Source organism: Manihot esculenta, chromosome 1 (assembly GCF_001659605.2).
Source record: "Manihot esculenta cultivar AM560-2 chromosome 1, M.esculenta_v8, whole genome shotgun sequence".
Taxonomy (NCBI): domain Eukaryota; kingdom Viridiplantae; phylum Streptophyta; class Magnoliopsida; order Malpighiales; family Euphorbiaceae; genus Manihot; species Manihot esculenta.
Window position 1 is genome coordinate 7042673 of NC_035161.2, and position 64294 is coordinate 7106966.

The window sequence follows — 64294 nt, forward strand, 5'->3', positions numbered from 1 at the left end:
TTTTTAAAAAAAAAAAATCATATAAGAGTATGATTTAATTAAATTTTAAAATAAATAATAGAGAAGTTAAAAATAATGTAAATAATATTTGAATTAATAAGGGGAAGTAAATACTTAATGAATTTTAAAATAAAATAAAATTATCTTATAAAGAATAAAAATAAAAAGCTCCTCTCCCAGTATTTGTTTTTAAAATTACAGTTGGTAAACAGTTCAAACATCCTCCAAAATTCAACAATATCACAAATCTAGTGATGAATCTGATTTTCCTCTTACTCCATGATAGATCTGGTTTTCTTTTGGATCCATCATATGAGTCCATTATATAGGTCTCTCAATTTTCGATTTGATGAAAGGACCTGCAAAATAAGGAAACATGGTCAGAGGTCTACCGGGGATGCTCCCGGTGAAGACCCTCTGACGGTGAAGACCCTCTGACGTTCAAGTCAGGTTCATGACTACTGTAATATGGATAGGCCACAGTTGCAGATAAAAATAAAGTAAAAGAATATGGAGCCGAGGAAGAAGCCGGAAGAAGAAGGAAGACCTCCCTCCTTTTTTTTACCTGCCCCTGACGCCTTCCGTCTCCCTGCTATTGTGCTACCTGTCTATGTCACTCAGGCCCGTACATACGGACGTGTCAGACCTCTCTCCATGCCAGGCGGCCATTTAATTCCCCCGGCACGCGTGTGGGTTGGGCAATGAAGTGACTAGACCAGCTCCTCTCCCTCACATCACATCACCGGACTGGACTTCTTCCTGTTGGGTCTGGGTTCGCAGGTAATCCATCTGGCCCGGCGTGTCTGGATCGAGGCCTGAGATGCTGAGTTGGTCAGCCTAGGGAGGGCTTGATGGGCTTTGGACCATTGTTCTCCTCTTGGGCCCGGCCTCGCCCAGGGTAGAGGAAGCCCGGCGGTCATCAATTGCCCATTTACCTCCTCGGCAGTTATTACATGAGTGGCGATGGGGTAAATCCCTAGACTCCATTTATGACCACGCAACCCGAGAACTGGTCTTGTCAAGAACGTCCTTTCCTTGCCTTTTTATTTCTTTATCTCTTTACTTTGATGTTTGAATGTATGGCGATCTGGAGATGTGTATTTGATGATGAATGATATTTCACATCGGCCTGTACCTCATTATTATTTTTTACTCAGATTGTCTTCTGGCTTTGTCAATTTTACTTAATTGATGGACCAGGCTATCTCTACTGGGACTTTGCTAGTCGAACTGACCCGGGCTAAGAGCTCGACGTCTGGCTAAGCTTCTGACTTGCGAGCTTTTCTTATTTTCATGAGGGCATTTCTGTTTTTGGCTCATGACCTCGTCAATGCTGCGAGCTCGGATATATAATACCTAGAGGAATGTCTTATTTGCATGAGTGCCCCGCATTAGACGATTTTAAATCTTGTTCTTGTTACGAGCTCGGAATCTTGTCCCTCTAGATGTAACCTTCTGGCAGTCAGTGCGGTCTGAGCTGTGTGCTCCATTGGGATAGGGAGTTTGGCCTTTTGTCGTTTTCCTCTTCCTAGGTCATCTTTGCTAAGTGTTTGTTTACTGTGAGTTAATCCGAGCCATGAGCACGGCCTTTCGCTTTCGTTTATCCTTTTGTGCGTTCCTGCATTTGCAAGCCTTTTCATATAGGGAGCTCGGCTCTCTGGTATATCTTCTATACTTAGCTTTATTCAGCTTGATTGTTACTTGTTGTGAGTCCGTCCGTACTACGAGTTCGGGAGCTTGGATTTTTGTTCTTTGCTTAGGCTTTTATTCCTATAGCCCGTGATGCTGCTTGTGCTCTGAGCTCGAGAGTTCGTGATTTCGTTTTCTTTACTTTGGTGCCCCGAGCTCTTTTGTGAAGTCGGACTTAATTTCTTACTTTCTTGTCTAGCTTTACACAGGCTATGTTTAAACCTGACTGCTTGTTTGTTCATCTTTTAACCTTTCTTTTATAGGTTTATAGCCTCGCCAGCACAGACATAAGGCTCAGTAGGGAGGTATGTCTGGCCCCTCTGGGCTTTTAGGAAGATCGACCCCGGGTCGAAGAGGTTGGACTATCTATTTTGGGTTTGACCATACTGGGGTTCGATTCTTTTGTATCTAATGAGTCAAGACTTTCCACTGCCCCGTCCAATCATTCAGAATAGTTCATTTGGCCTTTTACATTGCTCCTGTCCCCTTGATTCTTTATCTAAGCATTTGGTCCTTGAGTATGTCTCGATAGTTTGGGTTTTTTGCCCCCGAGTGCTTTCCGAGCTATCTTCCCTCAAGCGTTTTGCGAGCTCTTTGCTACTTAGACCTTTCTCTAGGCTAGCCGAGCTAGTTTAGTGCTAGCGGTCAATTCTCAAGGTCAGTTCCTCCTATGATTGCCCCTGGTCCTTTGTTTGGTTCTCTATCTTGGTATACATTTTGCTTAAGATTCGCCTTGCCTTAATTTGGTCTGCCTATTGGATTTACCAGTACCGAGCTCATTTTCTTGAGATTGGCATGGTGCTTTGGCGCCGTGAGCCTTGCATTGGCCTTTAGTAGGTCGCATTGCTACATGATACAGGCGTTGGGGAGCCTTAGTTTAATTTCGATATATGCTGGCTATTTTGCGAGATCGAGGTCTTATTAGCCTGTAATCCGAGCTCTTTCGAGAGGTCGGATTCATAAATTTTATTTCTGTTTCAGCACCCTCTTGAGGTTAGTATGGCGCTTTGGTGCTTTTGGCTGTTGTGTGAGATCAAAGTCTCTTTACCTTATGACCCGAGCTCCTTTGGGAGGTCGGAGTTTAACTTTTCATTTATGGTCCAGTGCCCCAATTTTTTATGTGAGGTCGGAACTATGTTCTTATGTGTTGTTTTTGTGTGCTGTCATCGTATGCCGATGTCTGTTGTGAGCATATGGTATTTTTTAATAAAAAGCGAAAGAATAGTTCCCTTCGTCCTCTCAGCTCGGTTTTGTAGTGCTGAAGGTCTTTTTCCGAGGCCAGTCACCTACCTCACTAAGGTCTTGCGCAAGATTTAGGCTCTTTAGCCTTACTGTCGCTTCATCATCTCAGCCTGTTTTGTGGTGCCGGGAGTCATTTTCCGAGGCGGGTCACCTACCTCACTGAGGTCTTGCGCAAGATTCAGGCTCTTTGGCCTTACTGTCGCTTCATCATCTCAGCCGGTTTTGTGGTGCCGGTGGTCATTTTCCGAGGCCGGTCACCTACCTCACTGAGATCTTGCGCAAGATTTAGGCTCTTAGGCCTTACTGTCGCTTCCAGGCGCTTTAGCCTTGCATGAGATTCAGGCTCATTGGCATTACTGTCGCTTCGTCATCTCAGTCGGTTTTGTGGTGCCGGGGTCATTTTCCGAGGCCGATCACCTACCTCACTAAGGTCTTGCGCAAGATTCAGGTTCTTAGGCCTTACTGTCGCTTCCACGCTCTTTAGCCTTGCATGGGATTCAGACTCATTGGCCTTACTGTCGCTTCGTCATCTCAGCCGGTTTTGTGGTGTCGGGGGTCATTTTTCGAGGCCGGTCACCTACCTCACTGAGGTCTTGTGCAAGATTCAGGCTCTTAGGCCTTACTGTCGCTTCGTCATCTCAGCCGGTTTTGTGGTGCCGGGGGTCATTTTCCGAGGCTGGTCACCTACCTCACTGAGGTCTTGCGCAAGATTCAGGCTCTTAGGCCTTACTGTCGCTTCCAGGCTCTTTAGCCTTGCATAGGATTCAGGCTCATTGACCTTACTGTCGCTTCGTCATCTCAGCCAGTTTTGTGGTGTCAGGGGTCATTTTCCAAGACCGATCACCTATCTCACTGAAATCTTGCGCAAGATTCAGGCTCTTTGGCCTTACTCTTTCTTCTGAATTTTTTCTGCAAAATAAGAGCTTGCACAGAGTGTATATAATGAGAATGCTCGTTGTTAATTTAATAATATTCATCAATAAATAATATGTTGCACATGGCACTTAGTTTCATATTTAAGATGAATGTAAATATCAGTTTTGATCAACAATATTAACTCATGTAATTCAGAGACTCAATAAATAACATGCAAATGAGACTCAATAAATAATATTTTGCATGTGTAGATTTTTTCAAGATTTTTCAATTTATAAAATACATGCTCTTTCTCTTAGAAATGTCTGTGCTAATATTAATTAATAATAAAATTTTCATAACAATACTTGAATTTTGATGTTATGGAAGTAATTGTCAATATATCTAAATTCAAGTAAGTATACTTTAATTAAATTTAGCGTTATCATTATATCTTTTAATAATCTATGAAACCCTTTGTATTCAACAATAATTAATCAAAAACAATTGTGGTAATCAAAGGCAGTCTCGAAATTCTAAGGCAAGATAAGAGCTGGAGCATAATTTATGCTAATGACAAATGACAAATGACAAACAGACGGCAATTTTATGTGTACTTTACTTCAATGTCAATTGGAAATGAATCGTGTCCTATCTGACCTGAAATTTTAGTCCGATCTCGCTTATTTGTTGTCCAGTCAAAGAACTGTTCAGAATAGAGGAAGTATAGCGGTCATCATCTAGCAATAGCAATAATGCCACCACTGTTGAACATGCAATTGCCAGCAGTCTCCTTGTCAACATTTTCCTTCTCTTCTTTATTGGGTATCTCTTTCGCCATTAAATAATTAATGTTTAAGTCAACAAGTAAAATTTTATTATAAACAAATATCCTTGTGAGAGGAAAAGGGTCATCTTGCTGCTCCCCTTTGACATACCTTGTGATTGTGAGAGATGAAGATAAGAGGAGTTGTAATAATTTAGTTTAAATAACTTACCTTTTTTAACAATAATTTAACTTATCAAAAAGTAATTAATATCCCTTTACCTAGAATGTTAAAGAAAATGATAAGCTATGATATACTCAATAAAGGGAAATTGACTTCTTTTTAAAAATAAATTAATAATAGAAATATCAAATTTTAATTTAGCTTTCATTTATTTGCTAGAAAATATTTTTAAATTTTTTAACATTTTAGACAGTTAGAAAAATGGGTTAATAAAAAATATTTTTTTTATAAAAAAAATAAATTATTCTTAAAGAAATTGGATTTTTTTTATAAAAAAATTAAATTAGTAATTCATCAATGCTCCAACCATAAAATCATGATTATAAATTTATCAATTTGGATTTTAATTCACATTTAAATAAAAAAAAAAAAAGAATTGAAAGAAAACTCCCATTTTATTGGTTGAGCATTGGATGGGATGTTGGTGCTACATTTACAGCTAAGTTGAATGATACATTGATTTGTCCCTCAAAAAACTAATCAATAATAATAGGTTTTTGTCTCCAAACAAATACTAACTTACAAAATATTAATTATTTACTTTAATCCTATCAAATCAAATCAAATCAAATCCATAAAAAAAAACCCTAATAGCTTTGTTTTGTCCCTTTCTTCTACAACACTTCTTACCTATGGATTGCCTCATTAATGCATTACCTGTTTTAAAAGAATCCAATGAATGGATTTATTGGTATTTATGTTAATTTAAAAAAAAAATTATAATTTTTACCATTTTTTTATATTTATAGTTTTTTGAATAAAAAAATTTATTATAATTATAATAACTTTTTAAAATTAATTTTAATTAAATTTAAATTATATTACATAGGTGCCATCATTATTTTTTATCATATAAATAATTTAATTAACTAGAGTTAAACCTTAATTAATACCTTAAATTCTTTATTATTTAAAATTTTCAAATTATGTAATTAAAATTCATAATTCTTTATTGTTTAAATAAGAATTTCAAATAATTGAAGGTATAGAATTTTAACTAAAATTTAATTTAAGTTAATTAAATTATTTATATAGTAAAAATAATGATACATAAACTAATTTAAATATAGTCAAAATTAATTTAAGAATTTTTTACAATTATAATAAATTTAAACGTTAATATTTTTTATTATAAAAATTAAAGAAAATTGATAATTGTGGTTTTTTGGTAATAAACCCAATATATAAAGAATATACACTACAAACACAAGGGTTAAGCTTATTCTTTGGTTAATAATTTTCACAACTAAGATGCCAAAGCATAGAATCACTATCACCTTTCTAATCTTTTGTTTTTTTACTATTCTTTTTCTCTTAGTTTCTTTTGATTTGCCAAACTTAAGTATCAATCATTTTCACCAATAATCTTTTTTTTTTTAAAAAAAAATCAATAATTAGTTTTTTTTTTATTCTGCAAGTAATTAGAGGGATGGAAGGGAAATCAAAATTTGATAGAATTTTCAAACATGTCTTGTCATCTATTTAGTGGATAGTATGTCTTAATTTGATAATAAAGACAAGGCTATTCTAAAAATGAACATTATTATTATTATTTTAATCTGTTAAAGGAATGAAAAAGGAGAGATGAGACTTGAAAACACTACCCACCCACTAGAACACTTGACAAATCTCTTATTGATTGTAAATTATTAATAAAAAATTTTGAAAAATAAAATGCAATCAATCCAAATTGATTCAGCAAATGGGCCATGCATGGCTATCCAAAATAGCCCAAATTATCATTTATGGACAAAGATGTTAATTCTAAGGTCACAAATATGAGACCATCCACCCTAATAGACCTCACAAAAGAGATAATAATAGAGAAAAATTCACACATGCCAAGCCACAAGAATTCAAGGAGTTGACAGACTTCATTGTCTTGAACACAAGCTTCACAAACAAATGCTCATCAAATATATCTGGCTTCCTTTTTCAATTTCCAAGCCATAGCCAAATCAGTATACATGGAAAAATAACCTCTGAAAAGGTTTTATTTACATAACTACAATTGCTGTATGCTAAACCCAGAAGGATTTTCCTCCCAAAACTTTCCCCAAGGCCAAACAGAAAAAGATAAAAACCTAGCAACTCAAAACTAATCCAGGTAATGTTAGAATAAATTTAAAGAGTTCATGTACAAAATTCTGTTAGCAAGACAAAAAGGCTGTTATCAGCACTCCGGTCGTTAACCCAGACGATAACCGAAGGTTAGTCAACTGCCCCGCGGCACCCATGAGCGAAAGCCACAAGCTTTACAATGGAAATGTGTTCACCAAATAAAAATGGGGATGGCTTGCAGATGGTTTGAGCAATAGGCTAACTAAACAAGCCATTTGGATGAAGAACAGGGTTCCAATATGACCCTACCATGAGGTCCAAATGGCAGACAAAAAATTCAATCATTCAGATCAGCCAATATGTTATAATGGAGAAGTTCCCCCACCATTTTCCCCCAAATTAACTCAAACCACCAGCTCTGGATTCTATCCTCCCATTTTAGCAAAGCCAGAGAAACAAGTTCTGCAAAGGTCCCACTACCACCTCCATTATAAAGATATAATATCTCTAATTGCTATCCCTTAACACATGACTTGCAATTCTTTTTCTGGACTGGCAAACAAAGATTTCTCAAAGTAACAAATCAAAAAAATTGTAAGATTAAAATGGGCAATCCAGACAAGCTAACCTCAACCATTTGCTCCTCCCGAGCTGGATTACGTTGTAACCTCAGAATTTTTGCCACTTCTTTCCATACACCTCTGATATCTAAAAAGGGCCCAGCCCCGAATCTCAACCAATATTGCAATACTGCATAAATCATTCAAATATGGACATGCTGCTACTGTTCATGCTGCCATATTCAACGGTACTTGTCTACTTGATGGCCCATGCATCACCAGATTTGCTGAATAACTTTGGAAGGGGTACTATAGATCCCAACCAAAGGGATAACTGTGATTCTCTGAAGCACTGTCAAACCGATAAAATATTAGACATATACTGGTAACCCGTAATTGTGGAATGATCTAATTCGTCCATCCCATCCTGCAGTCACAATGACTAGACCCCATGCATGAGAAGTGGCTGCACTCTGACATGAAGCTTTCAGAAACTTGTACTGTGATTTGTGCATTGCTGATGATGTGGACAACGGGCTTGAGGAAGGAAGTGTTTCCTCTGGCCAAGTTGCAGAGCCCTTGGGAAAGGGTTCTAGAAAATATTCTTGGCTCAGAGAGAAACCAGCTGGTGAAGAAAATGGCACAGCTTCTGGTGGATCATCATTTGAGACATAAAATCCCCCTCCATTTTCGGAGTTCCCATGTTGAAAGCCACACCAAGGTATTGCAACGGATGCATTTGTAGAGAAACGCTCGCAAGACCTTGTGCTTTTTGCTTGTGCAGGAACATGTTCTTCCTGATTAACACAACTCCACACATATATATTGGAATCTTCACAGGCTGAGATAATATGCTTTCCATCTGAAGTAAAACACGCAGATATCTGGTTTGCTGCATTTTTCAGACCTAAAGAGAAAACTGAAAAATTTAGAAATTGTATCAAACAAAGCATAATATACAAAACTTGCTACTTGAATGTGTCCACTGAGGTTTGACAACAAGAATTTTCAAAATATATGCATTATCATAATCAATAAATTCTTGCTGCTTAAGTATCTGAGTTGTCCAAAACAAAAACACTAGAAGTCAGTCATGAATAGTTAAGAAAAAAGAAATAAATGGACACATACCCCTGTATTTGCCAATCACATTAAGACCTTGAAGAATTCTAACTTGTGAATCAGCACAGGTCACCATTACTTTGGTTGAGTCTTGTGGGAAAAACTGGGGTCAAAGAAATTTAATGAGATTAAACTGAAATCAAAGCACATACAGAGAAAGCAGAAAAAACAAAAGGAAACGAGGCTTAATAGAAGATAATTACTTGGAAGCTGGTTATCCTTTTGCAAGGTGACTTCTTTTTACCATGTAAAGATATCTGAGCATCCAGTTGCAAGTGACTGTCTGAACCAAGCAAATAAAAAACTTGCAGTTTAGTCATTAGTGTTCACATTTTCCTTTAACAGCAGCTACCTTTGTTGAAGGTAAACAACAACATGCTAGATCTAAACCATCAGATTTAATGTATATCCAATTTATAGACTGCCTACCCTACCAGATGATTTCATTTCTCTTTATTTATTATATACTCTTATCCATATGTAGTTCCTTGAGGAAACGGATATGCCACACTCCACTTGCATAAATCTAGACCTCCTTCAAACCAGTAAACCATGAATAAACCCACGAAACTTGCAATGTAAGCATTCCTCACAAAATTAATGAAACTACTTGGATTAATAAATTTATTCTTTTGTCTACATGATGTATACAGTCAAAATATTTGGTTTATAAGGAAAACATAACAATGTAATGCCCTAAATACTGCTAGATGCTAATTATCTGAGTAAATATACCTGACATATTATAAAAGTGACAGTTGCCTCCTATGGAGCCTACAATCCCTCCCTGCACAAACAGAAAAGTAATCTTTACTATCAATCTACTTAACCAGAATAATCCTTACAGCCACAAGATGAAAGAACAAGAAATCACCAAACCTGTCCATTTGGATGATAACACACCGCAGTAACTATTTCTTTGATATCAGTCCAATCGACAACTTGGCAACTGGGAATTGCCCAAATGCGAACTTTTCCATCTATGGAACCGCTCATGAAATAATTATTGTTCACAGGGTTAAACTGAACACATGTTACTGCATCATAATTAGGGACAAAAAGAAAAGGAAAAATCAGGAGAAGATAATTTCCTAAAAGATAATAGATGAGGCCAAAAACAAGCCCAAAAATATCAAAAACCTTGGCTAATAGAGCAACTAATGATAATATATTTACAAGAAATGCAAAATCCAGCCAGAAGCTCACCATAATTACTATGTGAAAAGACTCTGAGGCAATGGTCAGTTCCTACTCGCCATAGACGAACTGATTTATCCTCCGAAGCTGACAGCAAATGCTGCATAAACAACACAAACTAGAAATTTAATTTTCTGTCGATGTTACATTTCCTTTAGGCAGTTCAGAAAAAAATAAATTAAAAGCTTTAGTAAAGATACTCACATGATCCTTTGACCAGGAGAGATCCAAGATCTCCCTGTTGTGTCCACGGAATTCATGCAATGGTTTCTCCAATATCCGGAAAATTTTTGGAGGGAAAATGACACAAGCAGAATCTGATGTCTTCCTCAGGTTCCTCAATTTTGCTGTTTTCTCTTTATCAGTAAAGAGGGGTTTCAACTCAGACAGTTGATTGACAGTGAAATATATGCAGGATGGATCTATTTCTGGAATATCAAGTTCATTTGATCTCTCATCTTCCAGGACTTTCCACACTCTCACAATTCTATCTTCTCCAGCGCTTGCAAGGTATTGGCCATCAGGACTAAATTTCATTGTGAGAATTGAACCCTCATGAGCCTGGATATCTTGTCCTTTATAAAGAGCTGAAAGTTCCTTTGTCCGCTTCCCACATTGGCGAACCTTAACTCTCTGTACCCTGTATTCTAACAGCGAATCGACACCGTCATGCCTCAATTTTTCAGCTTCTCGTTGCTTATCCACAACACATGCTATGGAGCGCAATAGACTCAACCACCGCTTCTTCGCACTTCTTGGGGTACCCATAGGAGTACTCGGTTCCTCAACTTCCTTCTGTATAAGTTGCTTGAATGAGGAAGATGATCTAGAAGTGTTCTCAGATTCCTCAGCTGTTAGAGAGTGTTCAAAGCTCACTTCATCATTGCACACAATTCCCCCACCAGAACTCCCCTCCCTACATATGAAATCAGCCTTTGAACCCAACTCCTCTATCAAATTGGAGCTATCATTAGACCAACATGACATTGTAGACCGAGTTGAACAGAACTCATCCTCAAAAACTGATTTTCTCAACACAGCCCCACTGCTCTCTCTAATTCTATCAGTCTCCCCTTCCACATTATGTACTGCGATTAAATTCTCATTTCCACTTTGATCTAATCCCACCCTCATCCAATTTAAGAACTTGCTTCGCCGCTCAACAACACTAATGGGGCTTCTCATCCATACTTCATAAGGAGGACTACTTGGAATTGAATCATCAGAAGTAGAATGGGAATCAAATGTCTGAATAACATCGGACTTTCCATCAGAAATTGATGCAATGTCATCGTATGCATCAAAAAACCGATGTTCCTCTTCAATCAAGCTACCCATTATTCTTTGAGTGCTACCCATTATTCTTTGGGTTCAACCCATGAAATCCCACCTCAAGAAACCAACTTTTTAAGCCCAAGGCAATGTGCTAAAATCTAAATTCCTTCAACACAAGCAATCCCAATGAACTAAAAAAAAATGAAAAGAAAGAACACAAAACACAAAATCCAAGATCAGTAAAACAGAAATATCAATATTAAATCAGACAGCAATGATAACAATAACGATAAAACAAAACAATGAGATCCAACATGGATCCCAATCTAAACCCATCGAACCTGGTCCTCAAATTAACAAAAACTCCAGAATTTAATAATAAAAAAATCCAAACCCAGAATTTAAAAAACAAAAAATTACTCAAACTTCTAAAATAATGAAAAATGAATCCCCCCAAAAATTTTGCAGCAAATAAAGGGCTTCAAAAACGAAACCAGTGGACAGAAACAAAAACCCATTAACCAGAAATTGAAGATCTTTGGATTGCATTGGAAGAAATGAATCAAAATTATGAATTACAAATACGTAAAATCATTTTTCTTTTGCCCCTTTTCACAAATGAGATTAACAAAAACATTTGCCAAATTAAAAAACAAAATGCTTACATGGGCTTGTTTCTAGGAGATAATATTATCTTTGACACTGAAGAGGGCATAGATCGAAGCATCCATTAAAATTCGTAGCTTTTTGGACTCTCTCGCTCGCTCTCTCTCCCTCCCCTCTCTCCCTCTAACACACAGAGAAAGAGAAAGCAGAGGAACACACCAACAAAAACCAGATATAATAATACTATAATATAAATAATTAATTAATTAATTTAATTATTAAAAAAAAACAGGAAGAAAAGGGTAAAACAGGAAGAGGAATGATTTCCTTGATAGTCGCGAACTGATGGCCCGAGAAACGAGATTTCGAGAGTAGGATTTGTTTCTCTAACCTCAAATGGAAGCCAATCTTTTATACGGTTCTTACAGTTAATTTCCTCGTTTAAAGAGTACATTTTTCAAATTGGCCCTTCTTTTTAAAACTTTTTCAATTTTTTACCCGTTGTTTTCTCTTCTGTGCTATTACACACCACACGTAATTGCTCATGTGCATTAGTTAATAAATTTTTAAATTTTCCGTTTGACTTCATTACTATAATTTCTTAAATTAAAAAACATAGTGAATTTTTTTATTATTCTTTTTAATTATTTTCTTGCGAATATTCAATTGGTTTGATTTAAAAATAAAATAAATTAAATAAATTAAAATTTTAATATTTATAAAAATTAAATCAAATCGATTTTAATTAGAAATTCAATTGAATCAAATCGATCTAATTCAATTTAATTCGATTTGATTTGATCAATTTAAATTTTTAATAAAATTTTTATTTTTTACACTTTAATATTAATATTTTAAAATTTAATTAAAATATTTTAATTTTAATATGATTTAATTTCTTTATATTATTAATAAAAATATATTATTATCACTAATCAATTTGATTTAATTTTTTTAATTTTTTTATTACAATAAAATGAAATTGAAATAATTAAAATTTTTAAAATTAAAAATTAAATAAAATAAAATAAATAAATAAATAAATTAAATTTTTAAATTAATTTAATTTAATTAATTTTCCAATTTAAACCGAATACGGTAACTGTTATATTATATTTTAACTCAAAATACTTTGTTACTTATTATTGTAAAAATTATAATTTATATTTAAAATGACAATAAAATACCAATATTTTGCAGCGTTTATTACAAAAGTATTTACTAAATTTTTATTTTTTTTAATTTTGTAATCAAATTTCGAATAAAACTTTACTTAATAATAATTATTATTTATATAGTACTAATCATAAATCTAAATAGAACTGTTCAATAATCATGTATTTTATGTAAAATAATAAAATTATGTGCATTATTATTATTATTTTAATTAATATAATATGTTGTAATATATTTTTAATTATAATCATTAATTTTTGCAACAATTAAATTTAATTATAAAAGGATGAGATTGTAATTTTAAGGACACATTATTATTTCTTATATGTAAATTTAGATGAATATACAAACCATTAATTGGATTTTTTTAATAATTATATATATATATTTATTCTACTGCCAATGCTCCGCCGGCGACCACCACAGTAGGCCAACTCACACCGGCCAATGGCCAACTTTAGTATTTTTGCTATCGTCACCAGTCAAAGCTTTTTTTTCTCCAAGATAAAGCCATTTGCCAACTATCTCTATATATATATTAAAATTTATTAATATATTTTATTTTTTAAATTAAAATAAATTATTTTAAAAGTAGAGTAAATTATTATTGAATATTATATATTTTTGGTTTGACATAATTTATTTTATAAAAAAATAATTGAAATAAATACTTGATTTTGCAGAGCCAAAGAGAAAGAAAGAAGTGAGAAGGTGAGAATGAGACATTGATTTTGATTAGTCTTTACAACACTAAATTAATAGATTTGAAAACAACAGCATGACAGTCATTTGGTATGCTCTGCCCTCAACTCTTGACCAAATATATAAAATTTTATTAATTTATTTATTTATTTTAAAAATATTTAAATGTGATGATCTGATATCCAGAAAATAAGATTTTATAAGAGTTCTGTAAATTTAGCAAAAAAAAGGCAATCCTCTTTTTATCTCTTTTCTTTTGTCTGCTAGTTACGTGTATAACGAACTATCTATCATTGTGCCACCTGTCTCTGCCATGTTGATTTGGATGTATGAAAATATTATATTCTTGTTACATGCGTAACGGTCTCCGATTCTCCATGGCATGTAAGCTGAGGAACTCACCAGACGGATGAGTTGGTCTTCTTCTAGGTTCCGAGCTGGACCGGAGGATAAGATTAAAACTGAGTCCAAAGAGAATCTGTTTGATGAGCCGTACGGACTGGGCGGGTCTAATTGAGAAATTTAGATGGAGTCCGATCTCAAGGTAGAACAGGTTGGACCTGGTTCACTTCACGCGGAAGACTTTAAGGGCTTCAAATGATGGGTTATTGTCATGGGTCTGGCTCTAAACCGGGGTGAAAAAATCAAGCGATCGTCAAAATATATTTTTAAAAATTAATAATTTTTTTCATGGAATTATATAAATAAATATAATATTACGTCTTTTTCATTTACTAAAGGCATTTCAATGATTAACCTTTGTATTTTTGTATGTATATATCACTTTCTTAATTTATTTCCTTTGTAAATTCTTATTCTTCTTATTAATATTTGATTTTTCTTTTCATTTGACTCTGACTCACTGCTGTTTAAATTTGAAATTATTTAATCATTTTAGAGTTTTATAATTAAAGTATTTATTTTTACTAATAAATCTAATAACAATATTTAATTGACCTTAATCTTTCATTTGACTTTTTTTAATAAAATTATGAATAATTTTAATTTTTAAAAAATTTTTGAATTAAAAAAAATTGAATTATATCATTCCAATTGATTTTTTTTATTTCAAATAAAATGTAAATATTTAAAAAAAAAAGATTAAAATTCTGAGGTCATAATTCAATCGAGTTGGATGTAGTCAATATTCTTTAAAGAAAAATCAAAACTTGAAGTTGGACTGATTTTTTTTTTTTTAATTTTCAAACTTAATTTAATAAAAAAATATATTTGAATTAGTCTATATTTAATTATTATTCAAAATTAAATTAATTTATTTATTATCATTAAATTATAACTCTAATAAATTTAAATATTTTTTAAATTTGAATTTACTTTGATATAATTCTCAATACATATATATAAAACGACTTTACTTTCTGGTGTGAAAAATGCCTAAAATTAGAGTCGTGTAATATTTGGTTTAAATTAAAAAATCGAATTTTTATTTATTTTGGTTCGGTTTGATTTTTAATTTTAAAATTTTTTATTATTTTGGTTTGATTTTTCAAATCGAACTAATTAGTAATAATAGTATATTATTTTCAATAATATAAAAAATTAAATCATATCAAAATTAAAATATTTTAAATAAATTTTAAAATTAAAAAATATAAAATTTATTAAAAGTCTAAACCAACCAGATCAAATTGAATTAAACTGAATTCAACCGGTTCAGTTTCTTACTAAAATCAGTGCGGTTCAATTTTTATAAATACTAAAATTTTAATTTTTAATTTATTCGATTCAGTTTAATTTTAAACTGAACCGATCGAATACTCACCCCTATTTAAAATTGCTTAAAATTTTGTTTGAAATTACTATTTAAGAATTACTAAAAATATTATTGCAATAAATATATTTAATTAACATTACTAAAATTAATTTTAATATTTAAATTTAATAAATTTTTTTCATAAATACTCTAGATGATTATATAATTTTCTTAATCACATTTCAAATATTATTTTCCAAAAAAAAAAAAATTAACCCTCAATATCAAACAGCTCTAACTGGCAGGATATGAGTTGGATTGTGAATATGCCAATCAATTTTCTATCATTTAATTATTATTATTATTATTATTATTGTGATTTATTATTTTAATGTTGATGATTAATTAATTATTGTTCTTAATAATTGATTATATTATAAGATTTGAGATCAGGAAATGCTGATTCTTGTGCCATTGCAAAAGTGAAATATACATATTATAATATTGTCAATAATTAGAAGGTGACTTTATAATTAATTTGTTAGAATAACCTACCATTTCTAATATACATATCTTCATTGTTCTTTTTTTTTTTTCATCTATTTCTATTAGCTACAATATGTAAATGTTTTCTCAATCATAAATTTGGAAAATTTTACTACTTCAATTGTATATCCAACTAATGAAAGATGATTATTTTATATTAATATATAGGTCTTATTATATTTTAAATATTTGTTTAATTTTAAATCATATATTATAATTTTATAAATTAATTTATCGATTAATTTTAATTAGGGTGAGCATTCAATCGGTTCAATTCAAAATCGAACTGAATCGAATAAATTCAAAATCAAAATTTAGGTATTTATAAAAATCGAATCGATTTTAGTCAGAAATCGAATTGAATTAAATCAGTCTGATTCAGTTCAATTCGGTTCGGTTTAATTGATTTAAATTTTTAATAATTTTTTTATTTTTTATACTTTATTTTTAATATTTTAAAATTTAATTGAAATATTTTAACCTTAATCTAATCTAATCTCTCTATATTATTAAAAATAATATACTATTATTACTCATCGGTTCAGTTTGATTTTTTTTAATCAAAACCGAAGCGAAGCGAAATAATTAAAATTTTTAAAATTAAAAATCAAATCGAACTGAAATAAATAAAAAATCCAATTAAAATTTTAAATTAATTCAGTTCGGTCAATTTTTTTAGTTTAATCGAAATACTGTTCATCTCTACTCTAATTTTAACCGTTAAAAATTATAAAAAAATTTAAAATATATTTACTTTCATATGAAAGTTTAACCGTTAAGAAATGTAGAAAAATTTAAAATATATTTACTTTCATATGAAAATAGTAATTAGTAAATATTTTAACAAAATTAAGGAATTAATTAATAAATTAAATAGTAAAACTTTTAATGATTAAAATTAATAAAATAATTAAATAATTAATATGAATGTTTTAATATATTTTTTAAAATAAAAATACTAACTAATAATTTTTTCATTTTATTATTTTAAAATATCAAATATCAATAAACATTGAAACTAAATTATTAAGCTATTGATCAAAATAACATCACTTGAGCATCTTACTTTTAACTATTTATCATTTAAAAAGTGACAATTATTAAAAATCGAATAATTACACCATTAAAAATTAAGTATCAAAAATAAATAATAGATATATTAGAGTTTTTTTTTATATTTTTCTATGAGTTTTCAATTAAAATATATTTAAAAAAATAAAAAAAAATCTTATAATATATTAATTGAATCTACCATCATAACTATAATGTACAATTTATAATATATTATTAAGCACGGTATATTAATAATAATATTATTAATTTAGACTCAAAATTACACATGAAGATGCTAGTAACTAGTAGGTCAACTTTTATTAGGTTTATGTCTTCATTATATCCATACAAACCCTAAAAAGTCCAAAAGTAGAAAGTAGGCATTGCTTCCTAATTGCTCAGCAATTTAGAATCATCATGATTATAAATGTTATGAAAAAATATATTAAAAAATTATGATTAATAAATAAATTTTAATCACTATTTTTTTAAAACTAACATTGGCAATAAACCAACCGACCAAATTATTATGTCTTTGAAAGTATTAGGTGATTGTGTCCTAAAAGATTGTTTAATTAACTTTGGTGAAAAGGGTAACTATGATTTCCATTACTTAATTAATTAAAATTCTGTTTGTTTGATCCAAAATATTTTTTTAATTAAAAAAAATTAAAATCGAAAATTAGTTCATGTTCTCCTATTCATTGAAATGATTAGTAATTGAAAAAACACCCCTCATTGTTCTAGATTTTTTTTAAAAAAAAAAAGAAAGGTGAAAAAGAAAAAAAGAAACATGAATGATTTGTTTGATCAACTTTGTTGGTAAGACAAGAAGACACTAATAATACATTAATGTTTGCGGCTAATTTTACACCAATCTTTTCTTTGCCTAACTCTTTTTCAACTTTCAAATGATAAAGTAATTTAATCTCTATAATTAATATATAATATTTACGCGCTATCAAGATTAAATCATTCAATACATTAAAAATTAAAGAAGTAAAATAACTTTTAAATGAATAAATTATGTATTTGATCTATATCCATAGTTTATACTTTAAGAACAAAAGAACAATGTGACTAAAAAATAATTAATTGATTGTATAACGAAAGAACTTTTCATGAAAGTTGATGACCGCGGAATTTCTCCATCCCATTACGAGGCTGGGCCGATAGTAGCAGTCCACAATATGGAGGCTCCTAAGCCCCCGAATAAGTCAGACCCAACCCGTTCATCCTCCTGATCGGACTCCTATTTAAGTCACTCAATCAGACCGGCCCGGTCCATTTCAGCTTTAAAGCCAGCCTTTTTCTAAGTTCCGGTCCTTTTTCCTCAAACCCGGTCACAAGAAGAAAAGACTGCGGGTCCAGTTATTTCGTAGTCATGTCCACTCGCGTGCCGAAGGTAATTAAATACTTGCCTAACACAGGAGGGTCATGGGGTTATCTGTACGTACGGACTTGCACTAAGAGGTAGGTGGTCCTATAGCAGAAAGGCCATCTCGCTTGAGGGAGAAAAAAGAGGATAAAAGAGAGGAAACACTCTTCTCTATGGCTAAATTTTTTCTAAATTTACAAAATACTTGTAAAATTCTATTTTTTGAATTTCAGATCATCAATAGTGAATAATTTCCTAATAAGTAATTGAGAAACTCGAATTTAAAATCTTATTATTTACTATGCGTTAAAAGTAAAAAAAAAAGAAAGACGAATGAAACTATTCTGATCGATAATTAGGTGAATAATTTTAATTCTTAATGTTTATAATTTACATAATAAATTTAGCTTTTAACCCATTAAAAATCTACGTATTATCGTCATGCATGAGCAAAAAAGTTGCTTAAAGGTTAAGAACGAATGAATGACTGGCTCTAATTACATAGCAAATTTGAAAGTGTAAAAGAATTAGTATTAAAAAAACAGCATTCCATAATTTATGTTAAGTGTGGAAATAGCGATGAGAATATTTGCATATTTGGTTGCCATGTGGCCTTTTGCTCTCTCTTTATAATAACCTTTGAACAAAGCCTAAAACTTGGTGCGCCAAACTCTCAATATTAGACTCTTTCACTTATATAAAATTCAAATTTATGATTTTTTTAAATTTATTTATTTGATTTTAGTTAGGGTTGTGCAATCGGTCGGTTCGGTTTCGAACCGAATTGAATCGAAAAAACCAAAAATCAAATTATAAAAATATTAAAAACCGAAAAAATCGATTATAAAAATATAACCGAACCAAATCGAACCGATAAAAATCAGTTCGATTCGATTCGATACAAACTGAAATCTGTAATTTTTTGGTAATTTTCTACTTTTAATTTCAGTAGAATAATTTAATAAATATTTTACATAAATTTATCAATAAATATTGTTTGAATACATAATAATAATATTTAAAAAGTCCCTAAAAATCCATATAAAATTTAAAAATATATATAAAATCAGTATTTCTATATATAAATCGATTTTTCAGTTTTTTAATTATTTAATATGTTTAAACCGAAACAAATCAAAAATCGAATAAATTGAAAAATACTAACCGAACCGAACCGAACCTTCCAATTAACCGAACTATTAAACCGAAATTAATCGGTTCGGTTCGGTTTTTCGATTCAGACCGATTTATGCTCTCTCCTAATTTTAGTTATGATTCTTATATTTTAAAATTTAAATAATTTTGTAAAATTATTACTTAATATTATTAAAATAACAATTTTGTAGCGATATACAATTATTACAAAAAAATTAATTTTTTACTATTTATAATAACATATTTTAATAAATAAATAATTTTATTAATTAAATATATATGGTTGCCTATTTCTAAAGCTAGAAATCATTCTATGGAAAAAGCAAACAACTCGTACACCCAAGATTCTAGGCTTAATAATTTCTTAAGAGTTTGATGGTTTTGCATTTGCCATTCTTGTAGGGTTTAGAAACAGCACCAGATTCTCATTCACCACCTTCTCTTCTTATTTATTTTCATCACATTGCTTTCTCACATCCCTTCAGATTGTGGGCCCCAAAGTATATATATATATATATATATATATATATATATATGGATTTATATTGCTTCCATTACTTTATATTCATTTAATTAACTTATAGTAAAACAGTTAATAAGATTAAAATAATTAATATTGTGAATATACCGAACTGAATTAATTTAAAACATTGAGTTTAATTTTTATTCATTTCGATTTGATTTGATTTTTAATTTTAAAATTTTTTTATTATTTCGATTCGGTTCGATTTTGATTAGAAAAAATTAAAAAAATCAAACCGAACTGATTAATAATAATAATATATTATTTTCAACAATATAAAAAGATTAGATTAAAATATTTCAATTAAATTTTAAAATAATAAAAATAAAGTATAAAAAGTAAAAAAATTATTAAAAATTTAAATTCATCAAACTGAATCGAATCTAATCAGATTAGTTCGATTTGATTTCTGATCAAAATCGATTGGTTTATTTTTATAAATATTAAAATTTTAATTTTTGATTTATTCAATTTATTTTATTTTTAAACTGAACCGACCGAATGTTCACCCCTAATTGAATAGAAAGGAGTGTTTAAACTTTTATAAGTGACACATGACCCCTATTTTAAATTGACGTGTGATTCAACATATTTTTCTGGAGTACAGAATTATATTGAAATGTGGCATATTTACACAAAACTCAATATCAATAGAAAATTTTATTATCATGTTAAATTTGAGACAGTCTAACTCATCTAAAAAACTAATTTAAGGGATTTAAAATTTACATATATCACGAACTAATATGGAATTCAATACCAATTAATGAATTAATATTATAAAATATAAAATTAAATATTTATGTTTTATTTTTATTTTGCAATAAAATAAACTTTAATTCTTTTATAAAAAAAAGTGAAAAACCCACCAGTTGAGCTAATTAAAGGTGATATTAATTTAATTAATCCCCCATTGGTTCTTGAATCATGGAGAAATTTGGGGGGGTAAATTAAAAGTTAAAAAAGTTGTAGGTTGGTAAAGAGAAAAGATAGCAATAGAGGATGCACCTCTCCTTTTGTGTCCCAAATAAATAAATAAATAATTTGAGTTCATGCATAGGTTATTGGGGCCACATGATTAAAGATTATTAATTAAGTTTGGTGGGTATGTTGGAAATTAATTATATTAATTTTCAATCACTATAACCCTAATGTCACCTTTGATTGATGATTTTGGCCAACAATTCATCAATCCTTTACCTAATCTTGTGATACTATAAATTAATTATATGCATGCATGAAAGAATCTAATTATTTTAATTCAAAATTAAAAAGTTTATATTTTGTCTTATGTTTTTTCTATCCATGAAATTCAATGAGTTGAATTTATCATTTTTATTCTTCTAATGCAAAATTTTTACATACAATTACAGAAATATAAATAAAAATATGAAAATTTTTTTTTCTAAACTAGAATATTTACTTGCATTTAAAGATAATGACATGTGACAAGCGTTTGACGAGATGATACTCGATTTCATTGAAAGAAAAGAAGATCATCATATTTCAGATTTCAGCTCTTTATCAAGACTCGTCCACTTAATCATAAGATTAAATTCTGATGTTCTGAAATCCAGAAAATAGAATTTACAGTATGAGAATAAACTTAGTTAGGAAAGATCACGTCTTTCCCTCTCTTTATCAAGACTCGTGCCACCTGTTTTTATCACTCAGACGCGTACAAACGGACATATTAACGTATTCTTCTCTGTCAGATGACCGTTTAATTTCTCCTGGTACGTATGCTGATAGAGTTGTGAGGCGACTGGACCTGCTCTGCTCTCGTACCTTCCATTACATCACCTGACTAGGCCATCTCCTGATGGACCCGCGCGTGGGTCAGTCCGGTCTACCTTGATCACGGACGGGAGTATATAATATTGGATCGATCTGTTTTAGGAGATTTTAATAGGTTTTGGGATTATGTCTTTCTTCAGGATTCGGCCTCTTCTGAAGTGTAAGAAATCTAACGGTCATTAAATTTCACGGTAAATCAACAAATTATCATTATAGCTATAATCGCAGTATTTCATATCTATTGGTCGGATTATTGGTCCGATTTTAAGGGATTAGGATAACTAAGACATAAAATTAAGAAAAGAAAAGGGAATGATAATCAAATCCGGATCACAAGATATTTCAATTCTGCTTAGCGGAAGAGGGAAAGAGAAATATAATTTTTTTAATTATATGTTTATAATAATGTGTAATTTTAATTAATCTCATATTATAAAAAAATAATTTAATTATTAATAATAAAAAGATTATAAATAATTAATATATGTTATTAAAATTATTTATAATATCAATATAAAAAATATTATAATGATGGATTGAAAAAAATATTCACAAACTAAACTACCGGAATAACAAATCCCCAAATCTGTCAATTTTCTAGGGATTCAAAAGAAGATATAATATTGAATGCAAAGTTTACTTATAAATATGTTTCAAGCCTTTTTAACTTTTCATCTTATTATATGCTTCACGTGGTTAAAGTTAGATTAATTAATTAATAATTCCAAATAAAATAGTTTAATATAAAATAAAAATTATAAATCTCTTAATAAATGACAGTATGTAATTGAATATGGAAAGAGAGAGTGAGAAAAAAAAATTAAAATAATTAATACAGTAAAAGAAAAAATATTTGAAAGAATACTAATATTTTTTTAAATTAATTTTCATCAATTTAATGAAATTAACTTAGATAGTTAATTTAACTATAATTGTTAAAATTAAAATATCTTAATTTAATCGTAAGTTTATGTAAAATTTTAAAAATTTAAAATATCATTTCATAAAGCCTAAAAATAGGAAAAAAGTTACAAGCAAAGATGCATATTTGAGTTTTTTTTTTTTTTTTAATGAGAATTGAGGATAGAGAGTAGAAATATGTGATCTTTTAGATTTATTAAAATATATTTATTATCAGACTAAATCTGTGAGTGTTTTGAATCTGTTAAAATGATAAATTAATTAATTAATTTTTTATAATACGAAGATTCACTAAATTATACCTATAAGTACTGTGAGTCGGTTAGAATGATAAATTAATTAATTAATTTTTTATAATAGAAAAATTTACTAAATATTTTAAATATAAAAATATGTGACTTTTTAGATTTATTAAAATATATTTATTATCAGATTAAATCTGTGAGTGTTTTGAATATGTTAGAATGATAAATTAATTAATTAATTTTTTATAATATGAAGATTCACTAGATTATAGCTATAAGTACGGTGAGTCGGTTAGAATAAAAAATTAATTAATTAATTTTTTATAATATGAAAATTCACTAAATATTTTAAATATAAAAATTACAAATAATTAAACAGCAATAAAAATGTAAAAAGGAACTTTTTTTTTCAAAGTATTAAAAACAATGCTGAACAACCACTTAGAAAATGAGAAAATTGTTTTCTTTGTTTTAAAAGAAAAAATAAATAATTAAATTTAAGAATTTATTTAAATTGAGAAAAATATTTATTTTCGCATTGAAGTTTGGAGGTTAAATTTAAGAACTTATTTAAATTGAGAAATTTACTAATTTATTTTTATTTGAAAATCACTCCCATTAATTTTTTTTATTTTGTAAAATTATTTTTTTTTTCTATTAAAGAAAACGCTAGTTATTTTCTTTAATTTTAATAAGAAAAGCTAAATAATATAAATATTTAATATTATTAAAATTAAATACTATGTATAGTTAAAATTAAATAGATTAAATAATATATAAATATTATAATAAATATTAAAATTAATTCTTAATATATAATAACAATAGTTGTTAGTAATACATAAAAAAATATAATAATACTAAAAATTATAAATATTAATAAAATTTTATTTTTAATAAAAATATTTATTGATAATAATTTTTTTAGCAATAAAAATAATTTTATTGTAAAATATCTATAAATACCAGGCCGAGCATTATTTCGTTTAAATAAAAAAAATAACTGAATCGATTTAATTTGAAATTTTAATTTAATTTTTTATTTATTTTTTATTTAATTCGATTTATAATTTTAAAAATTTAAATTATTTTGATTCGGTTCGATTTTGATCAGAAAAAATTAAAAAATTGAACTGAATTTATTAATGATAATAGTATATTATTTTTAATAATATAGAGAGATTATATCAAAATTAAGATTGAAATATTTTAGTTAAATTTTAAAATATAAAAATAAGGTGTAAAAATAAAAAATCTATTAAAAAGATAAATTGATCAAACTGAATCAGACTGATTTGATTTAGTTTAGTTTCTATCCAAAATTAATTTAGTTTAATTTTTATAAATGCTAAAATTTTAATTTTCAGTTTAAACAGAATCCAACCGACCCGATGTATATCTCTAATAAACACAATCCTATATCATTAACATGCAACAATCCTTACTTTTAGCAACAAATTTTATATTTTTGGTAACAAATTTAGTATATATTGCAGTGAAATTAATAATTGGTTTTATTTTAAGAAAAATTATTATTTAGTTTCTTTGGTATAAAGAAATTTACTAGTTAGTTTATTGATTTTAAAAAATATATTAAAATATTTTTAAAATTTTAAAAGGTTTACTAGTTAATACTTTCATTAGATTTAGTCGTTAAATATTATAAAAAAATCTAAAATACTCCTAATACAAAAAAAATTAATTAGTAAATTTTTTATAAATATGAGAAATTAACTAATAAATTTTTGGAAATTATAGTGACTAACTAGTAGATTTTTTAAAATATTAGAGACGTTTTAATGTATTTTCTAAAATTGAAGAACTAACTAATGAATTTTTCTATATCATAAAAATTAAGTAGTAATTTTTCTTTTTACTTTATTGATATTGAAATCATTTTTATAAATCTAAAAATTCTTGAATTTAAATCCTAATTATAAAAAAATATATAAAATTATAAAATTGCTAACTATTTTTCTAATAGAATTGAATAGTTTAATTTTTAAAAATATAAGTAATTGTATTGAGGGAGGGTTGAAATTGAAGTTGAAGTCAACAATTATGGATAGAAGAAGAAGATTTTAATATGCATGATATTGATACTTGTGTTGATGGTCCTCCTCCTCCCATCATCATCATCATTAGGGTGAGGGTGAGCAGTATTCGGTTCAAACCGAAAAAATCGACCGAACAGAACTGATTTAAAATTTTAATTCGGTTTTTTATACATTTCAGTTCTGTTCGATTTTTAATTTTAAAAATCTCGGTTATTTCTGTTCGGTTCGATTTTAATCAGAAAAAAACCGAAAAAACCGAACCGAACTAATTAGTGATAATAATATATTTTTTCAATAATATAGAGAAATTAAATCATATTAAAATTAAAATATTTTAATTAAATTTTAAAATATTAAAAATAAAGTGTAAAAAATAAAAAAAGTTAGTAAAACTCAAAACCGATCAAACCGAACTGAATCGAACCGAATCAGACCGGTTAGGTTCGATTCGATTTCTGACCAAAATCAGTTCGGTTCGGTTTTTATAAACACTAAAATTTCAGTTTTCGGTTTATTCGGTTCGGTTCGGTTTTGAACCAAACCGACCGAATGCTCACCCCTAATCATCATCATCATCCAATAGATGTTTAAGAAAATTAAAAAATGAAAGTGAGGGGGAGGGTTATGGCTATGAAGACAATTTCCACCAAACAAGCTGGAGGGGAAGGAAAGGGAAGGGAAGGGAAGGGATGGGTCTTTGATGGCTACATATCTCTGAATAGTGTTTATTAGTATGGGTACCCACTTCCCACTTCTCTTTGTTTTTACACACATTACCCTCTTCACTTTTCTTTTCTCTCTTTTTATTGTTGTAAGCCAACCAATTCAATGTTGGCAGTGATAGGATTTAATTGCATATTGTTAAATTCAATCATGGTTGTCAACTCAATTACACTTCCTATAAATTTTTTTATAGGACTAGAGTTTTTATGATCTTTTAGTTCATAATACAAAATGTTTAATGTTCAAAATTAAAGGTGTCGGTCATTATTTATATCGTAAAGCGTTTGTATTTAAAAAAGAAAAAATATGAGATATTAGGGGTTAGCAGTATTCGGTTCAAATCAAAAAAATTGATCGAATCAAATTGATTTAAAATTTTAGTTTGGTTTTTTATACATTTCGATTCGGTTCGGTTTTTAATTTCAAAAATTTCGGTTATTTCGGTTCGGTTTGGTTTTGATCAGAAAAAATTGAAAAAACCAAACCGAACCGATTAGTGATAATAATATATTTTTTCAATAATATAGAGAAATTAAATTATATTAAAATTAAAATATTTTAATTAAATTTTAAAATATTAAAAATAAAGTGTAAAAAATTAAAAAATTATTAAAAATCAAAATCGATCAAACCAAATCGAATCAGACCGGTTCGGTTCGATTCGATTTCTGACCAAAATCGGTTCGATTCGATTTTTATAAACACTAAAATTTTAGTTTTTGGTTTATTCGGTTCGATTTAATTTTAAACCGAACCGACCGAATGCTCACCCCTATGAGATATATGAAGTTTCGGATCCAATTGAAAATAATGAATAACTTGAAGACACTACAACTTTGAATTTGAAATAGGAGTGAGCAGTATTCGGTTCAAATCAAAAAAATCGACTGAACCAAATTAATTTGAAATTTTGATTCGATTTTTTATTTATTTCGATTCGATTCGGTTCAATTTTTAATTTTAAAAAATTTGATTATTTCAGTTTGGTTTGATTTTAATAAAAAAATCGAAAAAATCGAACTAAACCGATTAGTGATAATAGTATATTATTTTCAATAATATAGAGATTAGGTTATATTAAGGTTAAAATATTCTAATTAAATTTTAAAATACTAAAAATAAAGTGTAAAAAATAAAAAATTATTAAAAATTCAAAACAATCAAATCGAACTGAATTAAATCGGTTCGATTTGATTTTTAACTAAAATCAATTCGATTCGATTTTCAGTTTATTCCAATGCTCACCCTAATTTGAAACACATTCATTTACCCTTTTGGCTAGTTGAATGAAATTCATTTTTTTTAAAAAAAAAAGGGTTATATTTGCTGTTGGATTTATTCATATATTCATGAAAAAGGAAGTATAAAATTTTCTTTGGGATTGGCCTGAAAAAGAAAGAAAGAAGATTGAAATGTAAATAGACATTGATTAACTCAAAGAAAAAAAGAAAGAAGCTTGAGCATATAACAACTAGTGAAGAAGATGAACTTGAAGTAATTGAAGCAAGGACAATAAGAAATAGTGTTTGGATCTCTGAGAAACTGCAAGAAAAATTTTGAAATTGCTTTGGCTGTTTAGATGTAAGAATCAATGAAAAAATTGAATGACTTCTACCATTTCTGTTGGGACAATAACACCTAAAAGAGTTTCCCTAGGGATCTGAGTTCTGATGAAAATCTCTGCCAACAAACAGATATATTTTTTGCTTGGATTGGAGGGACCTCAGTAGCAAACACCCAAACAAAGTACACAATTTTTCAGCTGATAGTGTAGTCTCTTTTTATTTTCTTTGTTAAGCTTCAGATAAGGACCACAATAGTTTTTGTGGGGTGTGTGTATGTGATCCTTGATCTGATGGGTGATTGCAGTCACATATATTTTCAAGCAAAAGTGTTAACTGTGGGACCACTTCTTGTGGGGGTGCATCTCATTCCTATCCTGTTACTTATATGGCTTCAATTTTCTAATATATTTTCTTACCCTATCTAAAATCTTCATAAATTATGAATTTAGATAAAATTTTAGAAAACACAATGAAATTTGGGTTTTAGGGTCGAAGATTTTTTTTTTTAATATTGCAACTGGAGAGTACATGAATCTAAAATTGTGTTTATTTTAACAAATTCAATGGTTCACTCCCTTCTCTCTCTCTACACTATATGCCAACTACCATATGATTATTGCAGACCCTAATTTGGACCACACTAGGTTTGATGTAATAAACAAAGAACATAGGGTGGTCCTAGACTTGTCAAAAATCATAAGTTGCAGGGAAGTTTATGTGTGTTTGTTTTCTGCACTGACAGTCCTTACTCTTTTCTAGCTAGCAGCTGCTGCTTCTGTGCAACTTTCTTAGTACTGGGCTTTACATGAACTTCACTGTCCATCATCAATTTGGCAAGAGCAAATGCCAAATTGGTGTTTCAGTTCTCAACTTATCTTGTCCATTTGGATGGTTTCTAATGGAGAATTTGCTTTGTTTGGTTGGGAGGAAATTGTTGATCTGCTGCTTAACCCTACCCACTACCCTTCAGCACTCTTATGGATAAATTGTCTTAAAAGTCCACAATCAATAAGAGCCCAAAAGGCCCAAAAGGCCTACTATGGCCTTTCTGGCTGAATTAACTCGGAACTCAATTGAGTTGGCTTAAAATTTTCAGCAGAGATCATTGATTAAACTGAAGCTGAAGTAAAAAAATAAAATAAAAAGAAAAAACGGGATATTGATGGTTCAATTAGATTCATAAATGCATACATAGATGAACATTAATATTGAATTTCCTGGTGAAGTGACAGGAAAGGAAATTTAGACACCAAATGCAATGGTGAAATTATTGGGTAAAAACACAAGGAAAGACAGTAGAGATCATAAAAAAGAATGGCCAAATGAAGTCCAAATGCAATCAGCAAGCCTTCATTGCTCCAGTTGCTTCTGCTGCTTCTCCTCATCTGTCATAAAAGCTGTGATTGGGAAAGATTTCCCAATACCCATTGGAGTCTTGAAGTAAATTTTCTTGCTTTCTGGGTCTTCAATGCTCATTTCAGTAATTGGCACCCATAGAAACATCTGTTTGCTCTTAACACCAGTCATTTTTTTCATCTTCAACTTCTCTACATATGCAGTCACTTCAATGGCATAGCTTACTTTGGTATTGGTTCCAACAAAGAAATGTTCACAAGGAGCCTTTTGTTTCATCCACACAAACCCAGTTTCTCTAACTCTTCCACATTCTTCAAGATCTTGAAGAGGAAGAACACCCTTTGGAAATCCTAGCTCTTCAAGAAGTTCTATGGAGTGGCGATGGCATTCTTCAGCCCCGTAAACAATTTCTGCACCAGCACGTTCACCTTCAACTGACTTGGTACTAGACATTTTGAAGTGATCCAGATACTGGTCTTGTTCTTTTAGTTCTCGGATGGTGAAGAGAAATCCAGTTGCCTTCATATATATGAAGAGGAAATAAGAGTTTCGGGTGGTTGGCTGGAGGTTGAACTGAATAAACATTTTTTACAAGGTGGTTCACCTAACTGCTAGCGAATTGCTGGGTTGGTAGTTTGGTCACCTATTTCTCTTTGAAACAAGGAAGACAGAATTTCAGGAGCATTTCGAGTACTCGCACACAATCGAGTCATAGTTTCTTGGGGAAATCAGAATTTGCTGGTCTCTGATTTCTGACCATCTTCCAGGTTTGCTTGAAATTAAGTGCTGCAGGATCTATTTGGATCCAGAAGCTTTTCAACAATCAGAAAACAAGAGCAGCAGGCACAAGGAATCTGGGCAGAACTTGCCAGTAGAAGAAACATCTATGCGTGTAAAAATGTGTAATGAAATGACAAGGTGTTGAAAGTGAAGTGCACAAGACATTTTCACATTGTCAATTTGTCAATCTCTTTAGAATTTCTTTCTTCCATGATTTCTTTTCATGTGTACATAAGGGTTGAATGAACTACAGAATTGTATGATTAGCTTGTTAGTTGCTGAGCAGTCCCATTGATCTTTTTTCTAAATGAAAACAAAGAAACTTAAACAAAGTGCTCCGTTGGATATTCATGTTCATATCCATTGTAGTCATAATATAATCGTTCTCCCTTCTTTATATCTCTATTTGCAATCAGTAGAACTCGACAACTTCCATTAACATTGAATCTCACACATTTAAGGTTCTGCTTCTTTTTTCCATCCCTGCATCAAAAGGAGTTTATATACAGATCAGATGAAAGTAAAGCTGCTACCAGACATGATAAAGTAAGCTATGTTTCCATGTTTATCTGGACATGTTGAGAATGTGCTTACAGCGAATGATTATTGATTCCGTTGATAAAGCGAGCTATGTTTCCACGTTTATCTGGACATATGACAAGGCTTTGTGAAGGATTAGCAGCACAAAGCAATGTCATCATGCTATCCCCATCATCATTTTCCCGGTTTTTCAAGTAATCAACATCCCCAACATACTCTGTGATGATTGTTAAATCTTTAATGGATCTATCTGCCTCTACAGTGAACCTGTTACAACCACAGGTATACTGCAAATTGACAAATCGCCATCAGGGAAAAAGACAATCTGAAAACAGACATCGTAAGCACATACCCTTCTTTGGGATCAAAAACAACCATAAGGGGTGGACATTCTCCTCTATCCATCATTCTTTTACACATATTTAAGGCTTCAATGTCTTCTTTTGGCAAGACCTATAAGGCAATAATACTAGAATTGTAAGAAAAAAAATTCAATACAAATAACCCAATGGCAACCGAAAACTTGACTTTGACTATAAATTCTATGAACAATATACCTCGTGCATACCATTCAATTCAATTTTAACTCTGAACTTCACGAGGATGAACAAATAAATAGCAATAAAGAATGACTATTAAGAACCGCATAATATGTATCTAAGCACCATGGAAACAACGAATTCAAATAAACTGAATCAATAGATAACTAGATACAAGTAATGCCAAATTTGACCCAATTGCTCTAGAGTCCTTAGATGTATCAGCATTCAGCAATCAAGTCATTCCCATTAATTTTAAGACAGGTCTTCCAAGTGTGCAATCCAGATGCATGCATGGTTATCCAGCCAGAAACTTGACACTTGCATTTCCTAGTATCCCTAAATTCACTTGACTGTTCATTGAGGATAGCCACCGAGTTTACCTGCATGCCCCCCTTCTCTAAAGCTGGACAATTGGCAGACCTGGGCGCCATGCCCGGTTGATAAGTGAGTTCATTGCTATATTCGGTTCCTGAAGCTGTCAATGCTGTTGCTAGAGATCTCATTTGCTCTAATCTCCTTTCAGGATCTTCACTTGGAGTGAAAGGTAATAACTTTCTTTTCTTTTTCGACATTACTAAGCTACTAGACCGCTTTCTTTTCTTCAGGCTATCTAAAAATATCCAAGAAAAAATAATTGCAATCAATATCAACTAATTAGCTAAACTAAGAAATCGAAATTCTGAAGCAGGAATCATTTCTAAAATGGAAGTGCAGGATACCTTGACTTAGCTTCTGAATCAATTCTGGGGACCTTTGAATGCGAAAGAAATCAATGATTTTGGTTTGAACTAGAGGAAATGCTGCATATCACCAAAGATACCCAATTATTAGTTTGGAAATTTGAGACCATCACAACAGAAATTAAAAGAAAAAACTCATTTAGATTGGGAAAAATGCGAGGGACATGATAAAAGCAACTAATGACTACCCAATCTTAAATCCCTAAAAACCCATAAGTCGAACATCAGCATCCAATCAAACTAAAACCCAAATCATTAAAGACAACAAAATCCGAGAAATCTAAAAGGAAATATAAGAACTTGAACGTACACTTGGGTTTTTTTAGATTGGAGCAAGAAGGACAAAACCAAGACCCTTTGGGGACGGAAACAAGTATGGGTCTTAAGCAAAAGAGATGATACCCTCCATCACATTTGTCACAAAGAAGCAGCTCGGCCGGAGAATGGCCGGACCCACATTCATTGCAGCAGGCATCGTCGTAGTCGGCAGCATTATCAGCATAGAGAGAACTAGAAAGAGGATTTGGAGCCTGAGTTCTGCGCCTGAGTGCCACCGTTGTTGTGGTTTTGGTTTTTGCTGAAGAAGCCATGGAAATGGATTGGAAGTGTGGATGAAGAGGGAATCGAAAGCGAAGGACAAGCGTTAGTTTTAAGTACGGTCGATGGAGGCAAAGATGAGAATTTTTCGCGCGTTATTTTGGTTTCGCGGGAAGTGCTCCTTGGCGCCATTGTTTTTCTTTTGGAGCTTATGGCTAAAATAACTAAAATTTGAGGAAAATTATTAATTAGTCCCTACACTATACAAAAATTTATTAATTACTCACTTATTATTTTTTAAATACTCTAATTAATTTCCATTTCAATGTAATTTTAATTGAATTGAAATTTTTTATTAAATTCCTTATTTTTTTCATTTAGTTTTTTTTTTTACAAAAGTCAACATTTAATTTTCTTATTGGTTAATAAAATTAAGCTATTAAAATTTTATTTTAATTTAAATAAAAAACTTACTCTAATTTTTATAGATTAATAAAACTTAAACCAGTAGTTTACATATTAAAAACAGCTATTTAGTTATTGTAAAATTAAAAAATAAATAATTTATTCTGGAGATTTATTATTTAATTTTTTAGTATTGTAATTATTAATAAATCAGTTTCCAATTTTTAGAAACCTATTAGAATATCCTTATTTTCCTTTCTGTCATCGAAATAGTTATTCCGTCTTCTTTTCAGTTAAAATTAGATAAAGGACGAGTAATAAAACTTTTAAAATTTAATTTTACTTTCAAATAAAATCTCTTATATAATTTTTTGATAAAGGATGAGAGATAAAACTTTTAAAATCTATTTTTACTCTCAAATAAAATCTCTTATATAGTTTTTTGATATTATTATTATTAACAAGTGAGTTTTTATATTTTTATAAATTTATTAAAATGTTTTTATTTTTTTTATATATTAAAATATTATTATTGTTTTTTTCGTAAAGGAAATAGTCCATCATCCTCAATAAAAAAAACAAAAGATGACGATTATAAAGGAGAAGAATAAAAAAAAAAGACAATAAGAAGATGACAAAGAAGAAAAAACATAAAAAAAAGAAGGACAATAAGAAGATAATGAAAAAGAAAAAGAAAAAAAAATAATGGGTAATTTGGAATTTTGTTAGATATATATATATTTTAAATAGAGATTGGGACTTAAGAGAGTAGAATCTGAAATTTCTCATATTTATTTAAATGTATTTACTATTAAACTATACCTATGAGTGCGTCTTTTGTTATAAATTTAAATATATAAATAGACGGAATGATTATTTTATTAATGAAAAAAAAAGAATGTTTTAATAGATTTCTAAAATTATAGAAATTGACTTGTTAATAATAATAATATTTAGAGACTAAATCATAAAATTTTTTATTTTTTTTATTTAGTTATTTTTTTTTTACAAAATTCAACATTTAATTTTCTTATTGTTTAATAAAATTAAGCTATTAAAATTTTGTTTTAATTTAAATAAAAAACTTACTCACTCTAGTTTTTATATATTAATAAAACCTAAACCAGTAGTTTATATATTAAAAACAGCTATTTAGTTATTGTAAAATTAAAAAACAAATAATTTATTCTATATTATGATTATGAAAAATACAATTAAATAAACCGCCAATTCAGTCTATATTCTAAAGAATATAATTAAATATTTATTATCATCATATTTATTTAAAATATGAATTTTAACATATAAAAATTAATAAATGAATTTTATTAAAGTTCTATTTATCTGTGAAAATAATTTATATTTAAAAAATATTTTTCATGAAAAATAACTTATTTTTTATTAGTTAATTTTAATTTAAAAAATAAAAATATATTAATAAATTTATATATAAATATTTTAATAAAAATCTTAAAGTATAAAAAATAATTTAATTTTTTTATCATGAAAATATTTCTAATTAATTATATCTTTTTAGTGTTTTAAATGTTAAAAAATTGCGCTTGAAAGAAAAACACTCACTTCCAAAGTAATTAGGATGAGAGAACTTATCGAATCCATAAAAAGCAATTATCTATATGCAAAATTCAAAAATCACCAAATAAAAAAAGATAGACCAAGAGAAAATTATGTCTAAAGAATTTAGACTCTAAACTGTGAATTTGCAATCTCAAATATAATGGAAAAAAGAAGTAAAATCTAAAAAGAAGTATAAAATTAAAAAAACCACCTAGAGAGAAAAGATAGCCCACTCTAAGATAGATGATTTTTCTTTTTCTAGATAAAATTTGGTTTGTAAAAGTTTTAATATACAACAGCACTTGGTTCAAAAGAAATCTAAACAATATTTTTCAAAGAAATCATATTAAACATAAAATTTAAATTTAAATATAACATAACACCATAACACTAAAAAAAGTTTATTCCTAATAAAATTTTAAAATTATCAAGTCAAACAATTTGGATCAAAATCCGACAACAAAGAGAAGACAATCTATAACAGTGTCGTTGAAAAGCTACACTCCACTAACGAGCAAGATGAAATAGAAGCGTAATCCAATAACACGAAAAAAAAAAAACCTTATTCGTATATAAAAACTACACATGTTTTCAGCATTTTCTCCATAGGAAAGGAAAGGAATACTCATTTGGAATTCAAAGGACTAGCCATAAACCATGAAACACAATAATTATAGTTGGAAGGGCAGAAGGTTGAAACTCTATCTCCATGCATATGGTGGTAGAGAGATGTGGTGGTAGGCAGAGAACCAGAGCAGCTTAAAGAGAATGTCATAAATGTATTGGAGATAGATTCATTATACAAATTCAAAGTTATGACAGATCAAGTCGGTCTTTCCATCCTTAAGGAAGAGATTTATAGGGACATAAATGATAAAAGCAAAATCAACTAAAATAATGAAAAATAAAAGGATATAAGAAGAAAAATCTACAATTGAACACTTATACTATAAGCAGGGGCGGAGGGAAGGTACGGTAAGAGGGCACGTGCCGTATCGGTGATCAAAAAATATTTTGAAGGGGGATAAAGGTGCCGCAGCGACGCAGCCGGTGGTGTCCTACCAAAGATAAGCTCCTGGCTCCACCACCGACACTTATATCAACTTTTAACAAAATATATCAACTTTCATTTACCACTCATAAGCACTTATACTAAAAACATAACAATTTAAACTTAAAAATACTTAGTGTTCAAATCATTTGGTGCTTTAAACTAAAATTTACAAGATATGACAAACAATGCCGTAACTATATATATGGGGAGAGATTACATATATGACTTTAGATTATATAACATATTCTTTTTGTTTTATAATTTTTTCGTGTTATTTTATTTTTTAATACGTATTAAAAAATTTAATTTTATTATTTTTTTAATTATAATTATTTTAAATATATTAAATTTTATTAAATATTAAGAAACATTTTAAAAAATTTATTGAAAATAAAAAAATTTAAATAGAATTATAATATTTAATTTATATATTATTATAATTAAAAAAATAAAAATTATGAGAGGCAACAGTAATTACAAATAACTGTCCAATACATATTTATTTAAATAACTGTACTGAGCCAATTTGGATCCATCTCATGCTTCCTCTGGTATGGATTCCCCGCATCAAAAGCCTCTAATAATTCACCTTGTCTCATCCACCGACTCACCCGAGTTCACTCTCCTGAATCGGGCTCTAACTCGAACCTCAGTCATCGGACTCGACGCTGAGTGGAAACCCATTCGGAACCCTCACAAATCAACTTTCCCCACTGTCTCTCTCCTCCAACTCGCTTGCCAACTCAGGCCCCAACTCGGCTCCGACTCCGACGAGTCTCTGGTTTTCCTGCTCGACCTGTCCTTAATTCCGTTATCTTCAATATGGGAACTGCTGAGGGAGATTTTTGTTTCTCCAGATATACTGAAGTTAGGGTTTAGATTTAAACAGGATTTGGTTTTTTTGTCTTCAACTTTCTGCTCGCAAGGCTGTGATCCTGGGTTTGATAAGGTAAGTGCAGAATTTTATATCATAAGCTGTTTGGATTCCGAGAAAATTACTCTTTCATTTGTTTTTGTATTCTAATAATCCATCATATTGCTTATGTGTGAGAAAGAAATTGGTTAGAAGGAAAATGGTTTCAATTTTCATCTTCATTTCCTCTCAAGAACAATAGTGTAAGGCTATGCTTGTTTCTCTTTGTTATTGGGAATGGAATGCAATACTTGGAATATGATTTTCTTTGTTCCTCAGGAATCCATTATCTTTGCATGGTATTTTCATATTTAAAAAACTATTTACATTGGAAGGGATATAGTTTTAGGTGATATATCCATTAAATATTTTATGTGTCATTTGAAACTTTGAATAAGATTACTATGATCTAAACATTCATTCCTTTTCCATTTCCAACCAGAATAAACATGGCCTGAGACGCGCCTTAGGACTCAAATTTAGTATTGAATTTCATGGGTTGGCTTAGATGAAGTTGTGACGCTGCATTTGTCAAAGCAGGACTTCAATGCCTTGTGCTCAGAGAATTAAACGATTTAGTGTTTATTATATTATTTTTTTGCAGCGATCATGTGCTGTGTTTCTAATTGCTAAACATTTGGTGTGTAGGTGGAACCCTATTTGGATATAACCAGCATAAACCATTTTCTGCAACACAAGCACCGGGGAAGGAAGACACCAAAAGATACCAAGAGTTTGGCATCTATCTGCAATGATTTATTGGGGATTTCTCTTTCAAAGGTTTGGCCTTGAATGCTTTACTTTCCTGCTCAAAGCCTCAAACCCAAACGCATATGAACTTGAGAATTCAAGCTTCTTGTAATTTTGGCATATATTCATTTACTTGTGATGTAATAGGAACATCAAGTATTTGTTATATCCTGAAGCATATTGGTTTCTTGTTGTATCCGTTGCCTTAGGACAATATTGCAATGTACGCTTGATGAAATGGTGGCTCTAAATGAGAATAAAAGATATTAGATTTAATTTGCTGGTACTCTTAAATCTAGAAAACAAGCAACAATACATATGAATACCTAATGATGTGGGTATTCAACCTCCCAAATTGGTAAAAGCTGATGATTTAGTTAATCTTTCTTCACTGGTGAGAATGTAAGTCCTGTATCACTTTTTGTTAACTATTTCCCAAATCTAATAAATGCTCACTTTTATAAATGACTCTGGCGTGCTAATACCAAAATTAGAAGTTTGAAATGAAATTCTCATCATCTTATTTTACATCTTATCTTTGTATAATGCATAAAATGTGAGATTACTGTGTGAGAATTATAGTTTATCACTTAATCAGGGACAAAGAAAGAATGTAGCCAGTATAATATTTTATTTTAGGAAATTTTATCACTAACTGCAACTGCTTGAAGTTGTTTTTCATCGATGAAAGTGATCATATGTGTAATCCAAAATGGACACTAGATTCATAATTGTGAAAGTATTAAGGTGAAAGCTTTAATCAATTACTAGGTTTGTCTTTTGCTTGAAATATCACACATCTTGCTGGATGTTAGATGTAAACTGCATAGCTGAATATCCTCCAAGTTAACACACAATACAAAGGTGAATAAGTTTACAGATCCTCATTATTCAAATTTCATTTGGAGCAGGACTATTAACATGCAATAATAAGGTGAATGGGTTTACAAGTTCTCATTATACGAGCTTCATTTTGGGGCAAGGCTGTCCTACCTGGCTAAGTTAACAAAAATTATGTTTTTTTCTCCTCCATATCTCATTCTGGAGGGTTATCCTAGTACCTTTTAGGAATGACTTGTTGGATCTTGTATTTCCTCTGGGATTTATTTACAGTTACTGCATTCTATAGTATAAGTTGTTAATGTTATCTGTCTCCTATAGGAACTTCAATGTAGTGATTGGTCATGTCGTCCTCTTACAGAAGAGCAAAAAACATATGCAGCAATTGATGCGCACTGCTTGCTTGAAATATTCAACGTCTTCAAGGCCAATCTTGTCAAAGAAGGTTTGTGGTGCTGAAAAATTTTTTACTTTTAAGGTTGCAATTTGCTAATGTAATTCAAATTCATGATTTTAGATGATATGGATTCACCTGTAGCAGGTTGTCACAGTATGTAATGCATCCAGCATTGTGGAATCTAGTAGGGTTAAATGTAGGGTAATTACTAAAACTTCGTTGAAGTTAGTATACCATGCATAATTCACTTTCTTTCTTGCTGTTTCAAATTAGTCTCCCTGGCCCCTTTTATTTGATAATAGATCTACATTTTACTCCTCGATTTATAAAACTGCGGATTGTTTTTTTGCTTGCTGACATTTTAAATTTGGCTGCATGTTACTCCTTAAAATTTGTAAGATCACTAACAATAAAGCACTTTAATTCCTCAAGATCATACACTTTTAAATGGTGGTAGAGTAAGGACTAAAAGTACCCATCTATGAATCAGTAGAGAAGAAAGTACATATTAGCCCAGACCCTAGGAGGAGGAGGAAGGGTGTGGTTAGTAATTTACCCTTAAATCTTGGTGGGAGTTTGGCAATCCAGTTTGGCTGATTTGCACAAAGGCCAAGGTGATGAAAACACTACTTACTTGAAAAGCTAAGAAATTAGGCTTTCTCCCACAGCTGAGCTCTATATTGTTTGATTATTTGTACAGTTACCGGGTCATACTGCCAAATTTGTTTTCCCTTCCAGTTTCAACTTTCAAGGAGTCTGTTTTTCATGGTTTGAATTCATTACCCTAGGTTATGTTAGAGCAACCTTACCATTGTATCAAGTTTTTATAATTATCATTCGCTAATGCTTAAAAATATGTTGCTTAAAATGTTTTTCTGTTTAGTAGTCTAGCTTCAAACCGCATCATGTCTTATCTATGCATGTGAAAAATTCATAAGAGGGTGAATGACTGCATCATGAGTTTTTAGAATACTCTGATTCACGTGTCTTAGAAAAACTTCTCAAGTTGTCACCTATTGTAAACTTTCATGATAATTTACATAAATTGTTCAAGATATTACCAGAGGCTAATTGTAGCTTTTGAACCTTTTAAAATTGTATATGTTGTGCCACATCCTGATTTTGGTTATCTTAAATTAAATTTATGGTTTAACATTATGAATATATGACACACATTGAGCAATACTCTTTGTGATCCATGATTGTTAAGCTACATTTGATCAGTAATAATTAAATTAATCAACGACAATATAGTTGTTGATAGGGATGCTTCAGCGGTCATTCATATTTGTAGCAGATAATGAACATCACTTGCTAAAAGAATAGAAGCAACCTAAGTAGCAGTTAATGAACATCATTTGCTAAACAAAACTTAGTTTATTTACTTTCCCTTGCATTTGTTCTGTGTGTTTAAAATTTGAAATTTGAATTTTTCTGTTGAAAGAGCAGGTGTTATTGGAAAACTATGGAGATTCTTGATAGGTTGTTCTTTTCAGTTTGTTCTTTTGAGGCCTAGAGGCTCTTTTGAGATGATGTAAATTTTCATTTATGTTACTTGTAGGGAAAACTTATGGCACCATAATGGAATTGCATTCTTCCAATATTAATCTTGGGTTGAAAGAACTTCTTCAAAAGCAAGATATTGGTGATGCACTCATTAGAAGCAACTTTCCTGAGGCTTTGAATATTGTCCAAGCTACTGTAACTTCTGAGGATTCTCACAGAGTAGCCAACGGGGAGAAACTAATTTCAATGCCATCAACTAGAAATACTATGCCTATGGATGAAGTTCTCTTGAATATAGTAAGAAAATATGGTGAAAAAATATTGTTGAAAGCATCTGATAGGAAGCCAAAATCCTCCAAAAAGAAAGGGAAGAAACGCTCCTCCTTAGTTGCAGTTTGCAGGGAAAAACAATTAGATGGCATAGGTGACTGGCAAGGGCCCCCACCATGGGATTTGTCCTTAGGTGGTGATGGATGGCCCAAGTTCCTATGTGATGTTATGGTGAGATCACTTTGTTATTTGTGCTTTCTATTTACTTTTCCTACAAAATGCAAGCTTTTAACCAGGCAAACTAATATGAAGAAGTTACCTCACGGGCCAATTTATATTTCTATTGGTCAGGAATGGCAACGGGGCAGAAAAGACCGAGTTTTACCATTCCAGTCCCTGCCCTGTTAGGTATCTGAGTGGGGCAAAAAAAAAATGACGTGTGGGGGCTGGTTTTTCATTTTAATTGTAAAGTAAATAAAAAATGTTTTTTTATATATATGATATATTATTATATACTTCTATATTAAGTTTTATATACTATGAAGTTGTAGTTGAGTGTTAAGAAAAAAAAATGGTGTATTTTTAAAAGCAAAACTGATGCGGGGTCCAATGTCCATTACATTATCATTGGAGGGGTCGGGATTACCTGCTGGGTTCAGGGTGAGGGAGGATTCCCTATCAGGAGTTCAGGGCAGACCAGGTGTTACCATCCCAAGTATCGTTTCATTTCCTAAGCCTTCAGCTGTTGCATAAAGGTGATTGTGATGGTCTTAGTTTCAATCATCAACGAAAGAATAGGACGTAGTTGCCCATAATGCACATATTCCCTTTTATCTTTCTCCTTGGATTAATAAAATAATTCAGCTAAGATTCCTCTTCAGTTTGATGTTAATTTGTAATTTTATACAACTTTGTTTATAATGGAAATGATAGGCTAACAGAGTTTTAATTACTCAGGTTGAAGGCTTGGCAAAACATTTACGATGTGTTGGGATGGATGCTGCAATTCCATATTCAAAAAAGCCAGAACCCAGGTATTCCACAGAACATGTATGCTTTTTATGTAATTTATTCCCGTCTATAAATATCTTTGAGCCATGAAAAGTGAATCTTTATCCACTTTCTGTTATTATATTCAGAGAATTGATAGATCAGGCATACAAAGAGCAGAGAGTGCTTTTGACACGCGATGCCAAGCTATTGAGACACCAATACTTGATAAAGAATCAAATATACAGAGTGAAGAGTCTTCTTAAAAATGAACAACTTCTTGAGGTATATATATGCATTTAGGACAGCAATTGAGATGAGCCTAGTGAGCACCATGGTGTTCTAACTAGCTTCATTTAATTCTAGATCTTGCTTGAGTTCAACTTGGGCTCAAAAATTGTTCCATTTTGCTTCATGAATCTCAAACTAGCTCTAGCCTTATTATTCAAGTGAATTTATAGAATTTCAACTCAATTTTGATTCATAATTTTTTTTTTCTTTAAGATGTATTAGAAACAATTTCATTGATAGTAATCAATTTAGTAGCAATTGTATTTATCTTGCTATCATGATATTTTGAATTGTCAATAGAACTTCAAACTTGTTTCATTAAAGAATTTGAATTTCAGTTTGCATTTAGCTTAGATTTTATAATAGAATGACTAATATTTCAATGGCGGGCAGTGGAACTGGACTTGAGTGGCTTGGTTCATTTTCACAGCCTCATATGCAATCAAACAAGGAGGACCATTTGTTGGTGATTATTAAGAAAAATCGCCAGCAGTATTCTTCCTTTTTTCCCCTTTCTATTTCTTCTTGTTCTAAACTTTTGTATGATTTTTGCTATTGACCATAGTAATATTCTTTCATGACTAGGACAATCCATATGATTTTTGTATTCAGTTTCTCACTGTTTGAGTTGTTTCTTTTAACATATTATATACAATAGTACAATGGGACGTTGGAGGTCTACCTTTTCTGCCAATTTGCTTTGGAAAGCTAATCCAGGGATGTTATAGAGGTCGATGTCAAATTTATTCCAATAGTGCATTGCGAATTAACAAGTGATGAAATGTAGTTCTGAACTTTTGTAGGTGATTGAAAGTTTCCAATTAAAAATTACTGAGGATAAACTGATGTCAAGGTGCACTAAATGCAATGGGAGATTTATTCAAAAGCCACTAACAACGGAAGAGGCTGTTGAAGCTGCAAAGGGCTTTCAGAAAATTCCTGACTGCTTGTTTAACAAAAATTTAGAGTTCTGGCAGTGTATGGATTGCAACCAACTGTATTGGGAGGTTTGGTCTTCATGCGCCTTTTTTTTCCTTGCTATTATTGAGATATTACTTTCACGCGGAAAAAACTTGAAGGTTGTAAACAATTATTCCAGCATCTAGGAAACTTTTATCTTTCTCCTATTCCTAAAGGAGGTTTGATGATGAGTTTGCATTTGGCATTGATTAACAAAACAACATGTGCAAGTAAGATTCAATGGTTTTTTCTAGCTTATAAGATGGCTAACTAGCTCATAAGCTCTAAAATTAAGCTGACCTATTTCTTTATAATATTTTTTATGCTTATAACCCAAAAAAAAGGGAGAAAAAAGAAAAAGTAAGCTGGAGGGACAACTTTTCTTCTTGTGCTTATAAAAACTATGCTTATAAATTAGTTTGATCAAATACTTTATCATATTGGCCTCATTTAATTTTAGAACTCTACTGTTATCTGCTTATTAGCTATTGATAAGCATTTTTAATTAACATATAATTGCTTAAAATTTTAAATGCTTGTAAGTTAAAATTGGCTTATAAACACAAACTTGACTAATTTTTTCATAAGCTAGGCTAAACACCCTTTAGTTTAGGGCCATTTCCTGATTCTTTGGTTGAACCACTGTCTGTTTATTATGTTTAGGTGACATCAGTAACTCATTTCGAGCTCCTGATGAAATGTGCTTATGTTGTTGTTCCTTTTTTTCTGGGAAAGATTCATTTTGTTGTACCTCAAGTATGATTGTGCAGAATAGCTAACTTTGTTAGCATGAAGACTAATGTCCATATCATTATTGCAGGGAACCCAATACCAGAATGCAGTTCAGAAGTTCATTGACATCTGCAAGTTGAATGAGTAAAGTTTAAGTTGATCGTTGATTGATGCTTCTGCCCACAGAAGCAGAATAGGTAATTTTGTACAACATATGTATCAGAAATTGTCTATCTGTTCTACATTTATTTCTTGGTTCAAGCATTACAATTTAATGACTGTATTTTGTGAGGAAAGAAGATAAAGAGATAGAAGCCCTGATACTCTGTTTTATATGTATCTATCAATTAATCTCAGAAGATTCTAAATTTCAGTGTTTTTCTTTTTCTTTGTAAGAAGAAATCTACAAACTTTTCTGGATTTCAAATAAAGGGCGAAAAGCAAAAAGTTAAAATATAATTTTTTATTTTTTATTTTTTTGCGTTAAAATTAGAAATTTTAATTAATGTATTTATACTAATCACTTAAATTTATTTATATTATATCATTAATTTCAACATTAAATTTAATAAAAATAATGTCACGATTTTAATGAGCATTTTAAATTAATATTTTAATTAATTTTTTAAAAAATAGTAAAAAAAATCTTCTATTTTTTGTATTAAAATTTAAAATTTTAATTAATATATTTTATATTAATCACTTAAAATTGTTAATTTGAACATTAAGTTTAATAAAAATAACACGTCATGATCTGAGCGCCTTAAATTAATATTTCAAAGATGAAAGCCGAAAGAACAATAATGCACTCCTCACTCCAGGAACTGCACTAATGATCACGAGCTACAAACAGAGAAAGAAGACCATAAGACGCATGATGCAACGCCAGGCAGCAGAAAGTGTCCCATGCACATGACACGTGGCTGATTAACGGCAGTGAAAGACTTTTGGTTTTCTTGGAATTGAAGTGGGGCCATAGACGCTCTGATTGGACCCCTCTCTTAGTTTTCTTGATTCCGTTTGCTTACGTCGTTAACACGTTTCGCCACTGGATGGCCATACTGTCCTTTCAATTCTATCCGGCTCGAAACTCTAGCTGGCTTGGACTTCGAGCCGCCGCCACTGTTTAATTTCTCAATATTTGGTGGCTTAAAAAAAATTTGAAAACAAATAACATACAAATAAGTGAAAATTAATTAAACACTTATCATTAAGAAAAAAAATATAAAATTATTGTAAAATTATATAATATTTAAATTTTTTTAATTAAAATGAAGTACATACTTTTATTTTAAATAAAATTTTCAAATATTAATTAAAATAAATTTTTGTAAAATCATTAATTCTAAACATATAATTAATGATAAATTTAATAGGTTTAACTTACAAATTATGAAAAATATTATAAAGAAAACTTACAGATTATCCTAAATTACAATAAAAATTGTAAAAGTAGATTAGTTTTAAAAATAAAAAAGGAAAACAAAAATTGCTGAAATATAATTTTTTTAAAAAAAATTACAAATTATACATGTATATCATAATATTAATAAATACTGATAATTTTTAATATTATTAAAAAACATTAATGTTGATAAATAAAATATAATTATTAATTAAAAATATAAAAATTTATAATATTTTTATTTTAAATTTTAATTTATATTAAATTAATAATTTAATTTTTTATTAATATTTTTAATAATATTTAAAAATTACTGCTATTTATTATCTATATAATACTAAAAATACTATTTTAATATAAATTCAATCATATATTCTAAAACAAAAAATTAATAAAATTATAAAATAGATTTTTCCTATATTTTATATATTCTGAATCAAATGGAACTAATATTATTATATGTGAAAAAAAAAAATCTTTGAGTTTTAAGAATAAAATATTGTGGGAATTAAATTTTTATTTTTCTTATAATATTTAATTACTACTTTAAAGGTTAAATGTAGCTAAACTTATAATATTTTCATATTATGGTTCCGTTTAGAGTTGAAGTTAAAAGATTAAAAATATGTTTTAGAACAATATCATTTTTCACATGAAGTTAATAAAAATTATTTAATAATCTTAAAATATGTTAATTTAATTTTATATTATTTCTAGCAAGTATAGATTAATTTTTTTTTTCAATAATAATATTAAATAATTATATATATTAATTAAAAATTAAACTATCCATCTCACTAATTTCGAAATTTATTGTTAAATTATTTATGATTTATTAACAAATATTTAAGTTTTTTTTTTCTTCTTTACTTCCTATCATCATTGCTTATTTCCTTTACCTTTTTTTGTGGTCAGATTTTTCAAATGGGGGGCCAAACCAATTCAATATTGTTTTCTTGATTTGGTGTTTGATGACCCAAAAAGCAAAAATGATTTTTTGATGGATCACAATTTTATTTCCTTTATTTTTTTTTCCTTTATCTTAAAAAGCAAGTTTCAACAATTTTCTTTGGGGGTTGATGTCTCTTTTTGAGTTTTGTCAAAATTAAACTATTTATTTTAATTTTTAAAATTCAACTAAAATGTTAATATAGTTAATTTATTTTAATTTTTAATTAGGTGGATTAAATATTACGAATAATTAAAATCACAAAAATTAAGTAAATAAAAATATAAGAACTAAATTATATATATTAAAACTAAAATAAGCTATTAACATTTGGTTTGAAAATAATATATTAGAGAGTTTGATAAAATAATGGGTTTAATAGTAATTTATTTATATATTATATCTTATAAATTCCTATTTTATAAAATTAAATATAAATTAAATTAAATTTTGTTAAAATAATTAAATTTTAAAAATATGCCAAAATTTATATATATGCATGTGTATCGACTTTCTATAAATCAACGGTTTAATGTCCATATTTTTAACTTTCGATACAAGTTTCCCTCTGTAATCCTTTTGTAACTCGATGATTTCGCCTTTTCCTCTTTCTTAAACCTAACTTCTTATTTCCCTTTCCCTATGGAAGACGATCTGCGTCAATTAACTATCGATGAAGAAGAAAATGTTGCTGTCCCTGTTAAGAGATTCAGAGATATTTTGATCGTCACTTATGATTTCTGTATGGTGGGGATGTTTCTTACATACAATCCAATCAATTTTCAGAATATGCAGGCCTCTTTGACAGATTTATGACATCTTTTAGAGGGGATGCTGTTGTCCTTGATAAGCTTCATGAGGAGATTGCAGTCGAAATAAATGATGATGCTAAAAAAAGGCTAAGAAACACTAAACATAACGTTGTTATAGGTTTTCCTTCCTCTCAATAGGTTGTCTTTAACAACACCCCTACGAATGTTAATTTGACAGGCAATAGTGAAGCGGCTCATCCCGTCAAAGGTCGGGATAGCCGAAAGCAATGATCGTCCTGTGTTGGAACTGTCCAGGACTCGGCAATCCTCGGACAGTTAATGCATTGAAGGATTTGATTACTAGTTACAAGCCGGACATTTTATTTTTGATGGAAACAAAAGCTCTTAGTTATCGTATGGAATTTTTTGGTAGTTTTTTACATTTTGATGGTTGCTTCTCAGTCAATAGACAAGAATTGAGAGAAGGCCTTTCGTTAATGTGGAAGAGTCATGTGTCTGTTTCTGTGGTTGGCTTTTCTTCAAATTTTATTGACTCGGTTGTTTCAGAAGGTAATGTTCAATGGAGGTTTACTAGTTATTATGGGTTTTCAGAATCGCAACGACGACGTCAGTCTTGGAACCTTATTTGAGCTTTATCTCGTAGAAGCTATCTTCCATGGCTTTATTCTGGAGACTTTAATGATTTAAGCTCGAGAGATAAGAAAGAATGATGAGCATTTTTGCCAAATTATCTTATGCAGGATTTTAGACAGGCACTTGAGGAGCATCTTTGTCAAATTATCTTATGCAGGGGTTTGATTTTAAATAATTGTAAATCTTTTTTAGACTCTAGAACTAATATTTCTGTTAGATGGGTTCGTCGTAATGCTACTCTAGCTGCTCACACTTTGGCTAGAGAATCTGTTAGGCATAATCGTCTCTCTGTTTGGAATGATATCCTTCTTTATTTAATAGAATTTCATTAATACAATTAGTAACTTTGCTTTCAAAAAAAAAAAGTCCATATTTTAGAATTCATCAACATTGGAGATCTACTCATCTTGCTTGGAGTTCTCTCGAGAGGGAGTATTAGGCTTAACTGCGATGATGCATGGAAAGATCAATTTTCACCAGCTGTTATTGTTATAGTTGCTTTTAATGGTGCAGGGATAATTATACAGTGTATTGCTATGAGTATTTGGTGTTCATCTACTACAGTAGAAGAAGTACAGGCTATGTTAATAATAGTTAAATTGGCTTATGCAACAAGCTTTATATCAATTGAGGGTGTAACAGATTTTACAGTTGTATATGATACTTTGCGTTGTTCAAGGTCTGATTTACTATGAGGTATTACGACCATAATAATAGCAATTTTAAAAGTCTCCTCTCGTCTCTTTCAAGTATCTTTCAACCATCCCACGTCAATTTAATACTTTTGCAGATGTAGTCGCTAAATTTTATCTTGGAAGATTAGTGGAAGGGAAAACTGTTGTTGCTGTTTCTATGGGAGTGCAAAGGTTAAGCAACATCCTCCATCTTCCAGCATTGCTCACTTCGGTAATTCCTTTACTTGTTTAACTAAGTCTTCACCTGTTTGTCTATGGATCCTAGATGGTGCTCCTTGATCATATCTCTAGTAATTACAATCTTTTCTCTACTTTTGTTTCACCTTCTACACCATCTAAAGTCACCTTAGCTAATGGTTCACAAACTCAAGTTAAAGGAATAGAAAACATACAACTTCTTCCTTTTATTTCCTTAAATACTGTCTTGTTCACTCTTGAATGTCCATATAATTTAATCTCCATTAGCAAATTGACCAAAAATCTTAATTGTTCAGTAATCTTTATTGCTGATTTTGTTGTGGTGCAGGACCGGAGTACTGGGAAAATGATTGAAATAGGATCTGAGTCACAAGGATTATACCACCTCTCCACCTCTCCAGTTGCTTTTGTTTCTACCACGTCCGCTGAGCTTATTCATAATTGTTTGGGACATCCTAATCTTCTCAAATTGCAGAAAATCATCCCCGGTCTTTCTTCTTTGTCTTCTTTAGCATGTGAGTCATGTCAGTTTGGAAAACAAACTCAGGCTTCATTTTCCAAGCGAGTCAATAACGGGACTACTTTGATGTTTGACATTGTTCATTCAGACATATGGGGTCTAAGTCGTGTCAGTATAACTTTGGGATTTCAGTATTTTGTTACTTTTATTGATGATTATTCTTGTTGCACTTGGTTGTTTTTAATGAAGAATCGCTTTGAGTTATTCTTCATTTTTCAAAAATTTTGTGCTGAAATACATAATAAATTTAGTGTTCGCATTAAGATTTTGCGTAGTGATAATGCACGAGAATATATTTCCTCCTCTTTTTCTCATTTCTTGTCTATTCAGAGTATTACTCACCAAACTTTTTGTGCCCATACTCCTCAACAAAATGGTGTTGCCGAGTGCAAAAATTGATATTTGATTGAAACTGCCTACACATTACTCATACATCATAATGTTCCGCTGCGTTTTTGGGGCGAGGCAATCCTTACTGTCTTCTACTTGATCAACCGTATGCCTTCCTCTGTTTTGCAGCATCATAGTCTTCATTTAGTTCTCTTTCCTAACCAGACCTCCAACCAGTTATCTCTGCGAGTTTTTGGATGTATATATTTTGTTCATGATCATACCCCTGGTAAAGACAAACTCTAGCCCAAATCAGTTAAATGTGTCTTTCTCTGCTATTCTCGGCTTCAAAAGGGTTACAAGTATTATGATCCCACTACTAATAGATATTTTGTCTCTGCAGATGTCATCTTTTTTAAAACCTCCCCCTTACTTTTCTTCTAGTTCAATGCACAAAACTTTTATTCCTAAAGCTTTGCATGTACCTGGCCTCATGTCAGTCCATCTCCCACTCTTACACCACCCCTTCAAGTCTACACACGTCGGTCCCACCCATCTGCTACTAACAATGATACTTCTCTCCCCGATGCAGGTACTTCTAATGACTCACCTCTAGTTCCATCATCACCTGCTTCGATCATGCCTTCAGTAGCAACAACTACTCCTCCTCTTGCTTTCTGAAAAGGTATTTGCTCTTCTCGAAATCCTCATCCCATTTATAATTTTGTGAGTTACTATCGTTTGTCTCCTTCTTATTATACTTTTGTTTCTACCATGTCTACTGTTTCTATACCCAAGACAGTTAGAGAAGCATTGGATCATCCTAGTAGGTGTAATACAATGGTTTAGGAGATGACTACTCTTCATAATAATGAACCTTGGGAACTGGTCTCTCTACCATCTGGAAAGTCTACTGTTGGTTGTTGATGGGTTTACATAGTTGAAGTTGGACCTGATAGCAAAATTGATCGCCTTAAAGCTTGCCTTGTAGCTAAAGGCTACACACAGATTTTTGGGCTTGATTACAGTGATACTTTCTCTCCAGTAGCCAAAATAGCTTTTGTTCACCTCCTTATCTCACTGGCTGCAATTAATCGCTGGACCCTTCATCAACTGGATATTAAAAATGTGTTTCTTCATGGAGAACTTGCGGAAGAAGTCTATATGGAGCAACCTCCGAAGTTTGTTGCTCAGGGGGAGTCAGGCTTAGTATGTCGTCTTCGACGCTCATTGTATGGTCTAAAACAGTCTTCAAGAGCATGGTTTAGATGATTCAACACTGTAGTTCAATAGTTTGAAATGTCTCAAAGTGATTATGATCATTCCGTATTTTTTTAACATAATGCGATAGATGCATCTACTTGGTGGTCTATGTTGATGATGTTGTTATTACTGAAAATGATCATGATGGAATCTCTCAGCTTAAGCAACATTTGTTCAGTCATTTCCAAACTAAAGACCTTGGAAAACTGAAGTATTTCTTGGGCATTGAAGTGGCACAGTCTAAAACAGGTATCGCAATTTCTCAACGAAAATATGCTTTGGACATATTGGAAGAAACATGCATGTTAGATTGTAGACATGTGGACACTCCTATGGATCCAAATATCAAATTAGTTCCTGAACAGGGGGAGCCACTTAAAGATCCTACTAGATATAGAAGATTAGTCGGCAAGCTCAATTATCTCACTATCACTCGACCAGATATTTCCTTTGTTGTAAGTATAGTTAGTCAATTTCTTCAAACTCTATACAGTAGTCACTGGAATGCAGTCATTCGCATTTTTAGATATGTCAAAGGAGCTCCAGGACAAGGACTACTCTATGAGGACAAGGGTCACTCATAAATTGTTGGCTATTCTGATGTAGATTGGGCATGTTTCCCTTCAGATAGACGATCTACTTCAGGATATTGTATTATGATTGGAGGGAATATTATATCCTGAAAAAGTAAAAAACAAAATGTGATTGCAAGATCAAGTGCAGAAGCAGAATATCGAGCTATGGCTTTGCAACATGCGAAATCATTTGGTTGAAGCAACTCTTTCAGGAATTGAAATATAGCGATACTGGTCAAATGAAGTTGATATGTCATAATCAAGCTGCCCTCCATATTACATCAAATCTGTAATACCCGGCTAGACTCCGGTATCGGAATTCCTACCGTCCGGTGGAATTTCGGATGTCGGAGACCTCTAGAAGGGTAAAACCATGTTTTCATGAAATGTTTTAATGTTTTTAATGATTTTAAGTAAAGAGGAAATGAGTTTTTGAATGAAAACACCCTTGGAGGAAACTCAGGTTCGGCCGCCGAAACTCAAAGTTCGGCCGCCGAACATGCATGCACTTCGGGAGTGCTTTAGGCCCCCGAAGGCATAAGTGAGGAAAGTCCAGGTTCGGCCGCCAAACCTCAAGTTCGGCCACCGAACATGGCATGCATGCGGAGGCACTTTCGGCCCCCGAACGTGGCCTGGCCAGCCACTATAAAAGGGTCCCTTAGCCGAAAACGGGCGAGTTTTCCCCATTTTCGGCCAAGGTGAGTCCTTCCGCCATTCCTCACCATCCTTGAGTTCTTTCCTTTAAATCTTTCAAGATTTTCACAAGCTTTTACATTGTTTTGAAGATTTTCGAGTTTTAAAGCAAGTTTTGGAGCTTTGAGGTTCAAGAACTCAAAATCTCCCACCTCCGAGTTTAGAACGTCTCTCTCTCTCGATCTTCAAGAGGTAAGAACCGATCTTAAGCTCATTTTATGTTTAAAGTAAGTTTTATGCAAGATCTATGGGGTAGAATGCATGTTTAGCTCATAGTTAGGTTTTTGAGTTAATGTTATGTTTTGAGCAATGTAGGTTGGATTGTGTTGTTGTTGTGTGTTGTAGTTGGGGTTTAAGTTAGTTTGAAGCCCCTAGGAACCATTGTATGTATATTTGCATGATTTGAATGAGTTATATGCATGTTGGAAGAGTTGGGAGGCAAATGTGCATAAAGGAGCCAAGTTTCTGCCCTTTGGCAGAAACCAGGTTCGGCAGCCGAATGCACTTTCGGCCGCCGAACATGGCTGGGGAGGCAGGCCTATCGGCTGCCGAAGTTGCCCTCGAAAAGAGACTTTCGTCTCTGTCTGGGACTTTCGGCCGCCGAAGGTGCCGCCGAACCTGCCTGGGTTTCGGCTCTAGAGGGACTTTCGGCCGCCGAAGGTGCCGCCGAACCTGCCCTGTTTTGCCTTCCTTTGCATGTTTTTGCATGATGGTTTTGAGGTGTTTTAGGGGGTTTTTGGGGAGTAGTTTAGAGTTATGTTCATGTATGTTTGGTCCCTCATTTGAGTCCACCTGTGTAGGTTCGGACCCGAGGAACCGAGGACCCCAGCAGTGAGTCAGTCACTTCAGAGTCAGTAGAGCTTCAGCCAGAGGTGAGTGGAATAACTCTTTATGCTTTTAAATAAATAAATCAGTTTTAGCATGATTCACGCATCATGAATGCCATGAAATATACTAGGGTGTTTGCATTAGACTCACGAATATGTTGCATTGCATAATATGTTTGATGATGTGGATGAATGTTGAATGATCCTTTAGTCCCCCTATGCTATGATGATGATGATACGGTACGGAAGACCAGTGAGGCCCATTCTACGCCCCTGGCACTATGTAAGAGAAAGACCAGTGAAGCCCATTCTACACCCCTGGCACAGTTGGACCATGTTATGTTATGTTATGTAAGAGAAAGACCAGTGAGGCCCATTCTACACCCCTGGCACAGTTGGTCCATGTAGGGGACTATTGGTGACAAATTCATCCTTGATGTGATTAGCTGTGATGTGATGCATTTCATGTTATCATATGTTTTAAATGTTTTACTATTCTGCTCACTGGGCTCTTGTAGCTCACCCCTCTCCCTTAACCCCCAGGCTTGCAGGTACAGGGTAGACCAGGAGGTCAGCAAGAGTAAAGAAGTCCTTGTTTTGTAATAGATAGAAAGTGGACATGACAAATTATGTAATGATTTAATGTTATGTTTAGCCATGTTATGTAATGATGATATTAAGGTTTAGAAGTGTGCTTGACCATAGTCTGTTGTAATCCCTTTTGTTATATACATGATCTTGATGTCTATTGATGTTTATGTTTTACCAACTCAACTTCTGATGTATCGCCCATTAGGGCAAATGATGAGATCCCATTGAGGGATTAATGTTTAAGTTATGCTATGTTTAGTGCATGCACAGGTTGAGTTTGGTGTATGATGAAAAGAAAATTTTTAATTTTTATGTATGATTGTTGATCATGTATGGGATTGAACAGGTTTATAGGTTACATGTCCCGGCGGCCTTAAGTCGATCTGGATCCTAGCGCCGGTAGCGGTCCGATTTTCGGGTCGTTACAGAATGGTATCAGAGCCCTAGGTTCATATGGTCGGACCTAGAGTGTCGGGCTCATAGATGTTATAGAAGGTCAAGCACAATAGGAAGATCATGTCCACTAGGATAGGATGTGGAGTCCTGTCTTGTTGATGATGTGAAATGCCATGATAATATGCATGTGCATTAATGATATGCTATGCTATGTGATGTATGTGATGAGGGTTCATGTGTGCCCACATGAACCATATGATGCTAATGTTTGCTCGATGTGTGCTGCCTTTCAGAAAACAGGATGAGAGGAACTCGTCGATCTGCACGATTGACTGGAGTGCCACCTGAGGATGAGGGCATGAGCGCCCGTCCTCCTACATTGCCTAGGGCAATGTCCAGTAGGTCTAACAGAGAAAGAGCAGTAAGAGACCCTAGAAGGTCTTTGGATATGGGTAGGAGCAGATCAGTCAGAGGAACAGTTCAGGGAGGAATGTCAGAAGACATGGGGGATGATATGGATGTAGAGCAGAGGAGGGATGGCAGTTTGGGTGTTAGTATGTCAGAAGAGGGAATGGGAGAGTCCCAAGGAGGCACTCAGGCCTCGGGATTTATTCAGCCACCCCACCACCCACACTTCCCACAAAATCCCGGGTATTCGATGGGAGGTACATCGGATTACCCTAGCTTCACCCCTTATCCCACACAGATGTCGTACCCACCCTACTACCCACCATATTCACAATACCCAATGTATCCACCCCCACCTTACTATCCAAACCCTACCTCAGAAAATGTTGCCCCACCTCCACCACCCACAGAACCAGCAGCCCCAGTTACTCAACCTCCTAGACCTAGCTCAGCCAGTGGGAGCAAGGTCAAGATGACTGACTATATGAAGTTGGGTGCTCCCCAGTATGAAAAAGGGGATGACCCGTTTGTGTACCTCGAGAGGGTGAAGGTGATCACAGATGAGATTGGGGCAGATGACAGTAGAGCCATTCAGATGGCTGGGTTCACGCTTAAGTGTAAGAAGGCACGAGAGTGGTTCAAGAATTATGTGAACCCCAGAGTAGACAGCATGTCTTGGGAGGAGTTTGCAAACGAGTTTGCAGGATGGGCTTTCCCAGATAGTTCAAGGGAGATGAAGATGATAGAGTTTGAGCAGTTGAGGCAAACCGATGAGATGAGTGTAGAAGAGTTCACAGACAGATTCTTGGAGTTGTTGCCATTTGCAGGGCAAAACCTTGACACGGATCAGAAGAAGTCAATGAGGTATATCATGAAACTCCACTCCAGATATTCCTCCTTGATCCAGTCAGCAGATAGGGAGAGCTTCCATGCCATAGTGGATATGGCCTGGAAAATGGAGGCCAGTGCCATTGTTCAGGGAACAGTTAAACAGTCAGTGGCACAGCCTTCTGGAACTAAGACCCCAGGCTCTTCTTCTTTTAGTGCAGCAGCTTCAGGCAGCAAGAGGTGGAGCAGTACCACCAAGAAGCCAAAGAAGAACAAGTTTTGGAACAAGGTTAAGTCCAGTCTGGGACTAGGGAGTGGCTCAAGCTCTGGTGCTGATAATGCAGTATGTGCAAAGTGTGGTAGGCTACACAGGGGAGTTTGTCGGGCTGGGACAGCAGCCTGCTTCAGATGCGGGCAAGAGGGACACATGGCTCGGGAGTGTCCTAGGGCAGCTTTTAGAGTACAGTCTCAGCAGACAGCTTCTGGTAGTGTGGCTCAGCCAGCAGCTGCAGCCATGACTCAGGCCAGTGGCAGAGGCAGAGGGAGAGGGGCAGCCTCTTCTTCAGCGGGTTTCAGAGGTGAAGGTCCATCAGCTCCAGCACGGATCTTCACGATGACTCAACAGGAGGCAGATGCATCTAACACCGTGGTGGCAGGTAATTTAGTCATTGGTTGTTCAGATGTGTATGCCTTGATGGACCCTGGTGCATCTCATTCTTTTATTGCTCCGAGAGCCGTACAGAGGTTGGGGTTGATGATCTCTGAGTTAGAGTGTCCTCTCTGGGTCAGTGGACCCAAGTGTGACCCATCAGTGGCAGAGTCAGTCTGCTAGTGCAGTCCAATCTTTGTTGAGGGAAGATGCCTTTCCGCCGACCTTGTGGTTCTAGATTTGACAGATTTTGACGTCATTCTAGGGATGGACTGGTTATCTACCCATGGTGCTACCTTGGACTGCAGGGACAAGGTAGTCAGGTTCAGAGGTCAGGATGGGTCAGAGGTTGTCTTCAGGGGAGACAGGAGGGGTACACCTAGAGGTCTGATATCAGCTCTTCAGGCTCGTAGGTTGCTTAGGAAGGGATGTCAGGGGTATTTGGCTCATGTGAGAGAGCTTAGCAGTCAGGTTAGAGAGCCCGCCTCGGTGCCAGTGGTTAGAGAGTTTCTAGACGTTTTTCCAGACGAGCTACCAGGTTTACCACCTGCTAGGGAGATAGAGTTCGAGATAGAATTGATGCCTGGAACCCGACCGATCTCTATCCCTCCCTACAGGATGGCGCCAGCAGAATTGAAAGAGTTGAAGGAACAATTGCAAGAGTTGGTAGAAAAGGGCTTCATCTGACCGAGCACTTCACCTTGGGGTGCACCAGTTTTGTTCGTGAGAAAGAAGGATGGATCCCTTAGACTTTGTATCGACTACAGACAGTTGAACAAAGTCACTACCAAGAACAAGTACCCTCTGCCAAGGATCGACGATCTATTTGACCAGCTAGCCGGAGCAGGTTGTTTCTCCAAAATAGATCTGAGATCGGGGTATCATCAGTTAAGGATAAGGGAGGAGGATGTGCCGAAGACAGCTTTCAGGACTAGATATGGGCATTTTGAGTTCCTTGTAATGCCGTTCGAGTTGACCAACGCCCCTGTAGCATTCATGGATCTCATGAACAGAGTGTTTAGCCAATACCTGGATCACTTTGTTATTGTCTTCATAGATGATATCTTAGTGTATTCCAGGAATGCAGAGGAGCATGCCCATCATCTGAGGTTGGTTCTGCAGACCTTGAGGGAACATGGCCTGTATGCCAAGTTCTCCAAGTGTGAGTTCTGGCTGAGGAGCATTTCATTCTTGGGGCATGTAGTGTCAGAAAATGGAATAGAAGTGGACCCCAAGAAGATAGAAGCAGTGGCTAACTGGCCCAGACCCACTTCAGTGACAGAGATCAGGAGCTTTTTGGGTTTGGCAGGTTACTACAGGAGGTTCGTTCAGGACTTCTCGAAAATAGCAGCTCCTCTAACCAGGCTAACCAGGAAGAACCAGAAGTTTCTGTGGACCGACCAGTGCGAAGAGAGTTTCGAAGAGCTTAAGAAGAGGTTGACTTCAGCACCAGTTTTAGCTCTGCCGTCTAGTGATGAGGACTTTACAGTCTTTTGTGATGCGTCCCGTGTGGGATTGGGTTGTGTACTGATGCAGAATGAGAGGGTGATTGCTTATGCTTCTAGGCAGCTGAAGAAGCATGAGTTGAATTACCCCACGCATGACCTTGAGATGGCAGCAGTAATCTTTGCACTCAAGATGTGGAGGCACTACCTCTATGGGGTAAAATGTGAGATCTTCACAGATCATAAAAGCCTGCAGTACATCCTGAGTCAAAGAGATTTGAATTTGAGACAGAGGAGATGGGTAGAGCTGCTGAGTGACTATGATTGCAAGATTCAGTATCATCCGGGTAAGGCGAATGTCGTGGCAGACGCCCTAAGCCAGAAGTCACTAGGCAGTCTATCCCACATCGCGGCAGAGAGGAGACCAGTGGTGAAGGAATTTTACAAGCTCATTGATGAAGGTCTATAGTTGGAGTTGTCTGGTACCGGTGCTTTGGTTGCTCAGATGAAAGTGACACCCGTGTTTCTGGAGCAGGTGGCTCAGAAACAGCATGAGGACCCAGAGTTAGTAAAGATTGCCAGGACTGTTCAGTCAGGCAAAGACAGTGAGTTCAGATTTGACAGTAAGGGAATCCTCCGCTATGGGAGTCGATTGTGTGTACCAGATGACATAGGGCTAAAAGGAGACATTATGAGGGAGGCTCATAATGCAAGATACAACGTTCACCCCGGAGCCACCAAGATGTATCAAGATCTGAAGAAGGTTTATTGGTGGCCAGCGATGAAGAAAGAAGTGGCACAGTTTGTGTCCGCCTGCGAAGTATGTCAGAGGGTGAAGCTGGAACATCAGAAGCCGGCTGAAATGCTTAACCCGCTACCTATTCCAGAGTGGAAATGGGAGAATATAGCTATGGACTTCGTAGTGGGGTTACCGGCGGCGTCCAACAGAGTGGACTCCATATGGGTGATTGTGGACAGACTCACCAAATCTGCTCACTTCATTCCTGTCAGGAGTGGCTACTCTGTGGACAAGTTGGCGCAGGTATATGTGGATGAGATCGTCAGGCTGCATGGGGTTCCTGTTTCAATAGTGTCTGATAGAGGGCTCCAGTTCACCTCCAGGTTTTGGCGGAGTCTGCAGAATGCCATGGGTACTAGGTTGGATTTCAGTACTGCCTTCCACCCCCAGACTGACGGATAGTCAGAAAGGACCATCCAGACTATCGAGGATATGCTTAGAATGTGCGTGCTAGACTTTGGCGGTTCTTGGAGGCAGCATCTACCTTTGGTGGAGTTTGCCTACAATAACAGCCATCATGCTAGCATCGGGATGGCTCCATATGAAGCTTTATATGGGAGGAAGTGCAGGTCACCTGTTTGCTGGGAGGAAGTTGGAGAAAAGGCCTTGGCAGGGCCTGAGCTAGTAGAGATCACCAGCAGGGTGGTACCCATAATCAGAGAAAGAATCAAGACTGCTACAAGCAGACAGAAGAGTTATGCAGACATCCGCAGAAGACAGGTAGAGTTTCAGGAGGGGGATCTGGTATTGCTTAAGGTGTCCCCAATGAAAGGAGTGGTTCAGTTCGGGAAGAAAGGTAAGCTGGCTCCACGGTACATCGGACCCTTCGAAGTCTTGCAAAAGATTGGGAATGTATCGTACAAGCTGGATTTACCTGCTTCAATGGCAAGAATCCATCCGGTTTTCCATGTTTCTATGTTGAGGAAGTTTGTGTCAGATCCGGGCAAGGTTCTTAGTGAGCCAGATGTGGAGATCCAAGAGGATCTCACCTATGTTGAGCAGCCAGTGCGGATCATAGACACCCAGATCAGAAAGCTGAGAAACAAGGAAATCCCGATGGTGAAAGTCCTTTGGAACCACCACAAGTTGGAGGAATGCACTTGGGAGACACGGGAGTCCATGCTCCAGCAATACCCTTACTTTTCTAAGGTTAGTTCTTACATGTTTCATGTGTGTTATGTTTATGTTGTGATGACACTATGCATGTGCTAGTTGAGGAACATTCGGGGACAAATGTTCTTAAGGGGGGAGAATGTAATACCCGGCTAGACTCCGGTATCGGAATTCCTACCGTCCGGTGGAATTTCGGATGTCGGAGACCTCTAGAAGGGTAAAACCATGTTTTCATGAAATGTTTTAATGTTTTTAATGATTTTAAGTAAAGAGGAAATGAGTTTTTGAATGAAAACACCCTTGGAGGAAACTCAGGTTCGGCCGCCGAAACTCAAAGTTCGGCCACCGAACATGCATGCACTTCGGGAGTGCTTTAGGCCCCCGAAGGCATAAGTGAGGAAAGTCCAGGTTCGGCCGCCGAACATGGCATGCATGCGGAGGCACTTTCGGCCCCCGAACGTGGCCTGGCCAGCCACTATAAAAGGGTCCCTTAGCCGAAAACGGGCGAGTTTTCCCCATTTTCGGCCAAGGTGAGTCCTTCCGCCATTCCTCACCATCCTTGAGTTCTTTCCTTTAAATCTTTCAAGATTTTCACAAGCTTTTACATTGTTTTGAAGATTTTCGAGTTTTAAAGCAAGTTTTGGAGCTTTGAGGTTCAAGAACTCAAAATCTCCCACCTCCGAGTTTAGGACGTCTCTCTCTCTCAATCTTCAAGAGGTAAGAACCGATCTTAAGCTCATTTTATGTTTAAAGTAAGTTTTATGCAAGATCTATGGGGTAGAATGCATGTTTAGCTCATAGTTAGGTTTTTGAGTTAATGTTATGTTTTGAGCAATGTAGGTTGGATTGTGTTGTTGTTGTGTGTTGTAGTTGGGGTTTAAGTTAGTTTGAAGCCCCTAGGAACCATTGTATGTATATTTGCATGATTTGAATGAGTTATATGCATGTTGGAAGAGTTGGGAGGCAAATGTGCATAAAGGAGCCAAGTTTCTGCCCTTTGGTAGAAACCAGGTTCGGCAGCCGAAGGCACTTTCGGCCGCAGAACATGGCTGGGGAGGCAGGCCTTTCGGCTGCCGAAGTTGCCCCCGAAAAGAGACTTTCGTCTCTGTAATGACCCGAAAATCGGACCGCTACCGGCGCTAGGATCCAGATCGGCTTAAGGCCACCGGGACCCGTAGCAAGCCTGACATAACCTGAAAACCTGTATAATCCCATACATGATCAACAACATGCATAAAAATTTAAACTTTTCTTTCATCATCCAACTCAACCTGAACATACATGCATAACCATAATCATGACCCCTCTGTGGGATCTCAACAATGCCCCAACGGCGATACAACATGAGATGAGTTGGTTTAAACATAAACATTATAAAACAATTTCTATAGATCATGTCTCAAAGGGATTACAATACTCACAGAGTTAAGCACATCTATAACCTCAATAAAAAACATACTGTAATCTCATACATTACATCATAATACATTTGTCATGTCCACAATCTATCTATTACATAGTCATACTTCAAAACTCTGGCTAACCTTCTGGTCTACCCTGTACCTGCACATCTGGGGTTAGGGGAGAGGGGTGAGCTACAAAACCCAGTGAGAAGAATAATAGAAAACAATATATTAAAATTTCATGCTTTCATAGAATGCAACACAACACAACAAATCACATCTCGGATGGTATTGTCACCTATAGTCCTCTACATAGGTCCAACTGTGCCGGGACGTAGAATGGGTCAACCGGTCTTTCCCTTATCATAACATATCATATGGACCAACTGTGCCAGGGACGTAGAATGGGTACAACCTGGACTTTCTCTTACATCGTGCCAGGGACGTAGAATGGGTACAACCTGGACTTCCATACCATATCATGCCATAACATCATCATATCATATGAGGACTAAAGGGTCATCCAATAACCAATCCACATCAACATCAAAATCATAAATGCAATGCAACATATTCGTGAATACTAATGCAAACAACCTACTATATCTCATGGCATTCATGATGCATGGATCATGCTCAAAATTCATATTTCATCTAGTTTAAAAACTTAAGGTTTATTCCACTCACCTCTGGCTAGCTCTGACAAACTCTGTAGCAGCTGGCTCACTGCTGGGGTCCTCGGTTCCTCGGGTCCGAACCTACACGGATGGACTCCAATGAGGGACCAAACGTACATAAACATAACTCTAATATACTCCCCAAAAACCCCCTAAAACATCATAAAACAACTACATAAAAACATGCAAGAAATGGCTGGGCAGGGCACTTTCGGCGGCAGGTTCGGCGGCCGAAAGTCCCTCCAGAGCCGAAAGTCAGGCAGGTTCGGCGGCACCTTCGGCGGCCGAAACTCCCAGACAGAGGCGAAACTCATGCATGTTCGGCGGCACCTTCGGCGGCCGAAAGTCCCAGACAGAGACGAAAGTCTCTTTTCGGGGGCAACTTCGGCAGCCGAAAGGCCTGCCTCCCCAGCCATGTTCGGCGGCCGAAAGTGCCTTCGGCTGCCGAACCTGGTTTCTGCCAAAGGGCAGAAACTTGGCTCCTTTGTGCACATTCGCCTCCCGACTCTCAAATCATGCATATAACTCAACCAAAACATGCATACAAGCTCCTAGGGGCCTCAAACAAACAAATACCCCAACTACAACACTTCAAGCATACTCAAACATGCCACATTGTTCAAAAATCACATAAAACCTAACATTTGCTTAAAAACTCATACAACCCTATACATGCCATTCTACCCCATAAAATCACTTAAAACTTACTTAAAACATGCATTGAGCTTAAGATCGGCTCTTACCTCTTGAAGATCGAGAGAGAGACGACCTAAACTTGGAGATCCAAGAAAATGAGCTCTTGAGTTCCCAAAGCTCCAAAACTTGTTTCAAAAGTTCAAAACCTTCAATGCAAGCTTAAAACTCAAGAAAAATGGTGGGGATTTGGAGGAAAAACACTAGATCTGGGGAGAGGGAGGTCGGAAGCTAGCTATGGCCGAAAATGGGAGAAAGCTCGCCCATTTCGGCTAAGTGACCCTTTTATAGTGGCTGGCCAGGCCACGTTCGGGGGCCGAAAGTGCTTCCGCATGCATGCCATGTTCGGCGGCCGAACTTGACTTTCGGCGGCTGAACCTGAACTTCCCTCACTCATGCTTTCGGGGGCCTAACGTGCCTCCAAAACGCATGCATGTTCGGCGGCCGAACTTGACTTTCGGCGGCCGAACCTGGGTTTTCCTCCAAAGACTTTTCATGCAAAACTCATTAAATTTCCATACTTAAAACCATGAAATACCTTAAAACATTTTATGAAAACATGTTTCTACCCTACTAGGGGCTTCCGACATCCGAGATTCCACCGGACGGTAGGAATTCCGATACCGGAGTCTAGCCGGGTATTACATTCTCCCCCCCTTAAGAACATTCGTCCCCGAATGTACCTCAACTAGCACACATAGCATGGCATAAAACACAACATACATACATGGCACATAAACACAAAGAGATCTAACCTTAAAAGAGATGAGGGTACTGCTGGAGCATAGACTCCCGTGTCTCCCAAGTGCATTCCTCCAAATTGTGGTGGTTCCACAGGACTTTCACCATCGGGATTTCCTTGTTTCTTAACTTTCTGATCTGGGTGTCTATGATCCGTACTGGCTGTTCAACATAGGTGAGATCCTCTTGGACCTCCACATCAGGCTCACTAAGAACCTTGCTCGGATCTGACACAAACTTCCTCAACATTGAAACATGGAAAACCGGATGGATTCTTTCCATTGAAGCAGGTAAATCCAGCTTGTACGACACATTCCCAATCTTTTGCAAGATTTCAAAGGGTCCGATGTATCGTGGGGCTAGTTTACCTTTCTTCCCGAAGCGAACCACTCCCTTCATTGGAGACACCTTGAGCAATACCAGATCCCCCTCCTGAAACTCTAACTGTCTCCTGCGGACGTCTGCATAGCTCTTCTGTTTGCTGGCAGCAGTCTTGATTCTCTCTCTGATTATGGGTACCACCCTGCTGGTGATCTCTACTAGCCCAGGCCCTGCTAAGGCCTTTTCTCCAACTTCTTCCCAGCAAACAGGTGATCTGCACTTCCTTCCGTACAAAGCTTCATATGGAGCCATCCCGATGCTAGCATGATGGCTGTTGTTGTAGGTAAACTCCACCAAAGGTAGATGCTGCTTCCAAGAACCGCCAAAGTCCAGCACACACATTCTGAGCATATCCTCGATAGTCTGGATGGTCCTTTCTGACTGTCCGTCAGTCTGGGGGTGGAAGGCAGTACTGAAATCCAGCCTAGTACCCATGGCATTCTGCAGACTCCGCCAAAACCTGGAGGTGAACTGGGGCCCTCTGTCCGACACTATCGAAACCGGAACCCCATGCAGCCTGACGATCTCATCCACATATACCTGCGCCAACTTGTCCACAGAGTAGCCACTCCTGACAGGGATGAAGTGAGCAGCTTTGGTGAGTCTGTCCACAATCACCCATATGGAGTCCACTCTGTTGGACGCTGCCGGTAACCCCACTACGAAGTCCATAGCTATATTCTCCCATTTCCACTCTGGAATAGGTAGCGGGTTAAGCATTCCAGCCGGCTTCTGATGTTCCAGCTTCACCCTCTGACACACTTCGCAGGCTGACACAAACTGTGCCACTTCTTTCTTCATAGCTGGCCACCAATAAACCTTCTTTAGATCTTGATACATCTTGGTGGCCCCGGGGTGAATGCTGTATCTTGCATTATGAGCCTCTCTCATAATGTCTCCTTTTAGCCCAATGTCATCTGGTACACATAGTCTGCTCCCATAGCGGAGGATCCCCTTGCTGTCAAATCTGAACTCACTGTCATTGCCTGACTGAACAGTCCTGGCAATCTTTACTAACTCCGGGTCCTCATGCTGTTTCTGGGCCACCTGCTCCAGAAACACGGGTGCCACTCTCATCTGGGCCACCAAGGCACCTGTACCAGACAACTCCATCTGTAGACCTTCCTCAATAAGCTTGTAGAGCTCCTTCACCACTGGCCTCCTCTCTGCCGATATGTGGGATAAACTGCCTAGTGACTTCCGGCTTAGGGCGTCTGCCACGACATTCGCCTTACCCGGATGATACTGAATCTTGCAATCATAGTCACTCAGCAACTCTACCCATCTCCTCTGTCTCAAATTCAAATCTCTTTGACTCAGGATGTACTGCAGGCTTTTATGATCTGTGAAGATCTCACATTTTACCCCATAGAGGTAGTGCCTCCACATCTTGAGTGCAAAGATTACTGCTGCCATCTCTAGGTCATGCGTGGGGTAATTCAACTCATGCTTCTTCAGCTGCCTAGAAGCATAAGCGATCACCCTCTCATTCTGCATCAGTACACAACCCAGTCCCACACGGGACGCATCACAAAAGACCGTAAAGTCCTCATCACTAGATGGCAGAGCTAAAACTGGTGCTGAAGTCAACCTCTTCTTAAGCTCTTCAAAACTCTCCTCGCACTGGTCGGTCCACAGAAACTTCTGATTCTTCCTGGTTAGTCTGGTCAGAGGAGCTGCTATCTTTGAGAAGTCCTGAACGAACCTCCTGTAGTAACCTGCCAAACCCAAGAAACTTCTAATCTCTGTCACTGAAGTGGGTCTAGGCCAGTTAGCCACAGTTTCTGTCTTCTTGGGGTCTACCTCAATACCATTCTCTGACACTACATGCCCCAAGAACGAAATGCTCCTCAGCCAGAACTCACATTTAGAGAACTTGGCGTACAAGCCATGTTCCCTCAAAGTCTGCAAGATCAACCGCAGATGATGGGCATGCTCCTCTGCATTCCTGGAATACACTAAGATATCATCTATGAAGACAATAACAAAGTGATCCAGGTATTGACTAAATACTCTGTTCATGAGATCCATGAATGCTGCAGGGGCGTTTGTTAACCCGAACGGCATTACAAGGAACTCAAAATGCCCATATCTGGTCCTGAAAGCTGTCTTTGGCACGTCTTCATCCCTTATCCTTAGCTGATGGTACCCCGATCTCAGATCTATTTTGGAGAAACAACCTGCTCCGGCTAGCTGGTCGAATAGATCATCGATCCTTGGCAGAGGGTACCTATTCTTGGTAGTGACTTTGTTCAACTGCCTGTAGTCGATACAAAGTCTAAGGGATCCATCCTTCTTTCTGACAAACAAGACCGGAGCACCCCAAGGTGAGGTACTCTGTCGGATGAAACCCTTTTCTACCAGCTCTTGCAACTGCTCTTTCAACTCCTTTAACTCTGCTGGGGCCATCCTGTAGGGAGGGATAGAGATCGGTCTAGTTCCAGGTACCAACTCTATCTCGAACTCTATCTCCCTAGCAGGTGGTAAACCTGGAAGCTCATCCGGAAAAACATCCTGAAACTCTCTGACAACTGGCACCGAGGCCGGCTCCCCGACCTGACTGTCTAGCTCTCTCACATGAGCTAAGTACCCCTGACATCCCTTCCTAAGCAACCTACGAGCCTGAAGAGCTGATATCAGACCTCTAGGTGTGCCCCTCTTGTCTCCTCTAAAGACGACCTCTGACCCGTTCTGATCTCTGAACCTGACTACCTTGTCCCTGCAGTCCAAGGTAGCACCATGGGTAGATAGCCAATCCATCCCTAGAATGACGTTAAAGTCTGTCAAATCTAGAACCACAAGGTCGGCGGAGAGGCATCTTCCCTCAATAAAAACTGGACTGTACTGGCAGACTGACACTGCCACTGACGGGTCACACTTGGGTCCACTGACCCATAGGGGACACTCTAACCCAGAGACTATCAGACCCAACCTCTCAACGGCTCTCGGAGCAATA

General features: G+C 34.2%; 4 protein-coding genes across 6 annotated transcripts; 1 reads left to right on the forward strand and 3 right to left on the reverse strand.

Moving 5' to 3' along the window:
* Window positions 1–6690: 6690 nt before the first annotated feature.
* LOC110626062 (uncharacterized WD repeat-containing protein C18H10.05) lies at window positions 6691–11964 on the reverse strand. Its single transcript, XM_021771803.2, has 8 exons — window positions 11677–11964; window positions 9941–11202; window positions 9746–9836; window positions 9419–9576; window positions 9275–9326; window positions 8743–8822; window positions 8549–8642; window positions 6691–8324 (listed from the first exon to the last, which is right to left on the reverse strand). Exons 2-8 carry the CDS (start codon window positions 11093–11095, stop codon window positions 7789–7791), a joined length of 2166 nt encoding a protein of 721 aa, XP_021627495.1. The 5' UTR covers window positions 11096–11202; window positions 11677–11964; the 3' UTR covers window positions 6691–7788.
* A 16347-nt stretch (window positions 11965–28311) lies between these two features.
* On the reverse strand, window positions 28312–29302 carry LOC110621583. Its single transcript, XM_021765856.2, has one exon. The coding sequence runs from the start codon at window positions 29111–29113 to the stop codon at window positions 28523–28525; it is 591 nt and encodes a 196-aa protein (XP_021621548.1). The 5' UTR covers window positions 29114–29302; the 3' UTR covers window positions 28312–28522.
* A 145-nt stretch (window positions 29303–29447) lies between these two features.
* LOC110621573 (histone-lysine N-methyltransferase ATXR6) lies at window positions 29448–31843 on the reverse strand. Its single transcript, XM_021765848.2, has 6 exons — window positions 31441–31843; window positions 31110–31190; window positions 30771–31000; window positions 30201–30301; window positions 29903–30115; window positions 29448–29791 (listed from the first exon to the last, which is right to left on the reverse strand). The coding sequence occupies exons 1-6, from the start codon at window positions 31718–31720 to the stop codon at window positions 29632–29634; spliced, it is 1065 nt and encodes a 354-aa protein (XP_021621540.1). The 5' UTR covers window positions 31721–31843; the 3' UTR covers window positions 29448–29631.
* Window positions 31844–35230: 3387 nt separating this feature from the next.
* LOC110625711 (exonuclease mut-7 homolog) lies at window positions 35231–42726 on the forward strand. Of its 3 annotated transcripts, XR_006350121.1 has the most exons (9): window positions 35231–35653; window positions 36266–36397; window positions 37529–37652; window positions 39166–39611; window positions 40338–40414; window positions 40520–40655; window positions 41320–41391; window positions 41465–41668; window positions 42442–42726. XR_006350121.1 is itself a non-coding variant. In XM_021771342.2 (8 exons), exons 1-8 carry the CDS (start codon window positions 35258–35260, stop codon window positions 42499–42501), a joined length of 1575 nt encoding a protein of 524 aa, XP_021627034.1. In that variant the 5' UTR covers window positions 35231–35257; the 3' UTR covers window positions 42502–42726. The 3 variants fall into 3 exon arrangements, 2 of the variants coding, with proteins under 2 accessions (XP_021627034.1, XP_021627040.1); XM_021771342.2 differs by lacking the exon at window positions 41320–41391; XM_021771348.2 differs by lacking the exon at window positions 42442–42726 and having other exon boundaries at window positions 41320–41608.
* The last annotated feature ends 21568 nt before the right edge of the window (window positions 42727–64294 follow it).

Excerpts from the sequence above, each read along its gene's own strand:
- LOC110626062 (XM_021771803.2), bottom strand. The coding sequence starts at position 11,095 with ATGGGTAGCACTCAAAGAATAATGGGTAGCTTGATTGAAGAGGAACAT. Across the intron at positions 9,837-9,940 it reads TCTCCTGGTCAAAGGATCAT|CATTTGCTGTCAGCTTCGGA; the intron begins GTGAGTATCTTT and ends TTGTTTATGCAG. Across the intron at positions 8,643-8,742 it reads AAAGGATAACCAGCTTCCAA|TTTTTCCCACAAGACTCAAC; the intron begins GTAATTATCTTC and ends CTTTGACCCCAG.
- LOC110621583 (XM_021765856.2), bottom strand. The coding sequence starts at position 29,113 with ATGTTTATTCAGTTCAACCTCCAGCCAACCACCCGAAACTCTTATTTC.
- LOC110621573 (XM_021765848.2), bottom strand. The coding sequence starts at position 31,720 with ATGGCTTCTTCAGCAAAAACCAAAACCACAACAACGGTGGCACTCAGG. Across the intron at positions 31,191-31,440 it reads CAATCTAAAAAAACCCAAGT|CATTTCCTCTAGTTCAAACC; the intron begins GTACGTTCAAGT and ends GGTGATATGCAG. Across the intron at positions 31,001-31,109 it reads GATTCAGAAGCTAAGTCAAG|ATAGCCTGAAGAAAAGAAAG; the intron begins GTATCCTGCACT and ends GGATATTTTTAG.
- LOC110625711 (XM_021771342.2), top strand. The coding sequence starts at position 35,258 with ATGGATTCCCCGCATCAAAAGCCTCTAATAATTCACCTTGTCTCATCC. Across the intron at positions 37,653-39,165 it reads GGCCAATCTTGTCAAAGAAG|GGAAAACTTATGGCACCATA; the intron begins GTTTGTGGTGCT and ends TGTTACTTGTAG. Across the intron at positions 40,656-41,464 it reads AAAATGAACAACTTCTTGAG|GTGATTGAAAGTTTCCAATT; the intron begins GTATATATATGC and ends GAACTTTTGTAG.